We start from the raw sequence: 72,089 nt of genomic DNA, 5'->3' as shown, positions 1-72,089 counted from the left end.
TTTGAAAATAGCTGCATTGTTTTTCTGATTATTTGAAAGTTCATATGATTTTTATGATATTAACGTTGAAGTTGAATTCATAAAATAGAGATTTAATTGGATTTTGTCTGTCCAACGAAAACAATATTTTTTTAATCATTTATTTGCAGAAATATCAGAGTCTATGTACATTGTACACATCGTGCGTTGTAAATTCTATAAAAATGCTGTGAAAACAAGACATATCTATTCAATTTTCATCTTTTAAGACAAGAATTGAGGAAAGGATCTGTGTATTGCCTTTTTTCTTTTTCCAAACTTCACCCAAGTTGTTATTGAAATTTTAATAGAAAAGAATTATAATTCAAAACAAGTTATTTTTACTCTTCCAACAGAATTCAAATTTTACAGAGAAAAGGGTGAAAATAACCCCAAAAAAATCAAATTCTTACAGCGATGTTTTTGGCGAAAACAAAACATAAAATTGTGATATAAGTATTAGAAATCATATTTGTAATGTTTATATTCAAATCTAGATTTCACGGTTAAAAGTAACGAAATATATTACAACTTAGTTGAAATTTCAAAACAACAAAAAGATCGATCACTACAGTGGGAAAATAACATGCGGGTTAAAAAAAACTTCTATTGTGCAGCTAAGTGCCAAACTGAGTCTGTTTTATTGAAGAAATGTATTTTGAAAATAGAATAAAAACAATAAATGACTAATTCATATTTTAAAAAAAAACAACACTTACCTCGCCGCATATAAAAGCTAACAAATTTAAACAGGATGTAATTGAAAGTGATACATTTTTGCGTTATATTTTATAGGGAGATTTTAGTTGTTGTTGTTTATTTCTTTTAATCTACGACTCGTAATTACCAATATTAGATAATTGGTAATTTCGAATCGTAGATTCAAAGTTCAATTTATAAAGTAAGAAAACAAAATTTAGTAAGAGGAAAAATCCATAGAAATAGATCACCTTATTTTTACAATCATTAGATTTGAACTCATATCAAAAGAATTATTCAAAAATACCAGTGATTCTTATTGTCATGGTTTCCACATCAAGGAGAAAACAAACCCCATATTTTTCCTGATCTAATTAGATGTTTGTCTAAGATATAAAGAAATACCGGGGTAAGCGGTCAGTCTCATGCCATTTGCTGTAGTCATAATTGACCAGTATCAGCAGATCGCTGCCAAAGGCCATCTTCTCTCAGAAAAATGACATCAAAAACCCTATCAAGTTTAGCCTGGTTTTGTTCGTTATGGCATAAGCAGTTAATCATGGGTTGAAGTGATTTTTGGACAAAGGCCTTCTAACGTGTGTGACGGCCGTCTAGAGGGGGTCGCCGGAGATCGGGGTAATCTGAGAACTGACCACCTAAACAGCGTCCGAACGGCGGTGTAACGATATTACGAAATACTTTTTCCGAAGTTACAACGGAACACCAGTGGGCGTTATACAAATAACATAGATTTAAAAAAAATATTTAATTCTAAGTCTAAACAAAACAAACAAAAAATGATATATAGTGATATAACAATAAGGAGGTGAGAAAGTTGTCTGGTGAAATTTAATCATCACCATTTCCAAACTATGTCTAACAAATTCATTTTTCTCCATCACAATAGTGATCATGAATTTATTAATCAATTACTTCAGGTATATATATATATATATATATATATATATATATATATATATATATATATATAGGTACAAAAAATAAAAAAAATAAAATAAAAAACGTGATTATATGAATGAATATATATACATGTATATATACATGTATATATCAACAATAACCGTTGAACATGTAGCACCGTTTCAATTGCTCTCATTTACTCATACAAACTGATGGAAGTCGTGGAATTATCAGGAAAACTCTTATCGAGTACATTCGCTTATCTTACTTATCATAAATATTTGTTACCGAATTTTCAGATACGGCTGTAAATTTCATTAGGAACTTAGAGTTTTAAAAGGTACTCATTCTATCAACTGCAAATTATAAACAATTTCAATTAATGCGTTTATTTTTAATTTAATCTAAATGCATACAAGTACTATAATAAGAAAATGACAACAAAATTCTAATCTTACGAATTTTACTTTCTCCGGGTCTCCTGTAAACGCTCATAAATTACCACTTGTAAGAGGTCAAACACAAAATATTGTTTACGCGTTTTGTTAAGCTTTCTATTGAATATTTGGCTCCGCCTACTTCTGCATATCGGGTTGTGACGAATGCTTGTCATACATATTCATCAGTGATTATGAAAAGACAACTCTAGACTATCTGAGAGATTATATATTGATAGCTTGCTTTTTTATTAGCAAGGATTCCATGAGGGGGGAAGAATGTTTTATTTTTCTAATAAAATAGAATCAGTAAAGATTTGGCTCGGAGATTAATGATATTTGAGCAAAAAGTTCATGACAATGTTTACAATATAATAAGGAAAAGATTGATACAAACAAATGATATATATATGAAATATACGTTTGATATCTACACTGATGCACTGTTTTTATCAGATAATGATAGTGAAATGCAAACCAGTGTCTCCAATCGAACCTATCAATCATTTATGTGTGAAAACTGTAATTTAATTGTTTCTCGTTCAATCATCTCGTGTTTTGTGCCCATATCGATGGCAACATCTCCATATCAATACGTCTTTTTAAGCTTATGATTTGGAAATTCTCTCTCTCTCTCTCTCTCTCTCTCTCTCTCTCTCTCTCTCATTCATGGTACTGATTCCATTTTATCATACACGAAATGAAATACATACCAATCTAAGTACAATTGTATTGTTTATCATAGAAAACATTCATGTTCTCAGTTCATTAACGACCTGATATAATAACCTGAAATACGTCAAAATTAGCACACGTCATATATTTAAGTTCCAAAAAATTCTTACCTGCAATTATTGTTGACAATAGTTGAAAGGTTTGTTTTTTAATATAAGACATTAAGAAAGAGGATTTTAGAACTTTTAGCCATTAATATTATACTAATTCATAATTGGCGAATAGTTTAACATTAGTAACAAAACCAATAAACATGCAAATCTAAACAAAAAAGTTGGAAATCAAATCTTCTTTAGATTTCCATATCCAGATTACTTTATATATATAGATGAATGTTTCAGCATCCCAGGAGTCTGATGTAAGCTCTATCTGATAAGCAACATTATTATAAGTCTTCTTATGCTAACTAGTCGACATAATGCAGTGATCAATCTCATAAATCTATGAAGAATACACAATTCAGAGTAGTGCAAACACGGACCCCTGGACATACTAGAGGTGGGATCAGACAAACACGGACCCCTGGACACACTAAAGTGGGACAAGACGGTGGGGAAGAGGAAAAAGATCTCCTGTTGACCGATTACACCCGCCGTAAGCTCTCTCTATATATTTCAGTGCCTTATTTAGTTCAATGGGGCTCATCTTCTTCCTAACTGGTCCGGTGCAAATACTATGTTGGTACATCTGATCATACAGGTATTCAGAGCCGTTTAGTGTTCTTGAGTGTGCTTCTAGCCAAGGATAGGGTTATCCAGTGTACACCGATCAATCAGTACCCACTTAAACATTCAGAAAGAGACAAGAAAGTGACTTTTTGTATATTTGTTTATTTTTCCGCTCGAGAAGTGTTATAAAATCCGGGTCTGATCACGGCGAAGATAGAAACATTCCGGTTTCTAATTCTCTTGCTGTCTGTCAAACACACAGGTGTGGAGAGTTGGTTCCACTTCGTTGGTCAAATGTAGATGATAACTCTCTAGCTCCCAAAACACCTCAACCGGAGAAAACTGAAATAAAAACCGGGCCAAATATATCGCATCTCAAGATAATAGTTGATTTATGAATATTTTTTTGTTAAAATTTGTCCTTTGTAACGCGAAGTTCTCTCTTGCGAGTCTGAATTAACATACCGGCTGTCCTGATCAAAAAACCCGTGAATTTTAATGAAAAGATAGCTGACTGCAAAAATTTATATCATATTTATGAATAAATCTTCTTTAATATAACTGACTGCTGTCCAGGTTCATAAATTTGAAATGGAGAGGCCTATTCATCATTTGATCACATAACCAAATCATAAATTATACACCAATTTGATACTGACATATGAGAGAGAGAGAAAGAGAGAGAGAGAATCAAAATTTAAAAACTGCAAAGAACTCATACATAAACCAGTGGCCTTTACAGCTTTCACCATGTTGTTTTATTTACGTTTACTGAACGGTACTGTGTGAATTACGGACACTTAGAGGAAGAGCATTGATCCCCAGAAAATGAATGTAAAGTTGTTATAATTACGCGTTGTTGTGAACAGGTAATAGTGCACACCTTTTAACATTTGAGAAACACACTGAAGTCATAAAAATCCTAAATAAAAGCAACAGTCTTACCCTATCATGTTGCAGCCATCAAGCGCTTCATCCGAATTAACAGCATAAGAGGTGTGAAGTCAGTGAGATTTTGCGCCATAATTCACCATTAGGGTTGTCTTTCTAGCGATTTGTGATTATTTGGACATAAAAGCTGTCGTGTATAGTTTTTTATCTTGATGAAAAGGCAATAAAATTGTTTATATTACCCTCATAACCATACATCTTTGTCTCTTAGTTTGCTTTCGTTCAGGCAGAATTTATGGCACAGTAGTGTCGCTTAACGATTGGTGGAGAATAAAACAATTATTATTTTACTTATCTCGCCTAATTGATTCGATGCTACTGTCATTAAAATTTCATAGTTTTATCATAGAAACAGCGAACATTTATGACTACACGAGAAGAACATTTATGGCTCATAAAAATACCAGCTTTGCCCTGGGTTACATGCGACAGTTAGCTGTTTGATGAAGAACGATAACAGACAATGGGGTCGTATGCAGCTGCAGTGATTTACCTGGGAAATTTGTGCATATTACAGCATGTGAATCGCGTCTATCGGAGAGAACACCGGGCCCAGCAAGGACAACTTTGTTCTGATTGTACACTCTTTCTTCCACTAGCAGGCGGATGACGATATTATCCTGGTTAAATGTTGAAGTTTCACATCGATTTCCATACAGCATAACAACAATAAAGATTTTATGGATTGTGATGATACAATTATCAACCATGTATCTTAGATATTATTTTGTCTTGGAATTGGATTTGTTTGATCCACTGGTCATTGTGTTACATACATACAAGCTCTTTCCTAACATCACCGGGCTCATCTCAGCTGGAGACTGACACTGGTGACAAAAGGACACGATTACCTAAAACGTCCTACCAGACGTTAGCTGTCAGCATCTTGGATCTAAATGGATAGTTCTTTTTTCATGCAGGTTATTTTCTGACAGTTCTGCCTCTATGTTGTACATCTGGTAATAGCATTACCGTTTCAAGTATTTGAAACAAATTGAGTGTGAAAAAGAGATCTTTCAAATTCTTTTTCAACGGAGTGCCATTACTCAGTGGCGATTGTGCGTCGTCGGATGCTACTGATATCAGCTACGAAAGCTTTCATGTAGCGTGCTTTTTATTAGATTTTCTTACAAATGTAACATAATTGCATAATTATCGTGAAGGCTTAGAAATACCATATTGCAGACGATTGATTTTGCCTTCTAGAGCATGCACTCATCATTTGTTCGTTCGATCTAGGTGTCTGCTCTATGTAAATTAATTGCCTATCTCTGTCTTGCCGTCCACAACTACAATCTACGCCGGACGTTCGAATATTAAATTTTGAATGACTTGGCTCTGTTGATATAGAACTACTCATGATTTCAGACGAGTACAGAATAATAACAGGGGAAATATTCGGTAGAATGGCACATTTGTCAATATCAAACTGACCCCGCGAGTCCTGGGTACCATAAATCTACAATAATGTTTGATTAATACAACCGTTGAATTAGAACCTTAATTTGATATGCAAAAGCAATTAGTAGCTGTAAATTAGGGGCGACCACTCGCTGATGTTGTTCCCTGGCCCGTGGAAGACGAGTGACCTAAGAAACGGAGTTAATATTCTTGGATTTCTTATCCTTGAAAACGGTCCGATAAGCGACGTCATATTTCCCCAATACCCTCTGTATCTCCTTTATCTCTCTGGGTAATGCTTAAGATACCAGACAACCCAAAATGTTGAAGGAAGTAGTTATCAGAAGGAGTCCTTGAAGTCCATACACAAAACATCGAAAATGTGGACAAATCCCCCAACGCATAATGACTACCTCTTAATAATGAAAATGAAAAATTTAAATAGTATGAACCGTTTGGCACCAATTATCTGTCATCCATGGTTCTTTTGTACCACTAGTCGTAAATAAAGGTATAGCTGTAGATAAACATGGATGTATTAAAATGTTCATATTACAAGATTAAGTAAAATAATATTACTAGCCAGAACATCTTTTGTACAACAAAGTGGGAAAAGGCTGGTTCCTAGCCTCGTCACTGTGTACACTGAAACGCCATTAATGCTCAGTCACGCCTGAATGATGAAAGGAGAATGACGTCACATGAATTTCACAAATTGTGACAAATGATCCTAAGAACGCGAAGCTTGACATCCTCAATAGTTTAGAATATCAGCTAATGAGTTGTATCATTTGCTGAAAATGTTTTTCAGTCGATGCTGATAAAAGCAATGATTCAATGCACAAAATTGATGATTGCATAAAACAAGCAACTGCAAAAAATGTCTTATGTAAATTTCTGTTATTTTCAAATGGGCTACTTTTTAATCAAATCAAAACAACAAAATGTAAGTCTATACATAATAACGAATTCCCTCTATTGTCTATCATTATATGTCAAATTAAGGAATAAAAGTAATGTATTCCAGCTGTTCCATTTATTTCATATCAGTAATCGAATACCAGAAATAAATTGACAAAAATGTGGCTTTTCATATGCTACTGACGTGTTTGGAATCGCGTACTGATGTTGACCATAAAAGAAAATATTTGAATTTTTTTAGTGGCACTTATAAATAGGTTAATGATCAATCGTTTTTCATAGGAATTAATGATTCAAAACACATGTCTCCCATGCAGTATAAACTTCCTATCGATGCATTACCTCTGGCAAAACTATGTTATTTCCATTACAATAGCATAAATACGAGTTCGCAAAGCAAAACTATTTACAAATGGTAACGGTGTAGTTCGTTGTGGAAGTCATTTTCCTGACTTCTGTACTTCAAAGACCGTTCTCTTCGTATAGTCTAAACAAACCTTTGTTCTTGATTCGTTCCCTTATTAGTCTTGTAAACAAGGTGTATTCCATTATTGGTCCCTTAAATAAGCTTTGGTCGATGATTTGTTCCCCTATACTTTTACTGGGTACCGTAAACTAGTTAGTTCTTGATTTTTAAAAAAAACTTTTTAGTACCGTAAGAGAGCTTTGGTTCTTGGCTTGTTCCCTTATTTGTACTATGGTTTTTGGTTTGTCTTTTGTTTGTCTGGGTTTTTGTTTACGTCCCTTTAAGAATTTTTGATCATGTTGAAACGTCCCCAGCTGTTGTAGCTACAGATCTGTAGCTGTTTTGGAAAAAATAGAACAGAACAGAGGGCTTCAGATACATGCCTCATAAACACCTGTGATTTACAGCGCAGAGAAATTTGTGCATGTTTGAGGCCTTATATTACTGTATATTTGGATTGCCGTCTTAAACATTGAATACAAATATTTCTTAACATTATTTTACCATTGTAAATGTGTCTAAACATTTATTAAAGCTTCATGCAAACAGAAAACTCAAAGGAAATGCTTTTTGTTGTCGTACATGTAACCTTCTTAGTCAATTCGAACCCCAGTTAATTTCCATACTCAGACTCCTTTGAAACAATAATGACAATGTGAACTGATATACCCAGATCAGTCAAAATATTTTTCATAAATAGGTTTGAATACAGAACTAAATACACATCCCACTCTGTTTTTCCACTTCGCAATTGAAACGGAGGGTTTGGGACCAGGCTAGGTTTTCAAACATACCAGGTTTACTAGAGCTTATTTTACGTCTTGCGGAATTATAGAATTTCATTTTACAATAATTATTCGTTAATGTCAAAACATTGCAGCTCTGTTTCCATGTAAATTATAACATAAAACATGTTAAGGTGTAAAAATTTGTCATTTATTTAAAATGACGAAAAATGTGAGTCCTTAAGTATTGGCTTGCTGACATACCCGCACTTTGACTGGAAGTGCAAAATATTAAAGTATTATGCAATAGCGCTCTCCCAGCCACAATATTGTTACAAAAAAAGAATGCGATAAAATTCAATATGAATCTTTACTGGAAACAAAAGTGGTGCATAAAAAAGACAAACAAGAAAAATGGACATAAATAAAAACGTTGTTATTTAAAAAATGTGGTGGATGGAGTGGAGGTGGGGGTTACTTTTTCGTTAGAAACTTTTCCGTGCCAGCACTTCGAATAAACAAAGGATATGGTGCCCTCCGCGGAAATCTGATTGGCTGAAACAATATACATAGGAACTTTGGTTAATAAAAGAAGGCACCGGATAAAAACGGCGAAAAGATAAACCGGGTAATAAAAATGAAAAAAGGAGGGGGCCTTGTTTACCCTGAGTTATACAAAGAATCTTGGTATAAACACCAAATATTTGAATTTGGTATGAAATTCAATGCGAAGTTCAACTACAACATCAGCATACAAGCGGTAATAGGCAATTTTAATATGAATTGTTTTACTAAAAATAAACCTTGTTTTATGTTAAAACAGTGCTATTAATCCAAGGCAACCTTGCAGCTCTGATTGTTTTCATGTAAGCCATGACAGAAAACATGTTTAAAAGGTGTAAAAGCTTGTCATTTATTTAAAATGACGAAAAACACAAATGCGATAATACGATAAAATATACTATGAATAATTACTGGAAACAAAAGAGGTGCTTTAAAAAAAGGTCAGTGTTTATGAGGAATGAAGACCGAGTCCATACCTCGTATCGGGTATTATAAATAGATACATTAATCTACGGGATTCGATTTGACTGGCTACCAAACATACCTATACGTCAACAAAATCATTTGAAGGTGAGCTTTCAGTTTGTATGGGGGCTTTAATGAATGTTTGAAGGTATGTTTGAACACAAGTTTAGTGGTAAAATATGACAGAATTTTTTTTATATCAAACGTTTGAGACGGCGATGCAAGAATATAGTGATATAAGGTGTCAACCTTGCGCAGATTTTTCTGCACCGTAATCTTAGGTTTTTAAAAGGGAGGGATCTGTAGCTCTCTGATCCCGATATTTTTCCAAAGAGCTACAGATCTGTAGCTGCAGCTGTAGTTGAAGGATCACAAATTTAAATTTACAGTGTATACGTAGCTCTCGGGACTGTAGCAGTGAAGATTCTTTAACGTGCAAACTCCTGTCATGACACGGGATCTCCATTGTTAAGGTCATTTCTTGGTTTGCTTATTTGTTGATCCTCTAAACAAGATATGGATTTTGGTTTGTTTACTTATTTCTATCTCGTTCTTCTTATGAATAAAGCATTAAATAATTTGTTCCCATTATGACCCATCAAAGAAACGTTAATTCTTACTTAGTTTTTATTATTGATCCAATAAAATAAATAAGCCTTGGCTTTTGCCTATTTTATTATTGACCGTATTAAAGAGTTTCGGGTCTTTCTTTATTGCCTTATTGATCTCGTAAACAATATTTGGTTCATAGCTTCTTCTCTTATTGGTCCTATAATCTAGACTTGTTTCTTGCTATGTTTCTTCATTGGTCCTATAAACAAGATTGAGTTTTCGCTTTGTTTCCTTATTGGTCGTATGAAGAAGTTTTGGTTGTTTCTATGTTCCATCCTTAGGCATATAACAAGATATAGTTCTTGTTTAGTTCTCTTATTGGTCTCAAAAACAAACTTTGTTCTTGTTTTTTTTATTTGTCACATGAGCAAGCTTTGGTTCCTGCAATGTTCCATTGTTTCCGTAAATAAGCTACTGTACAAGGAATTCAGAATTACCTGTTATCTAAAGGGGACGAAAAGCAAAAATAATAATAATAAAGAAACGCTCGTAAATTTCGGCAGTCCTTTTCCAATTTTATATAGCGTTCCTGCAAACACAATATGGTGTGATTTTCGAAGTTGTCGTAAGCTGAAATGGATATGTAAAACAAACTTTTACGTTTTAGTATTAAATACCATTGTTAAATATTAGAATTTTACTCGTATAATTGCTTGCATTATCATCTAATAATTTTAAGCGAATAATGCCTCCGAGTGGACTTCTTTTTGGCGTTGTGTATTCTATTTTCGATGCAAAAGTACATCCTGTTCCAGAATATCAAGAGTTTCTACTTTACACAGAGTGATGGACAAATGACTGAATTCGGTTATGTGGAATTCAATTTTATTATGCTTTCATACTGATCATATATTTTGAAGATTACTTATTTTTATCTTATTGATAACGTTAACATTACATATTGTTTCAATATTATGTGGACATTCCTTCACTTTTGAAATTCTCCTTGGTTCTATTGACAGAGAATTTTTAAGTATCAACATGAAAAGGCGTATTTTGTAATGTTTTCTATCATGAGATTTCGTTTCATGTCAGCCACATGACGTCGTGGAATCCAAGGAATATTATTTTTAGCTTTCTACTTAGTATATACTCTTAATATTCTGTATATAGTTATTGGAGTTGCATTTCTAGAGTAATATCAGGATTCTAAAGGCCACATGAATGATAATTGACTTAACTCCCCCTACGTAATAATGTATTGTTTGAATGCATTTGCAAATTGTATAAAATGTAATTTCCTATGTAAGAATGTAGGAGCATTTTTATCGGGTACACTGAGTGTAAAAACAAGTGAAGTCATTTGCGATTCATTGTTATCCACGCGTTGGTTAACTTAATGACACTTCCGGACACACGCTACTTAACAAAGATTTCAATTAATGTTTTGGTATATTAGGAAGTGAAGATAACGAACAGTGATCAATTTCATAAATCTTATAAAGAATACAAAATCAATTGAGAGTATACAACTAACACCTGCTGAAAGTTTGGTTGCAAACATTATGAAAACTTTTTTTCAAACACACATCTTTTACGATAATCAAAATCAGGCATTTTACAAAAAAGATATTAAAACTTTACTTTTATCTCTTATAATTTACACCACATTCATTTTTTTAATCCAAAAATAAATATTTGGGGTAATAATTATTCGTTTGATACAGATGCATAAGACTATTTAGTCATAATTGAATATTTATTCAAACTTTTTGTCCATTTACAAATAATGAGGACTGTGTTTTCCTTTGTGAAAGCTTTGATGTACATGTACACACTGAACTCCAAAGTGGGGATCACATGATCTGTCGTTCAAAATTTATATACGTACATATATTAGAAATGCACAGCTTTTTAGAATATACATATAGTTGTAAGAAATAAAATATGCATTTAATACATATTTTTTTTCTTACAACTATATATACATGTATATTCTGAAACGCTGTGTAAATCTTACACACACACACACACACACACACACACACACACACACACACATATATATATATATATATATATATATATATATATATATATATATATATATATATATATATATATTGATAACCTTGAATTGTACTGTTTGTGTAGAATCTACCAATATTTTGACGTAGAGGATACAAGAAGATACAAGTAAAATTGGGTAATATACAATTTACTTTCGAAGCAAAAATTATACGCAATTGCAGAATGAATAAAGAATTCGTCAATATATATTCTATAGCGAATACACCGTAGGTCAAATCATATTTGTATGTATATCTGGCCCCAACTTTGCAGATTCATCTATATGTCGTGTGTACAATAACTTTAAAGAATCTTTGTGTTTGAATTTTATGTAAACAATTTATTGCAGAATTCAGAAAAAAATATTTATATTATATTTTCACTACAAATTGTTGTCTCGAAACTGGAATTGCGGGATGACATGTTATTCCATTTTGCGAAAGAATTTGAACACTGTTTAAAAGAGCACAAATTGCAGACTAATTTCATTTTAATTCTAGGCTATAAGGATTGAAATGATACATCTCCACTTGGTATTGTCAAATTATAATGAAATTTTGTGAAATAAAATTCAGGTGTGAAACATTTCAGAAACATTGAATGTATTTCCTCCGCAGTGTTTATGAATAAGCTTGTCCTCTACCATGTATATCCTCAACTCATACTCTTCATGATATACATTTCTTCTTATTTCATCCTCCTTTTTGAAGGTCTCATACGAATGACTCTGTTTTGCACTTGTCAAATAACGAGACTCTATTGACTTTTCATCTAATGTTACATTTATAGTTTGAGATAATAAGTTGATACACATGTACGTGTAGTTACAATCCATTTCACGAAGTATATTCCCTGTGATGTGACGATATATATTCCATGTGACGATTTTTCTGCGACATTATACTGTTATTGACTTGAGATGAGGTTACTGTGGACAAGGCCGTAGTCAACCAATACCTGACCAGGTCTGCATAGTCATGGGTGGACCAAATCAGAAGTCAATAACTGCTTTATAAAATGATCAGGAATTTTACAAGTTTTTCACTGTGCTTTTATTCCTTAATGATAGAAAACGTGCATTATAAGACGTGATAATTCAACAACCAAAATATAGAAATTGTAACAGCAATACAATGCATTCTCAGTTTTAACATTGAAGTTCATAGTGTTTTAAGTTTTTAACCATAATTAGTAATGTTTGGTAAAACCATTAACGGCATTGAATTTGACTTACTGACACAAGCTTTAAAATATGCAATTTGATTGGTCGATAAAAATAACAGCAAATATATGGTTGGAAGGAAAATCTCAACAGTTAATATTGAGGCTAACTCACTCTGATGTACACATCAGAAAAGATCGTCTGGACCAATTGCAATCAGAGAGCATCAAAATTTCTGATCATTCAATAAAACGACATATATACATGGTGGCGTGACGACATGTTTTTTTCTTATGATGTGACAAAATGTATTCCTATGTATATGTATATTCCCTGTCACGTGAATATGTATTATTATTCCCTGTTACGTGAATATGTACAATTATTCCACTTAACGTGACGGTGTATATTATTCCCTGCACAGACGTGACTATGTGATCCTGTGAATTGAAGATGCATCTTCTCTGTGACCAATCGTAACTACTCAGCTATTTCCGTAACCGCAAATAAACCTCGTCTGTAGATCGACACCATCAGAGTCTGTTGCTATGTGTACCAAACTTCCACCAGAGTTCGTTTGCTCACAAATTCGTAGGTGACGTAATGAGGCCTCGACGGGGAGTTTGCTATGTGTACATAAATGTTACTATGACGTCACAAACATACGTTACGATTTGAAACACGAGCGTTGCGGCTAAAACAAATGCACCTTTACCATACATAGCTAAGATATTCTACCACTATCAATTTCTATTAAACAGTTGTATATTCATGTATTAGAGTGAATAAGACTTTAATGATACCCAAACTAAATCTGTTGTAAAAATTATTCTTTGAAATAACACATCATACAGGGATTCGGTTCTATAGCCCTTTAACCATATCCACATACCCGCATCCGGCGAATAAATACATCCATTCGATGCAGTCTTTGCGCTCGATCCAAATCCGAGTCTTCTTTCCGGTTAAGGAAAAGGATGGGAGTGAACCGTGCTCCGTGACGTGTATAGTCCTAGTGACGTGAAGTTGTATATTCCATGTGACGTGAAGATGAATATTGTTTGTAACGCAATGATATATATTTTCGGTGATGATATAATACAACTCCAGAGAAGTGACATTTACCGAGCCCAATGGCGGAGGTGAGTATCACTTCCATGGGGTTGATAAAGCGATGTGTCAACTGATATCAGAAGTCAACATCTGTTTTGTTGAATCCCTCCAATTAAATTTTCTGTTTTGTATTGAGTGAAGTTGGAATGCCATTTTTACAGTGATACGTCCTGGACAACACGTCACAATGAACAACATGATATAAAAGATGTTACAATAGCAAACAGATTAATAGAACGACTTCAAAATGGCCGCTGTAAAATGGCTGAAATATTGCCAAAACGGAGTAAAACCGTAATCAATCAAATCCAATCAAAATGATAAAATTATATTTTTATATTAGGCTAGACGTTAACGGCGATGATTTAGTAGACGTGATGAATTCTATTTACCATTCAGAAAAGAATTTTTTCTATCATTTGATAACAATATATTTCGCCTTTGATGTCACCTTATACAGTGTATATATTTCATGTCAATGTCCTTTCACTGATGCCAAGTCAACTTTACTACCCTCCGAAAAAGAAACTGAAACACATTTATTCAAGAAATAAATTTCACATTTTTTTAAAATACATGATGGTATGAACTGAGACGCTTTGCGCCGGTATACTTTTCATGAAGCGCGTCGCAGTGAATGACCTCATGTATTTTTATAGCGAAATGTATGTTTTATATTTACATTCTACTTTCATTTCTGTCGGAATTCCCAACCGATGAAATAAATGTATTGTATTATCAATATTCATACGCGCATTGTGCACAACTGCGACATATTCATGGAGAAATAGCTACCATTACAATTTGTATAAATATCAAAGGCAAAAACACCGGAAGTGTAAATATTCAAATATGCATGCATTTGATTGAGGTTCATTATTTCTTCGCTCTCTGTATATTTGGTATTATCCTCACCAATGACCTTGTGGTGATATACTCATGACGAACATTAGCTTTCGAAGTGCACACATCGAGAATAGAAGTGACTACATACTAGAAATATGCAAACAACTCTGACGAAATACTTGTTATTGGAACATACCGGTGTTAAAAAATGTCGAATCAAAGGGCAAATAAACTAGTGTTTTACAAATTAATTTATATGTTTATATTTTAGAAAGAAATACATGGTTGAACGTAAATATCTGTTAACATAACACATTGATAAATGGGCGATAGTAATTATCTCATTAGTGTTTCTAGCAATAAAGCTTAAGAGTTCTTTCCTTCATAATCTATAAAAGTAAAGGCATTCCTCAAGAACCCCTGATGGGTACCAAGGTTAATAACCAGCGGGTTAAATGTCAGGGATAAGATCTCTAAAGCAGTCACATATACATGACGTCACTTAATTGCCATCCCTTCTGTACTAACAGAGTACTTTTAACAATATTGTAGAACGTGACGTTTCTGTGACCCAATTCCTTTGTTGCTTTTTTTTCTAACATGACGTCACCATGACCTAAATAGTAAGATGTTAATGTAAACCGTCCAAAAATTCTTACTTCAGAATTCTTTTTTTGACTCTAATCAAATTCCTATTCAATCATTGACGCTAAACGTAATATTTTAAGGATGTATTTGTAAGAGATTAAAATACAACCTACTGTGAATTGATTCGTTCGCAGCATGGGGATCCCTAGAATTTCTGAAACGTAGATCTGGTAAAGTAGTTGTGGAAATCAAAATCACAACAACTTATCACTCATACCTGAACATCATTATTGAAAAATAAAGCTTGCATTAATTCTCGCTGTGTTGCCTATATATACGTAAATTAATAAATGGGTGTATAGATTTATTAAATGAAGACTTCGTTATGATATCGCTTTGCATTATTAATCGGTGTTAAAATTCCCAAATCAATTTCCTACATATCATGTATTAATTAAGTAGGTATTCGACTATCAACTAATTGTTTACAAAATCAACTTAAACTTCTCGTTAGTTTACAACATTAAATTGATTAATTTGACATCTGTGAAATCATGAAAATTTGTAATGTTGAAAAATTATACAACCTGTTAGTACATACAATCTCTTTTCGAAACTGTTTTAATATGATCCTACTGGTGTTTGATTTCAGGAAAGTTACTTTTTAAAAGTCCTTCGTACAATTTAGCAGCAATGGCATACATTTGTATAACAATGATATGATTTTTATCTATCAATTAATTAGTAAAAGAAACAAATTGATTCAAGTATCTCGGAACATTTTTTTATTGTACCTCAGAAACTTACATGTCAAATAAAATGTGGTTGTTATAACGTGTATAGCGTATCAATTATTGGGCATACATTGAAATACATTTGATAAATATGCTAAAAAATGTAATATTTCTCAATTAAATTTACATCTAGCAATTGTAAACACAATTAAACTCAAACCATCTCTTTGAAATTAAAGAGTATCAAATATAGCGTACTTTTTATCTCTTACAAAGAGTATTCCTTAAATCTATTTCATATCTAATTTGAGTGTTTTAATATATAAAATGCTGAAACATACATCGGTAAGGCATATAGCAAGTTAACAACCAATGCGATACTAGAATCTACCTTCAATACATATAAAATAAATATCTATATAGTCTTATATTGATAGTATCAAATCCAACACATAATTCCCTTTTCTTAAACAAATTTATTTATTGTTTTGTTTTTTTCCCCGTTGAGCACTATATAATGTTGTTGCTGTTAATAAATTCAGATTGAAAAAAAAAAATGAAAATAGGAAATGTCTTTATATTTTGTAAACAGTTATGATTTGAGTACACCAGTAATTTGTATTTGCATGGTGAAATAAAAATACATGATGAGTATAACATTTTCATTAGTTTCATGCAAAGTTGTAGATTAATTAGAAGTATTCCATTGCTACCATGGTGTAATTGAATTGTTACAGAATTTCTTTTAGGCTGCCGACAGTAGGTTCCATAGTAACAAATATGGCAACCATTCACCTGGAATCGGATATTTTCAATATCCAGAATTCATGACATTCTCTCTAAACTTTTGTTATCAATTTCTGTTATAAGCTTTATTTGCATGTTTAATTTGATTTTTGGATTATGTAAAATACGGTACGAAAATTCAATTAATTAAAAAATTTCTTTCTGCGTGAAAGTAAATTAATTTCCCTTGAATTTTTGTATTTGTTTTAAAAGAATTTACAGTATAATTTTATTTGATATGAAGATGCGATGGACATCGGACGCTGAATGTTGGATTTTTGTTTTAGAACTGTAATGGTTTATTCCTCTTTTTCAGAAAAAAGAGATAATAAAACCCAAACAAACAAATAATATTCTAAATCATGTAAGCACCACATAGGATCGTCTGTGTAGTACAATGTACCATACAGTACTGAGAAAAAATTTGAATCACAACTGAAATTTTATAAACGATAGTTTATATTTAGTGATTGAATTCAAAACAACAAAGTTTGCAAGGCGACACTCGGGGGTAACTTAATTCGTGAAAATGTATTTATTAAAACGTTTATTGAATGAACCATAAACGATCTTTCTGAAATTAAAAGACAGAGAGCTGAAAAAAAAACATGAAGCTCATACTTTTGTGACAGTGTATTCACTTATGTAATGTTGTATAAGAGCACTGTGTAACAATGAAATAAAATTAGCTCAGCTTAATTCAAGTTACCTTGATCTATTAAATCAAATATATATCTAGCCATGTAAGAATCTTTCCGGTGAATCAAGATGTCCGATGGCGAGACTACCCTCGCCATGTTGTCCCTAACAATGCACCGCACGACGTCGGTCTCGTACAAACCGTTTTTATATAATTTTTCAGACTTTAATTACATATCTCTCTCTCTCTCTCTCTGAACAGAACAAGTCATTCCCCTACACCACCGGGGTAATCAGACGGAGGGGGCTAGGACAGTCCACTCGGGCAGAGATCAAACAACCAAAGGCTGATGTTGAACAGGATCTTGTGGAGGATTTCAAATTGATTAGAGAACAATAACACGCCTGTGACTGGGCGTCAGATGTTAGGTATTGAAGTTGCCGGTTCTAGAATTAAAAACATTTTAATCAAAGTGTGACATTAAAATCAGGAATGTAAAATAAAAAATCTAGAGAAAAAAGTAATTTAAAATTTATGTTTAAAAAGAAAGTGATAAAAAAATACAATGATTTCGCTAAATAGTAAACGATTTACATTTTGAAGCACAGAGAATAATTTGTTATACCATGATAAAAATTATGATTATATTCTATCCTATACGTACTTACTTTTATCCACTTGTACATAATACAGACGATAAAATTGAAAGCATCGACAGAAATAGCTGTATCTGCGCTTAGAAGATAAGAGGATTAACGTTGCAACCAAAGTACATTCATGGAAACCTACACACATGTGGTATTGTGCAGTCGAGTTGTAACCATCAATGGATTTTGCATGAAAAAAAAGCAATGAATTTTTATAAAATTATCCACAACATGCCAAAATTGAATTTCAGTATAATGGAGACATTTTGATAAATAGCTGCTTTGTCATTAATCATAGTCTTTAATTAGGAAGATCCGGAGAAAGGTGGATTAGATACCGAGCCCGAAGTTATTACAGGCCGCGGGAAAACTTGCCGTTATCTCACACACTTATCGTGTTTTTTGGCAAAATTAAGTGATCGGGGAAAAAAATAACAAAGATAAATGAAGTATCAATATTGGACGAGGTCAATCACAGGTCCAGGTGTGAACTGTGGAAGTCCAGCGGCTATTACAACACCTTCCAAATTCTACAAGCGTTCAAAACAACCTGGTTAAGAAAATATTAAGCTTTCGTTTTGGGGTGATTATGTCTTCATATTGATATAATTATTATCGTTGACATTTTGCTCTGTTTAGTCGTTATTGAGAGTGAACTGTTTTATCAACAAGACAGAAATTGATCGCACAATATAAGCACACAATTTTCTTAGCGTTTTAAGCTAACAGTGTATGAACTCGCATAACAAAAGTCATTAATATATATATATATATATATATATATATATATATATATATATATATATATATATATTCAAAAAAGAGACATATATATATATATATATATATATATATATATATATATATATATATATATTGAGAACACGCCTAGTTATTTCTATCCTATATGACGCGTTGGCTGGTTAGCCAACATCCGTTACACGAATGCTATACTAACTTTAAATATACATGTAGATTTTTAAGCATTAATTTCAAATGCTTTTCACACGTAGATTAAAGTGTGGGATAAAGCGAGAAGGGGAAACTGGAGAAAACATCAGACGCAATTATTAAATTAAACATAGCTGCAACCTACTTTCTCTGTGATTTTTTCTATCACCCAATTATAAAACACAGACATTCGATAGCATATAAGCGGTGCAAAGCTTCAGCGAAGGAAAATCAATACTCTACAGCCACCATCCATTGGTCCTCAATAAAGAAAATACGTCTCTGGAGAGAGTGTGGAACAATTCATGAACTTCCATCGCTATTGGGAGTTGTCTGTTTCAATTACGGAGTGGATAAGGAAAAAACTGACAATACGTCAAACGGAAAACGAAATCACAGGGTTCCGCAGCGACCCGCGTTACTTAAATTGTTTCTATGTGAGATTTGTCAATAAAAAGATACAAGATATATTTTCATGTTAGCAGTGTCTACTTTTATTTCACTCTGCAGAACGACATCTGAAGCTCTTTAAAATAATAACCTTCGTTGTTGTTGTTGTTGTACTTAGAATTCTGGTAAAAGCCGACTGTATGCAAGTTACACAGAAATGCATATATTGCGAATTTTCTACGTTTATAAATCATAGGTTTGCAAAATCACTGGACAGTGCAAATAGCCATTTTTCACTCACTAGTTGGCTGAACATGGCTGTTAGAATGCCCTAATGATCTTTGCTGTCAAAATTGGAATTTATGTTCTCGGTTATAGAGCGGTTGTCCACCCTAAGAATCGTATAGTTTCGTCGCGTGGCGCACGACAGCATTGACAAATTAGCATATTAATAACACGACCTGTAGTTTTATTAATTTATAGCTACACAACTTTACTAGATGCTTGCTAGAAAACATGGTTATACTACTAGTAAGAATCCAGAAGAGTGCCGCACGTATATAAAGTCAACAACATAGATTAATTAGGTAATGTTAATTTTTGCGTAATACACGGCGGAATATCGCTGTTTCGTACATCGTAAATGAATGTGTTTAGAAGACTATAACTGTTCATGAATAATACTTAGTGTCTAGTATCAGCTTTGGAGAATAGGACTGTCTCCGTTTTAATGTTCTACCATGTACTGGAAAATGTACATATCTAAGAAAAAACTCGAAGCGTTTGTTTGGTTACAAGGCAAGTCGTATGACATACGTATAGGACTCACGCTGTAGACGTCGAGAGAATACATGTACCGTACTGAAATAGACAACAGCAAGGAAGGGCGCTAACAGACATCGTCTTGGATGTTTTCAACAATAATTCCGACAATTATGGAGACTCGGTCTTAAACATCCTCACTGTAAAACATACAGTCTGTTCTGTATATTTCTGAAGATATTTACATATACACTGAACGAGATACTGCAATGCTATGTAATTCAAATATCGGAAATACTTCTAGAATCCTTTTGTATTGCTAATAGAAATGTCTTGTACACGTTTATGCAAAATATCAACGGTATTTTGTTCAATTAAATGTGATGTTCTTAGAGGACATTGAACAATAACTAATGCTTAATCTTGTTAAAGGACGCATGTTGCAACAGAGAATAACAGTATATGGCAAATACAGTGCGGGTTCTAAAAAATAATGCCTCCATCGGTAACACACATACAATCAGCTGAGGCGTTCAAGAATGAAACTTAATGAATATATATAATATTCATGAAAATAGAATTTTACAGAACAAATGATGTCAAAAGACTCACAAAAAGTTTCTATGACATGATTATGTACTTACTTCTAAGATCTGTAATGTATTTGGACAGAGGAGGAATCGATAGCAGCACTTTGTTGTTATTTAATAGAGATGAAATAAGTTATGCTGTGATATGAACGTTTGCAAGCTGTCGTGAACATGTACTGTATATGCAGATTGTTGTAAATTTCATTGCTTGCACACCATTGTCTGCAAGAACATTGTATATAATCTGATTTTGAATACGGATTACTCCTTTTACTTGGTCAAGATATAGGGCTCACGGCGGGTATGGTTGGTCAGCAAGGGATGCTTATTCCTCCTAAGCAACTGATCCCACCTCTGGTATGTCCAGTTTGTGTTTGCCCTTCTCTTAATTTTGTATCCGGATTTATGAGATTGATCAATGTTCGTTATTCTTCACTATATATATATATATATATATATATATTATATATATATATATATATATATATATATATATAATATATATATATATATAGTTTCACAAATTATTGTATCTTAACATTACATTGTTCTGTTAGAATTGATTGTTAACTTCAGTATTGGTTTTTATGCTTGGATTATTTCTGATGTAGATGTTGTGATCAGAAGGTGGCAAAGCGTTACGTGTTGTCTGCAAGAGGCGAGGAAACCCTGATCCCCTAAACCTTGTTTTCGAGTTGTAGACTTGTGAAACTAGTATTACACCGGGACAGCATGGCCGCCGACCAAAGGGAACCTGTCTAGCTCTGACTTTGATCTTCGTGTGTTAACTTGTTCACACGTAAATTTACATGCTACGCAATCAGAAAAATAAACAAGAAAGTGGAGCCTCTTCATCCTAGCCCCAGGCTCCCGTCATGCATTGGTCAGTCTACAAGAGGTGACGTGCATATGTCAAAATATCCCCCTGTGTCACTGATAGTAAGAATGGGATATTCTATCATTGCAGCTACATCTATCGTCAGAATCAGAAAAAATGAACCTCAATAAAACTGTCTTCAATCCGGATATGTTTGCTTTTACATGTATTTGTTTAATTCTAGTTGATACTACAGTGAACAGGTTTTCTGTACTGTATTTATTACTATCTTACATTTCTTAACACACTTTTCTGTGTATTTACTTATAATCTGAATAACGTTTCGTCGGCGGCCAATGTTTCTGAACATGAATATGCTGTTGGGGTAAAGTAATACTTAAAATTTGCTGTTGATACTTGCAATGCATCTCAAAGAAAGACTGATGTCACGTGTTGCAGTGTTATGAAAATGGCCGACTTTACGAAACTTAATTAAACACATGCTTGGAAGTTTTTATTTAAATGCAATAAATACAGGTTTGCAACAAATTCGGGAATGCTACTGATAATTAATAATAACAATAATCAAGGTATACAGGAGCCCATAAAATGTACAAACGCGGAAGACGTATCACTTCTGTCCAACGCATCTCTGGAAGTAATTAAAATTACTTGATTTACTGCGCTCGATGAAAGAAGCAACATGAATAAATTATCAGTTCCATTGAAGAATTCTGATGTGCGTTCGGGTGCTTGGAAAATACGAAAACAAATTTGTGCTGCTTCTCCCAAACCTTCAAAGAAACAGTTGGACAAATGTTCTCTGCAAAAATCTTTACAAATATGAAATTCTTGTACAGAGATGGCCTTCAGTGATATATGAGTGCGCCGTCTGACGAACAGATTTAAAGGGTTTTTGAACAAGATGAATTTCTTAGCGTTATTTAGACAAAGTTCAGAAAGATCAATTATATGTTGGTTCCTTTTCCAAGTTCTGTACGAAAATTTTAAATGCTGCAAAACCTGTTGGTACTTGTATGTAAGCACCTTGAGTTTGAAAGACTGAAATTAACACAAACTGCATTTGTTCTTACTTAGTTCCGGTCGTGTACAATCTCCAAAACTAAACATAGTTCATGTTTTGCTTCTATGAAAATTAAAACCAAAACGAGATTGAGATGTTTTGAATTGTTCTCCTGCCAGATTTCATTTTGTTAAAAAAAACAACAACTGACGATTTAATTCAAGATGAACGATTGATGAGCAATATGTATAAGTAATTCGTGAAATGAGAACTGTAAATAAGTTAAAAATAAACTAGGATAACGATTCACTTCGCTTTCTTACTTCCACCAGAAAGTCGTCACTTATAGGTCATTCGTTAATGAAAAAATCATAAAAATTATCTGTATTGAAGGTTGAGTTTTTGAAAATAGTTTTATTAAATTGTGTCAATAAATTATGTTTAATTCTTGTTTTTAATCAGTGAAATTTTCCTTGAGATGAAGTTCAAACGTATAAATAATAAAAATAATGTCAGAATTACTCTAAATGTTACAGAGACGCTCGAAAGAATGTTTTATAGTCATCGTTCTTACAGCATTCTGAAGAAAAAGATACACTGTCACACGGTGTGTATGAAATATGTGTTTTACATTCATAACTGGTTTATATTACTGCAGATCCACACCGTTGACGGGTCAGAATATGTTTGATAAAGGTAGGAATTTGTATCTTTTAGCGTTACATTCTATATTTACTTTACAACGATCCTGTGTCCATTTGATTACAATAATTTTACTTAATCGGCGTTAGATACCTTGCTACATGATATATTTCCGACAAAAAAAAAAGAGACTATTTTTGCAACTGTCGTGAACTGAAATTAACCTCCGACGTTTCATTTTCTCTGTGTATCGTATTCTATAATTATTTTTTAGGCTTTTGCATTCGAATGTTACTCTGGTTCAGAAATTCTATGTATGGGTATACAGATCGCGTTGCTAGCTCAAACGCTGTATGCTTACTGGGTATAAATCATATATATTTATCATTATTATTATTTGAATGCAGGAGTTGTATGTACAATGTGTATTCATTTTCTTTTTAGAATGTATAATTTTAAGTGTTATTCCGGGATATGAATAAATAAACATTGATCACTTTGTAATGCTTTTTCATCAATCAAAATTTGGAGTATCAATATGTATTGTTTTATTGTTATTGGTTTAATTACTGTACTGAAAGTGCCCATAGCAATGGATCCATGATGTAAATGCATCTCCCCCCCCCCTTTTTTTAAATCTCAAATAAATACAACTTTAATTATTTTACTGCTGTTCACTTGACTTTTCACATTTATATCTTGCATTTCAATTTTTTAGAAGATAGCGTTTTGAAAATTATCTATTTATTGTGCATTCCATTTTTGCGTGTTATAATTATATGCAATTCGAAACAAAATACGTACTATATATTGCGAGAATATCGTTTTAGTTAATATCATGTTAATACGAATCTTCACTGCAATTACAAAGCACGTGACTTTGGTTCATCCCGTTGTCGTAATGTCCGAAGAGACCATAAATTCTATTTACAGTTAAAACATAAAAATCAAACACCATGTTCCTCATTATTATCCCAGATTAAGTACGCATATCATTTAATTACTCGCCCATTGAAGGGTAATAAAAATGTAGTGTGTATTGAGATATTCCGAGGAGGGTTAAGGGTCTATAAATCTGTAGTAATGAGCCCCGAATATCACACTTTACGGCGTGTATATTATGCATGACTGGTAGGAGTGTAAATAGACACAAAGTTAGAACAGGTTTATTGCACACTGCAGTCAAAACAAACCATAAAAAGCTGAACAGCCAGGGCAATGTTACATGTAGCAACACACGCGGGTCGTGAGCAGCAATCTGACTTTGAAATTTAATTAAGGATAATTTTTTTCCTTCGAAAATCAACAAGGGTATTTATCCACAAAACAGTTACAATAACCGTATTTCTTTTTCACTATTTGTCGCCCAGAAGCGGGAAAAACAAGATTGATGACAAATCTTAGGAAAACAAACAAGAAAATCTTCAGCTAAATTTCAATTACAGAATGTAAACGTTTGATCATTCAACAGATAAATGTCCAATTTTCTCTGAGTTTTGAAGAATTATCCGGTCAGTGTGACTTTTCGGTAGACAACAAACGCCGTGTGGTTTACAAAGAAACGTCTTGGGGAGATACGGACTCCGATAATAGGTAAATGATAGGCTTATATTGTCCGGCTTGTTTGAGTAGCTTCAGGTTCGCACCTATGGTGTAAAAAGTGTGCTCTACACAGATTTTTGAAACGTGGAAGAAAAATAAATTTAGATAAATAAAATATTGATAAAATAATAATATTCATAAGAAATAAAAACAAATTATGATTTCATACCCGAACATGTTTGCAATGTTGGTCGATTTTTTTTAAAAAGGGAAAGAAAAATGCATTATCAGCAACTTATTTATTATTTTAACATGGCGATGTTTGGGGAGACAATAATATTTTTATCAGCCATTTATTTAACGTTAGACAATTAGAACGATTGATTTCTTCAATTTTCTATATAAGTTACGTTACACTTCACTGAAGATCAATGTAGCGTAAATATACAAGGCCTGCCCACCGGCATCAAGGCATTGATATAAAACTGGTAAACTTGATTAACACTTCATATAAACATATACCAACACACTGCTTACCGGAAAAACGAATAGTCTCCCATTACGGAAAAAATCATCAAAATTGTTATTCATAATTTAGGAACATTTAAATCATCGAGTGAAATTTAAAAACTTTCAGTGAAACTTAACACAGGTGAGAAATTGTTCCGATGAATATTGTGATCACGTGACTCTTATCTTTTTTCTGATTGGGCGCGAGATTCCATCATATGCGTTTTCTTCACACGAGAGATCGTTTTAGCATACAGTGGGGGTGGCTTCAGAAACATTATATGACCGAGGTTAGGTCTTAATGTTCCGAATACAAATCAAACAGGACTAGATAAAGCGGTCATTTATGAGTGATAGTATGAGTTCGTACTATAGCAGTATCATGCCCGCTCATATGCCCGGGTCAGGGGGTCCTAGTCCCACGGAGGTGTACTACCCCCGGGCTGAAAAACACCTAGAAGGAGGAGGATTTCACTCCACTCCACATAATATGTGTTTTGACAACAGTGACAATTCGTATGGAATGTCAGGATATCCATGTTATCCCATGTATGACAGATTAGACTCTCATGGACCGAACCAGCCGATGAACCTTGTGTCCAAACAACCCGGCTTCTGTGCAGGAAGCAATGGTTCTCTTTATCAGTCTTACCAAAATTCACAGAACTTTAATCATGGACAATCGTACTCAGACGATAGATCAAATTGTGTAAAAAATGAGGACTCTTGTGTGCCTACTCCTCCCCCTACCTACTCTGTTCACGAACAGCCCCATCACCCCACGGTCTCCCAAATGCACGGGTCAGACCTGAGCCATCTAGCCACAAATCCCGCAGCCAGAATGAATGGACTCTCGCCTGCACCCAATATGCAAGTTTTTCCATGGATGGGTTCCACAATTAATGGAGGTAGGTGTTTGCTTTTTGATCTCTAGATTCTTTTCCCACTTCTTTTCACGTTGCCAGTGTCAGTGTGTGTGATAGATATTTTATGTCACATGTAAAGAAGTGCTAGGCGAGTAAACATTAAATCAATTTTAATGTCGGTTTTAATGGCAAGCTGCTCCTCGGCGCAGCGGAGTCCGAACAAAATGGCTTTCCTGCGAAATACGGATGGCGCTGCGATGCCGTGTTAAACGCATCAACGAATTCAAATTCGTTCAACAATTTTACGACTTTGATTTATATTTCCCCCTTTAGATCTTTTTTGATGCTCTCATTCCAAATGTATATATTCTGTGTAAATATTTTAAACATGGAGGAAACAACTGGTAGGTTTTTGTATTCTTCCTGAATAAATTTCTATAGCGTTGCGTGGGATTATTATTCAACGAATATTTTTCAAATTTTTCATTTTAGAATATAACTAGGTAGCATTCATTCATGCAAGGGTGACTGTGGTATGAAAACTGTCCATATTATATCTTTGATGCAATATAAACGTCCACCAGGTAATAAATTCATCAGTATTAGTCCAACTGGTCACTCTGTCGTTTGTACACACATAAGCAACATATATAGGTGACGATTTTTAATGGCGAAATGTGGTCGAATATCCGGCCGTCACAGGACTTTCGCGGTCGTTTCCTCGTAGCCTTTCCCTTTTAAAAAGAAACATTTCTTTCGTAGCCATGTATCTAAAAATTTTCCTGACAACACACTCGTTTACAACATATAGAAGGAAAAAGGAAAGGAAAAACACAATATTCTAAATTAAAAATAAACACAAAGACTAGAAATTGTCATGGAATATACATTTGTAAATTATTCTTGACATTTTATCTAATTATTATGATATTAAACAATTTATTTAAGGAATGAAAGCGACTTTTCCTCATTTTATTCAACACAAAGTAAATTGAGACAGTTTACACATTATATACCGCGAAGAACCCTAGCAAATCCTTCCTACTGAAGTCAACATACAACTAAAGAAAACTAGAAAATGTTGAAAATATTTTCAATTCATGTTCACGTTCATTTATTTCTCTCAAAACATATATCATATTACATGAGGTACACACTCATATATAAATCAAACATAAGATAAAAAAGGAAAATCATATGCATGCAAGTACATTTCTTTTTAAATCATGTCATTTAAAATAATCATTTATTATTCATCGGTTTTATTTTGACTTTTCCACTTTGTTAATGTTGTTCTAAATAAGTTCAAAAATCAAACGTGAATGATAAGACATGACCCGAAAATTTATTAAGTCTAACGGAAATTATATAAAGAAAATAACATTGTATCTTGCGATATGTACTTTTTGAGTAAAAATATTTATACCTGTATTTTCTTCATAGTTTTATAGGTGTTTACCAACTGTATTTCAATACAATGCTTCAGGTATTTGACGACTACTTTAAATGTTACAAAGCTACTCTCTCCTATTATATAACTGTCCCTCACCCCTTCCTTTAAATTCTATAATGATACATATGTGTTGGTTAGTCACTGGGGGATTATTACGTAAATCTTTAACCTTAATAAATGTAAAATACAATGGTCTTGAAATATTATGCTGCACAAAAACAAAGATTAGACTTTAGCGGTGAAATAAAATACAATCCTAAAAGTATGTTAAAAAATATGCTGTTTATGATTTCAAGATGATGTTTATGTCCTTGCGGCAGACAAAATCTACTAAAATCTTCCTCTGTGAATGCGCCATTTACCCATGACAATATGTGTATTTATAGGCCATAAAATTATTACTGGATTAGTGATGCATTTTACTGCTTATGACAGAACGTTTGAAACACAAAGCCTGACTGTAATGTGATAGCCTTATTTATTTATTATTATTTTAAAATTTAGTTTTACAACATCCGTTCACAAATCCCTTCTATGAAGAAAATATATCTCCGTATCGTGTGCTTTATGCAAATTAATTCTCGCAAATAAAATATGAACTTGGCATATTCATAATTCTACTGAAACAATATTAATAAATGCATTTCATTTATATCATTCAGAGGTCTCTTATTTATAAAATCAATTGAGAATTGCTAAAGATCCGAATGCTTCATAACTATAAACATAAAAAAGTGAAATCTAAATGTAAACAATGAAAAGATCAAATACAAATTTACACACAATTTATATTCGTATAATATTTCTTTATTTTGATGGTACCCGAGGATGAACCCTAATTATTTGCTACTTAGAACTGTCAAAAGGTAGTGAATTTTAGTGATGAATGAGCGGAATCATTTGATGGAAGTTTATCAAAAATACGTATGGCGTATCTTGTTGATTTAGTCCCCTCCTCTGAATAATCTGAGCTGCTTTTATGCCTGTCTTCTTCATAAAAAAGAATACGGATCACCGTCTTCGGTTTCCATTTTATCTTGAAATGTCATCACCCATGTTCGTAGAATTGTTCCCGAGCTTATTTCTAAAGGAAAATAAAAGAGAAAAAGACGATCTCCTTACACCTGTAGTTAATAACACCTAGAAATTCACACCTTTCTTTCAACATATGGCCGCTGGTAAAACGACTATGATATTTGAAAAGATAGACACTACATTTATGGAATATTTTTGTCAGTCTATCTGCCGAAAGTGATGGATGTCCTACAAACTGGCGTACTTATAATTCAAGGACAACAGCCCAAATAAAACTGCTAAATAATCACGGTAACCAAAACTGAAAAACGGAGGGGGGAAATAAAACAAAAATATTAAAATAACTCTTTTTACACAATAAATTGCAGACATATTTAATTAGCTGTCTGCGTGTTTACTCTGCATGAAATAGAAGACATACATTAAATCACACAAAAATCATGCTCATAAATTGATAACAAAAGCTAAAAACTTTGAACAAGTATGCCGTCAGCAAAGCGAGGAGTGTAGTTACTCTTGGAACACATGAGCATCCAGGCATATTACACATGCAACAACATGTACAGGCGCACTTTCTAATAAGTTATAGGACTTGCTTGCAGATTTATATATGTCATGATGTTTGTGTCGTCATGGAATTAATTAGAAAAAGCAAAACATTTCGCTTTCTTAATATTTAAAATGGTACAGTTGGCAGGTCATTTAATGGGTTTTTTTTTTTATCCTCTTACGAAGGAAATTATAAAATCTTATGATTGTTACTCCATATAAAGTGATGCACAATTTTTCCTTAAAGGATTGTATGGGAACTTTGTGTTTCATACTAAAGTGAATCATATCAAAACGATATTTTCCCCAGTCTCAACATACACTAAAGTACAGTGTGTAAAGTTATAAATATCGCTTTTGTTGAAGCAAGGAGATAAAAAAAAAAACCAGCTGTTTTTTAAAAGGGGTAAAAACGTGAAACTTTGTATATTCTGATGAAGAGCTTCATCGAGAACTCAGTATTCAGCTTCCTCTCGGTTTGATAGTGAATCCTATGAAGGCCGAGCCCGAAGATCAAAAGCTACACAAAAAGAAAGCTTTCTTGTAACATCATTTCAACTGAAATCAAAGTGTTTAATGCACATAAAAATAACACGATAATAGCTAAATGTAATATCATATTACACTAAGTTGCTACTTCTCCACAGAGGATCATAAACAATTCAAAAAATCTTATGTGGAAATATTTATTAGATTTCGCGCCAGGATACAGATTTGAGCAGAACATAGAGGGATATCGAGTGTCTGAGAGGTACACATGATACCAATTAGCTGAAACACATTATCCCTCAGTTGCCGTGTTTTTTAGTCTGAGCACTTCTCTTTTTTTCTCTGAGAATCTGTCGACAGAGCTACAAGCTTAAACGGTTCTCGGGGTCCTCTGAATACCAACGATAGTGGGAGAAAAGGGGGGCGATATGGAAAGTAATTAGACTAATTACTGATGCTGAATGCTCTGGTTACTTCACAGAAAAAAACACTTCAATTGTTCCTCATACATCTCAGACTTCAAACACCGGCTTCATACAAAGTAACTATGGCAAGTTTAAAAATATTCCATTATGACAATTTTCATTTTTATCTTTTTACTCAATAAATAACGTAACACAACAACCCCTTCTACAACCATCATATACATGTGCATGAAATGCACATTTGCTGCATTGGATAATTTTAAAAGACAATATCTGATATGAAAGAGTACGTCTTGTATACAGACAGTAGATATTTTGGGGAAGTTTTGAATGTTTAATTGTTGTTGTTTGTGGTTGCTTTTGGTAGTTTGGATTTTTTTTTTTTTCATTTTATTTTGTTTTGTTTACAGTAGCGAAATTTGTCGCAAACTATTTTATTGATTTCCTGTAGGTTCAATGGAGTATGAATCAAAAGGAAATAGAATGCATGCCTCCGTGTATACTGATATTATATCTCACGTATGCTGTCTACAAATATTATGTGTAAGTCATACAGAGAATATTTTGCAAGGAAAACGCGTATTTTTTTCTTCTTCATTTTTTGGCGCACACTGCATTCTCCGTTGGGTTTCCTGGTGAGCGATATGAATTTTTCGTTTAATCTTTGAATGTTAAATAAGGACTACATTACCTAGCCAACACAGCCGATCACTATCAGGATCGCAGTAAACTGTTTACATGAAATCAATCTGTTATTGAAAAAGATATATTCAGTACAAAAGATTGAGCACTTTTCCTCCGTATAGTATAACTACAAATGCACCTTCAGATCAAGTTGCTGTTTTACCAAGTGTAAAAGCCATTACTGAGCGTTGAGCACATAATCATTATAATAGCGAATACAATTTGACATTAATGTGATTTTTTTATACGATGTTTTTTACACTGAGTAAAGAATTCTCCGTTAATAATAATGTATCTATAATTACATTAGTAACACAATCTATTTAAAACGATACGCTAACACACTGACATGTGACGTAAAGAATTGCCCGGATGGTAATGTCCAGTCTTACATAGCATGCCATGCTGGTTTTAATCTGTCAGAAAATCTAAACAAAGATATCAAAGACAACAAACAAAAGTTGAATGAAAAGTGAAAAATCTTAATGTCCATTAAGGCCGAAAAGCAAGCGATAGCCGTAGGTGATGCCGGCATTTGGCGATTTCGTGGTGTACATTTCACAATGACCAGGGCCATGTAAACAATTGATTTATGGTGACATTATACAAAACATACCCATTTATTATTATGCTGTTTGTTTATCAAAGAAACATGTGTAACTTTGGGCAACATGTTAATTAATTTTGGCTAATTAAAGGACACCAGTCTCGAGTATGGGTGTACAATGACTGGGATATGTCAAGCCATCTAATAATTATTAGATTTCAATCAAATGTTCTCGAATTTCATTATCTTTGCCATCATTTGAGTAAAAAAAAAATCATCGTAAAAAAAAACCTTGCAATAATATGCATCGATATTTTTTGCATCAATCTTTAATTGGTTCGGTAACGCCGCATCGCACAATTGATTTCTATCTAGTTCCCGTATGAGAGCAGCAACGGCTTGATTTTTCAGTATCAAAATAGGAAAAGATTCTGTCTTCCAGGGATAATTTGCTGAATCATTGCCCTGCCATGTGACGTACATTCTACCGGAAATAAAAACTGGTCATGTTGCGAAGTCTCTGGGTTCCAAGTCAACTCGGTGTTTGCATGTTTTATCTTTGTACCCGGTCGCGAGGTCTCAGTTTTTGCGAGCAATTGCAATGTACGCAAATTTATTGTGTGAAATCGATCATGTGCAACCAACATGACCAAATACCACAACCAGAAATATCTTAATAATTCATATTTACATTAGTCTAGCTCCATTTCATGAAATTCATACAAATGCACACGGAACATTGGACGGTTATAATTCTAAAAACTTTACGAGTAAATCTAATTCAGTATATTTGGATTTCTTTTTTTTTTTTTGCTTTCATTTATTCATAAATCCGACAACTAGGTCTAACAAAGCTAATATTACAAATGTTAAGGGTAAGATGCTAAAGTTAGTCCTTGTACAATCATTAGTTACAGTTTCATGTTTTCAATACTCAAAAGGCCTTTGTTTACAGTTACTATTCATGTAATTCAATGCAGAAGTCCTGCACGCAAATAGAATTGTAAATCAGACACGAGTGAAACTTTTTATAAAGCATATGGTCTTTGATCAGAAAACAATCACTAAAGATAACATTGATTCAATACATTGCGCAACTAGAAACTGACAAAACCCATATGGTCGCTGCATTCAGGATTCATTACATTTCATTAAAATAATCAATACAGTATGATTTAAACTTAAAGGATAAATATATTACTGACTAATAAACATCGGGTATAACACATCTGTATGTATAATTATCGAACATAATACATTTGTCTCCAATCTTGTAAGCCGTATCTGTGAATTTGTGAAGCTTGTTTACAGCATATCGGTGTACAAATACTTATAAACACGTTTGTGTATCAATAAACCTTGCATATAACACGTGTGTGTATCTATAAACCTTGCATATAACACGTGTGTGTATCTATAAACCTTGCATATAACACGTGTGTATCTATAAACCTTGCATGTAACACGTGTGTGTATATCTATAAACCTTGCGTATGACACGTATGTATATCTATAAACCTTGCGTATGACACGTGTGTATCTATAAACCTTGCATATAACACATGTATGTATATCTATAAACCTTGCTTGTAACACGTGTGTGTATCTATAAACCTTGCTTATAACACGTGTGTGTATCTATAAACCTTGCGTATAACACGTGTGTGTATCTATGAACCTTGCGTATGACACGTGTGTATCTATAAACCTTGCATGTAACACGTGTGTGTATATCTATAAACCTTGCGTATGACACGTGTGTATCTATAAACCTTGCATGTAACACGTGTGTGTATATCTATAAACCTTGCGTATGACACGTGTGTATCTATAAACCTTGCATATAACACATGTGTGTATATCTATAAACCTTGCATATAACACGTGTGTGTATCTATAGAGCTTGTGTATAACACGTGTGTGTATGTATAAACCTTGCATATAACACGTGTGTGTATCTATAGAGCTTGTGTATAATACATCTGTATATGTATAAACCTTGCGTATAACACATGTGTGTATCTATAGAGTTTGTGTATAATACATCTGTATATCTATAAACCTTGCGTATAACACATGTGTGTATCTTGTGTGTATCTATAGAGCTTGTGTATAATACCTCTGTATATGTATAAACCCTGCGTATAACACATGTGTGTATCTATAGAGCTTGTGTATAATACATCTGTGTATGTATAAACGTCGCATATAATACGTCTGTGTATCTGTAAACATTGTTCACAATATATTTTTGTACAAGTGTGTATAAACCTGTATGCGTATTTATAAACCTTGAGTATAAGACATCTGTGCATCTATAAAACGTGTGTATAACAAGGACCCAGTTACACGAAGGTTAGTTAACTTTAACTGACAGTTAACTTGCTATGAACTTGAACATTTATATCGTCTTAACTTGAAGTTAAATGTCAGTTAAACTTAACTAACTTTTTTGCAACTGGACCCTGGTCTATATATCGATAAACTTTGCATCTAATATTACATATGCGTATCTATAAACCTGCACATAACATATTTATCTATAAATCTTGCGTATGTTGACTGCTATGTATAAACCTTGCGTATAACACGTATATTTATCTATACACCTTGTGTAAAACGCATCTATGTATCTAAAAACCATGCATATAACACGTATATGTATCTATAAACATTGTGTGCTACACATGTGTATTTATAAACCTGCATATAACATATCTTTATCTATAAACTTTGAGTATAGCATGTCTATGTATCTATAAATCTTGTGTATAACCGTCTGTTTATGTATAAACCTTGCGTATACACGTCTGTATATGTATATAACTTGCGTATAGATGTCTGTATATATATATATGCATAAACCTTGCGGATGTACACGTCTGTACATGTATATGTATAAACCTTGTGTATACACGTCTGTACATGTATATGTATAAACCTTGTGTATACACGTCTGTATATGTATATGTATAAACTTTGCGTATACATGTCGGTGTATCTATAAACCTTGGGTATACACGTCTGTATATGTATATGTATAAACTTTGCGTATACATGTCGGTGTATCTATAAACCTTGAGTATACACGTCTGTACATGTATATGTATAAACCTTGTGTATACATGTCGGTGTATCTATAAACATTGCGTATACACGTCTGTATATGTATATGTATAAACCTTGCGTATACATGTCGGTGTATCTATAAACCTTGTGTATACACGTCTGTATATGTATATGTATAAACTTTGCGTATACATGTCGGTGTATCTATAAACCTTGAGTATACACGTCTGTACATGTATATGTATAAACCTTGTGTATACATGTCGGTGTATCTATAAACATTGCGTATACACGTCTGTATATGTATATGTATAAACCTTGCGTATACATGTCGGTGTATCTATAAACCTTGCGTATACATGTCGGTGTATCTATAAACTTTTCGTATACAAGTCGGTGTATTTATAAGCCTGTGTATAACACGTCTGTGTATCTATTAGTATCAAAAATAAAATCTTGGTACTCTAGGTTTTAAGAATACATTATTAAAATTTTCTTTTCCGAATGAAGCACAAAGGCTGTTTTAAGGGTTATAAGGGGCCTACAATGTGTGTTACTTCCCTGTAACACGTGTCAGCGGGGACGGTTACCGGGGACTATCGCGGATACACGCCCGTCGTCTAGACTCCGGCTCTGTAGATACCAACTCGGAAAATGTTTTTTGCTCGATAGATTCCTCTTCAGATCAGTAAAAATGTCGTTAAAATCTAAGGACGCGGGGAGGGCTTGCTTGATCAAAGGGAACAAGCGTTAACATGCCCGCCCGAGACATGCGAAGTTGTATGATGTAACGAACGTTTTGTTTTGACAGACAACACATGTAGCAATTGATCGGTCAAGAAAAAATAAAGTACATTAAAAATAACTTCACAAAGACAACACCGAATCCCACTAAATGAAATGACATTCTATCAATGAAAAATATTGTTAAGCTTAATTTCTTCTAAACCTGTATTTTGAAAGAGAAATGATATAACTATTAACATGACCTTGGAGTAATGTTAGAATTTGTATGGGCAGTTTTGTGTTAAATGTGAATTCAATTGCGTAATGAGATTTGACCTTCCGTAGCCATGACACTCCGGGGAAACACAATTTCATCAAGTAATGCCATGTTGACAAAATCTAGATTGCTATCTGTGAGCAGGGACTGGGTGAGTTTTCATTATTGTATATTGACTACTTCCCATCTTCTTTTCAGCTGAGGTCACATACGAACAGAAAAGGACGAGGCAAACCTACACACGTTACCAAACACTGGAGCTAGAAAAGGAATTTCATTTTAACCGCTACCTAACGAGGAGGCGACGGATTGAAATTGCTCACCTACTAGGACTTACAGAACGTCAAATTAAAATCTGGTTCCAAAACAGGCGGATGAAGTGGAAAAAGGACAATAATATACCCAAATTGACAGGTCCGGATAGATCAAAGCCAGAGAATGATACGGATCGAGGGATGACGTCATTAGCCAGTCCCGGATCAGATGACAATTTTTCTAGTTGAGAAAGTACATTTTGCGAACTCTTTGTGTCTCAGGGTAAAATCGATTGGCAAAAATTGCTGGCAGACGTGTCCCAGTTTTTGAAGTACTTATGAAAGCGCTCGGGTTCGTTATCCGGACCCGCTGAGATCCTCCAGCATGAAGTTTGGGCTCGGGGAACGACTGTGGTTTATGTGTCATAAACTTGGATGTAAGGACTGTTCAAAGTACACAAGCTGTGAATAGGAAAAATTACAGACCATGAAAAAATTACTCGAAATCAATCTGAATTCCATTTTTCCTGCATAATTTTCGGAAAATAACCGGTGAAACCCCGAAGTGACAGTGACACGAAAGCTGCGAAAGACTTTACATCCAAAGAACTTTCTGATTAGTTGTACTTAGATTACGTAAAGTATTCCATGACATCAGTCCCAAATCTTGTGACCAATCTCGATGAATGCGAGATGTATTGGTTACATTTATACAAATGTTGAATGATAGTGTTAGTTGTCTGAAATATTAAAGATATCTATAACATTTACTTTTTCTTTGTCGTCATGGATCAAGAAGAACATTTGCATCCGACTGGAAAAATAAAATATTACCTTTTCACGTTTTATTACTAGTATATGAGAAATGGAATATACTCCAAGGATTGCATAAATTGAAATCAGAATAAAATCTAATGAACGCATTTTCATCGAAAGTTCAAGATGTCTTGTTATGCCATTTTATAAAGTTTAAAGATTCAGAAAAAATAAATTAAGTATAACAATTTAATTGTAACATAATTTGTCTTAAATGTCCTGAATTTTAAAACTTAAATGCAACACTAAATTTCATCTTCAATAAAAAGATCGGAAATTAGCAAATGACAGTCCTCAAAATTAGTATGTTTACTAAATACATGTATATAAATTGTAAGAAAAATACCTATTCCATAGCTGACTTCATATTGGAATTCTACAAAAATAAAAATCAAATTAGTTATGGTCAATAGCATATGGACTTATTTGACTTGGAACAATCAAGTATTTTTCATAAGCTAAAAATATATATTGTGCATAATATGTTTCAAATAACTTTCTAACAAATTATTAAAGCTGTATAGCATTGAAATAAGTAAATTTTCTGAGTATATCATTATTCCAGATTTCAGTAATTAGGAAATGAAATCAAAGTCTGGTCGACGACTGTTCCGATACGACGGTATGGTGAAAAAACAAGTGAAGAATTTATGTTGATGAAAAATATCTATGTCACATTATAAACTGTTCATACGCCAAGTTCTCGGAAACAGCAACAGACCCGCGCTATCGAGTTTTGTTGCTTTATTAATAGTTTCATAATGATGCTATCTAATGCATGGATATTCCGAAATTATACCACCCGAACGTCCCGAGAATAAATTTCTTTTCAGATTTAATATTTGTGTAATTAAAATAGAAACTAATTTCATTAAAATAGAAATGTTCATCCATATTCATACAGTGTCGGACTAAATAAATTGACTCATTCTGCTATTAAAAATGCATCATGATTATTTGAAACCCGGACTATCAACCTTTTGTTACGTTGTAGTAAATTATTAATTTATTGGGTAGCAGTGGATATAAAATTTACAACTTATTTACAAAAAAAGTTTTACTGCCATTCGTGACATTAAAATTTACAAAATGCAATCTTATAATACCGTTTTATATTGCAAAAATTATATAAACTGTATTCAATATATTATGAATCGCGGTGCAATTATAATTCCAAATAAGAATAAAATTTCGTTCAATTATTATCTCATAACTCTCTATTAAATGTTATAAAAGTAAAATTCTGGAACTCATAAAATATTTTACCATTAAACAGTACTTGAATTGTAAACTGTGGTTAAAAACAAATTGCATTCATAAGTTAGCAAAGGATAGCGCAGCGTTTCCTTCCCATCGTATTGCAGGACATGGTCATAGCAACTGACATGCACAGAAAGGGTTAAGTTTCATATATGTGCAACTCCTACCGTCAGATGTGGACATTTATATCAACCAAATCGGTTTCCACAATTTGCAACTGGATTCAAACACACAAACTAAACACTACCTTACTCAAATCTGTAGAGCTATTCTAACACTGTGCCACAAAGGGGCCATGACAAAAACGTAACCAGGGCATGCATGAATTTGATATCTAACTTGTAAGTGACAAATTAAATTTGGACAGATGCATTACATCCCAAACTCAATTGAATTTGGACATTTAACATGAACATGTGACTCAAAGTCAATAAAACATAGACCCATATTTTATTTTTTATTCTTTCCGGAACATCAAAGAAAAAATAATATGGCAACATACGTTTCCTACACAGATGGCACAAACATATTAAAACATTCACCTTCCTTCAAAAAGAACAAACTGGACAAAAAAATTCCGTTGCATCTTGATCAGGAATGCTCGTATTCATTATTTCAATATAAAACTGAGACAGCATTTTATACTGAGATTTTTGTAACTGTGAAAAATTACCAGAATATATTTTGGAGGGAATCTACAAAATTATGAATATGTTTTAAAATATCAAATGCTCTGATTTTAAGCTTAAATGTAAAAATCAAGGTTTATGTCTAAATAAATGTTTTATAATAAATCTCATTTTAAAAAAGGCTACATGTTTTCAACATGTTTTAGAATATGTGCTATTGTCCACCGTTCTGAACTCTTTCTTCTGTTTTTATTCCAGTGAAGATATTTTACTAAATTTTAATTAAGAATAAGAAACATATCAGTTTTTATTTTACGTATCCCATGAAACAAAACTCATCTAAATCTCGCCAATTTATCTATGACGCACTGACATCTCCTCCCAAACCCAACATCTTGTAGGTCATCACTCCTCGCAGGGATACAACAGTTACCCCACCTGTCTTCCGCAGCTTCTGACATTCACTTATTTATGGGAAATGTAATCATCGAGTGATAAAACAATGTCCCAGTGACCTCAAATGCTCGGTACCTGTGCGTGAAAATCTCCGCACGTCTTCTTGACACATAACATGTTAAAACATTTAACAACTCCTTGATTAACCTCTGTGTTGTTATTCCGAAAACAGGGTTGTCTTTCCTTTGTCGTATAGGTACTAGTTATCTTCCCTTGTTCAGAGAGTGTCGAGTTTATGAATAACAGAGTTGTCCCTCTTCTTGCAAAAATCTATACACTTGATCACAAGTAATCAATAAAAATGAAATGATCATATATATATATATATATATATATATATATATATATATATATATATATATATATGAAGAGACATTATTTGTCGAAATGCGCATCTGGTGCATCAAAATTGGTACCGTATACGTTTTACAATATAACTGCACCCAATTTTAGCAATTTTTCTAACTGTCATATTGACGTTGGGAATTTTAGTTGTAAAATTGTGATTTACTAATTCATTGACAGAAAAAATATGGTTTATGATAATATTTGCATTAGAAAACCTTTCAGAGGTTCTGAAGGAAGCAAACGTACATTATTTTCTTCCCGTACAAAAAATAACTTCCATATAATGCTATACATGTATATTCAAAAGAACCCAAGTCTTTATTTTAATAAAATCTTAATCTTATTAATGATTATGGCTAAAGTTACGCACAAAACTATCATAATAGCACAATTTTACAACAAAACAATCTTTAGAATGAGAGCTAGCATTGCTTTAAATTCAAAATATCTATTAAATTCCTTCCTGTTGACCGATTCTTTTTAAATTGCAAACATTCGATCAAAAATTAAAAAAAAGGGGGTATGCAAGAAAGAAAGGTTTCTTGAGTGTGTTTAATTAAACCTGAAACACAATGTGATATATTTCTCTTACATGGAGTCGGTGGTAATTTGGGACATACTTGTGCTTCACCTGAAGAAACATTTTACACTGTTCAGGCATGGTCTACAGTATTAGGCAAATGCAAAATAAACAGATGTCTCACAAGGTGGAGGTTACATGTACCGCACAGATACACGACTGATACTGAAAACTAAACTTCAAAAGCTGGTCGAACAAACTGGTTAGAATTTAAAGCATTCAATGTATAACGAAAGGATAATGAACACTTTTGACGGATTCAAATCAACATAAATGTCTATGGTTAAATAATGATGAAAGTGATGTAGATGAACTATACATGACTCGTAAAACCTTTTGCACTTGAGACTTTTTTGAAGAGTTGTATGCCCTTTGTAAAAATAAGAAAAACAATTTTCTTAAAATGTGTGTGGTAAATGATTAATTTTCCCCCTATATTTTCATAAAGAGAAAGTGTATATAACTTTCTACCAAGAAATTTGTAAGAAAATATAATTTCTTTCAAAAATATTTTAATAAAACATACTCTTCCCATAGACTTCAATGTTAAATTCTAGGTGAAATAAATCAAACATTAAACAGAATTTTGAAAATTCCTAAGATGGATTATTTTAATTTAATGAACCCTTCAAAATGATACTATGATTACAAAATTCCCATCATCCATTTACTAGATATGAAATATGTTCGTTATACATTGAATAATTTTCATAAGCAGAGAAAGTTGGTACATTGTACCATATGGAAGATTATAATTATAGCAAGGAGAATTCATTGAACAGCAAACGTATTTTACACAGCATATAATAAACTTTTAAGGAAGTTATACTAATTATTAGTAACAGGTGTCCTATCAAATTTACTGGATAATCAAGTGATCTATCTTGGGCATATTGAAACTTCCCCATGCGAGGAAGCAAATATCGATATTGGCAATACTATTATCGTCACCGTCTTTGCATTTTCGCCCTAACGCGTACATAAGAATACCACAAGGTAGAACCTAAATTGTACACATACTAAAGTTTTTATTATACTATACTTTTTATTATACGCCGTCATAATGTTATGGCGCTGTCCATGCGTCTGTCTGTCAGTTCGGGGTCATGTTTTCCGGACTTTTTTCACAGATGCATTTTTCGTTAGAGATACTGCCCTGAAATTTACACATAAGCTTCCTCTCAGAGGAACACAAGTTCAATTTGCATTTCATCTGGATTGGCCCGTCCGTCCGTGACCTACATTAGGACTAAAAATAGGTCAAACAATTTTCCTGGCTTTCTTTCATGATGGGTACAGATTTTGCTCTGAAATTTAGTCACAAATTTCCTCTTGGAGGAATACAAGTTAAGTTTGGATTTCAGCTGGATTGGTCCATCCTTGACATACTTTTGGGCTAAAAATAGACAGTTTTTCGGGCTTTTTTCCATTACGGATACAGATATTGCCCTGATATTTAGCCAGAGGCTTCCCCTTGGAGGAATACAGGTATTGCTCTGAAATTTAGTCACAACCTCCCACTCAGAGAAATACATATTCAGTTCACATTTCAACTTAATTGGTGCACCATGACCTACTTTAGGGCTAAAAGGAGATCAAATGGTTTCCTGAACTTTTTATCATTATGGATAGATATTGCACCGACATTTTGTCACAACCTCACTCTCAGAGAAATACATAATCAGTTCGCATGTCAGGTGGATTGGTGCACCATGACCCACTTTAAGGCTTTTCTATTCAGAATGTGTGTGGTATCAATTCAGAGTGTACAATATGCTTTCAGGTTGAATCTCACTCTCCGACGGGCGTATATTGAACCGTTTGCGGTACTCTTGTTGTGTATAAATTAATGAGTTTAGGACGTAACTTTTAATAAATATGGTGGGATTTAACATAATTATATACATGTACATTTCTCATTGAATATGTATCAAGAAAATGGTTGGATCTAACTTGCACAAGTGTCACATGTTTAAGCATTTGACCGTGTACATGTGCAGTATCATGCAATGAGTATTCGTACAAATTGGCGGCGTGTTTACATTCACACTTCCAACCAATGGATTAAGAGATAAATAAAGCGGTCTATGAACAGCGTCAGTATTTCAATAGTTATTGATTAAAAAAAATTAACCATGTGACATTTCATGAGTCACATGATTTTATTGTCGTCTGCATTGTAAACAGAAACAAGATGGGGCGCAAAGGGAAAGTGTTAAGTAACGACGTAAAAGATATTGCATGGAAGTTAATACAAGAAGGTAAACCCATCAGTTATGTGTCAGAAACCTTCGGTGTGTCCCGGTCAACAATAGGATGTTTTAAGAAGCGTGTAGAACGTCGGGGTTCTAAAGAAAATATTCCAAGACAAGACAGGAAACCTACTGTGACAGCCCGAGATTATCGGAAGCTGGAACGGCTTGTAAAGACCCACAGAAGAGAGAGAGAGAGAGAGAGAGAGAGAGAGAGAGAGAGAGAGAGAGAGAGAGAGAGAGAGAGAGAGAGTTTACGGGAGTTAACGGATAGATTTAATAAAAATAGAGAACAACCGATATCCAAAAGAACTGTGTAATTACATCTACGCAGAAATGGATTCGTGAGACGAGTTGCCAAGAAAAAGCTGATGGTTAGAGAGGTGAACAGGAAAAAGCGGTTATCTTGGTGTCGGCAAAAAAAGGAAACTAAAAGTTGACAAATGCTGGAGAAAAGTGATATTTTCAGACGAGTCTAAAATAGTTGTGGGACAAAATGGTCGCATTTACATTTGGTGAAAACGGGGCGAAGGTTGGAGACCAGACTTTCTGGAGGTACGTCGAACGAAGCCATGCTACGAGATTATGATTTGGGGTTGTATTACATGGCATGGGGTCGGTACTATTTCAGCAGTTGAAGGCAATATTAATGCAGAGAAATACCAGGAAATTCTTGATGACAATTTATGGCCGGTCAGAGTCTGACCTTTTCCAAATAACCAGTACATTTTTCAAGATGACAATGCGCAATTTCACCGTGCACGTTCAACCCAAAGTTTTGACAGGTATGCTGTCAAAGGGCCCGTGTTTGCCCAACTACCTATTTTGTATGGTCGAGGCCTCTGCTGGTGGACTGTTAGTCCCCGAGGGTCTCTACAGCCCAGTAGCTAAGTACTTCGTTACTAGCTTGAAAATACGGATGTATATTTAATTGCTGTTATAAAATTTAGAAATTCATTTCAAAATTAAGGATTATCTCCCTCATGCATAGCTCTTATCCTTGGACGAATTTGGCTCCACTTATTTGGCACGCTGTTTTTGGCTATATTTATCTCTAAAACTTCATAGTTATTCCGGATTTCAAACATTTCGGTTGAGCATCACTGAAGAGACATTATTTGTCGAAATGCGCATCTGGTGCATCAAAATTGGTACCGTATAAGTTTTACATTATAGGAGTTATGAGATTGGTCATTTGCTCGTTATCTTCACCTTTCATTCATAGAAATGGCATAACAACGATGAGCTGGTCAGCACAAAGTCCTAACATCAACATCATTGAAAATATATGGCTACACATAAAAAGAAAGCTACAGGGACGTATTGGTAGGATCGAGAACAAATAGGATCTGTTCCGCGAAAGTAGAGTATCTGGACGGCCAGCACACCTCAGTATGTCCAGAGTTTATACCGGTCGATTCCGAGGAGGTTACAAAGTGTGATTCGACTGAAAGGTCATCTTACGAAGTATTAAGTAAGTTTTTATTACTTTAAGTACAACGAAATATCTTAGTTTGAAGTCTGACCTAATTCCGTCGCGAATGTAATCACGCCGCCATTTTGCACGAATGCTTATTGCATCATACTGTACGTGTGACTAGATGCAATCCCTTAGTTTTCTGCGTATTACGTCATTAGTTTCGCATAACACGTAACTCTACAGTGCAGAGTTGGAAGTACACGGAGGTAAGAACTTGTGCATGTAGCTTTTTAAATATAGATATTAAGTGCATTAAATGATGTTTTGTATTATCTACAGGATTCAGAACCTCTACATGAAAATAGAGAACAACCGATATCCAAAAGAACTGTGCAATTACATCTACGCAAAAATGGATTCGTCAGACGAGTTGCCAAGAAAAAGCTGGTGGTTAGAGAGGTGACTACATGAGGAGCCCCACAATGTTATTGTACAGAACAGTGTACACAAAGTTACTACTAGGGCAAACAAAAAGTCAAACAAAGATCCTGGTTCCTCAGAAACAATTGACCCTACTGTACCAATTCCAAATGAAAAGTTAACAGAATCACAAAGTAATGATCCGAATATGAGTATTATAACGTAATGGAAAAAGAATTCCTAAAAACCAGAATGGCAGGATGTGTCCCCGTACAATAAAATTAATTGTTAAATATTATTGGCAAAGATGGGGATCTCTTATTATTCAAAATGAAATCCTTTATTATAAATGGGAATCAGACAGTGGAGAAGATGTTATTCTGAAATTATTTATTCCCTAAGAATTAAAGGCCCTAGTGCTGAAACATTTACATAATAATGTCATAGGCGGACACTTGGGAATAAAGAAAACCTTGTCTAAAGTTCAGACCAGATATTTCTGGTACCATTTGAGAAGTGATGTTAAAAATTGGTGTTCTAAATGTAATATGCTTGTTAACACTTTTTGTAACTTAAGTTGTAACCCCCCAGGTTTAAGGTAAGGGGTAAGGTTAGGAATTTTTTTTGCAGATTTAGGCAGGTCTGGGTCAGATCTCCCCAGATATGGTCAACAAAGTTTGAAATTCCATCAATTGACCTTAACCCCAGGGGGTCAAAAAATTGTAACTTAGGTCATTTGGTCTTCTAGGTTTATGGCTACAGAGGGTTGACCCCAGGGTTAGGGCCTTAGTTTGACCCCTAAACATATTATTTCTAACCCACACCTAACCCCCAACTCCCAAAATGTAGTAGAATTTTCGTACAAATATTGCGCTCTAGTTGGGTACATTATTCTCCACACAAATCTCACTAAGGCTCAATTTCTGATGGTCTACTACCTAGAAATGCTTAATAATTGGGGGATTTTTTTTTTATAATTTTTGGATATGTGTTGTATTTGATGCCTAGTAACATGTTAGCAACGGAAAAAAATATTAAAAGTGATTTTAATAACTTTTAGGCCCAAAACACCTATACTTGGGCTTGTTAGTAGTCCAGGCCACTTAAGTTACAATTTACACTTTTGAAACCCTTGTTGTTCCCTTATTCCTTGGGATATTTTGGAATGCTTGGTGGCCCTGAACTAGGTTTTTTAAGGGCTCTTTAGCGCACACCAGATTTTCTAACCCGTGCCCGTTTTGGGGAGAAAAGACCATTTTCAATAGTGTAAATTGTAACTTAACGTTTAACATGGGATATATAGTAATGGTCTACCCCCTGGGGTTAGCATTTAAAGTTGAGATACTTAGATACTTTTCATACTGGAGATAGTTTGGACAATGTCCATCACTTTAGTCATAATTAATTAATTCTAATTGCCCTGGGGTTAGGATTTCCTGGGGGTCCAAAAAGTGTAAATTGTAACTTAAGTGTTCAAAAATGGTGGTTAGGGCATAAATCATAAAAGGAATGGGGATTGAATGGAAATTGGGCTGGGGATTAGGGTTTATCAAGGTTTCCAATAGTTTGGCACAGTTAGTTGTTCAAAAAATTAATTTGTTAAGTAATTCATTGCGATTTTATGGACTTAGGCGATTTCAGTGAAATCGCCTGTTACAAGAGCGCACTGCTTAAATATAGATAGATAACGGAACTTTTTCTTTAAATATGAGGTACTTGCATTAAATAAACATTAATTTTCTACACAAACAAAAATTCAACTCTGTTCGTAAAGATATGACAGCAGTTTGGTCTAGCGAAAAAGGCGATGTTTGCTTTTTGGAGTTTACGAATATTTATTATTATTATTTCTTGGAATTTCAATCGAAAACCATTAAGTATTCATTATACCTACTGTTCGGAACCTTAGTTTGTCGAAAAAATAATTCGCGACTACAGAAATGCAGATTTTCGACAAAATACTTTGGACTTTGCCATTTTCAGCCCTAAAAAGCTTGTTACAAGAGAGCACAGCTTAAATACAGATAGATATTGGGACTTCTTCTTTAAATATGAAATGATTGCATTAAAGAAACATAAATTCTGCAAATTTTTTTTAAAGACTCTGTTAGTATAAATATGTCAGCCAAAAAGGGAGTGCGAAACAGTACGGCATCTGTTACGAGTACTTTCTTTTATTTTTTCAAGGAACTTTGACCGAAAACCATTAAGTATTCATTATACCTACTGTTCGAAAGCCATAGTTTGTCGAAAAAATAATTCGCGACTACAGAAATTGAGATTTTGGAATTCCACTTTGGACTTTGCCATTTTCAGCCAAAAGTGCCTGTTACAAGAGAGCACAGCTTAAATACAGATAGATAGTGGGAGTTCTTCTTTAAATATGAGATGATTGCATTAAATAAACATAAATTCTGCAGCAAAAATTAATACGACTCTGTTAGTATAAACATGGCAGCCAAAAAGGCAATGCGAAACAGGACGACCTCTCGTTTTTGGATGTTACGAGTACTTTCTTTTATTTTTTCAAAGAACTTTGACCGAAAACCATTAAGTACTCGTTATACCTACTGTTCACAACCCATAGTTTGTCGAAAAAATAAATCGCGACTACAGAAATGGAGATTTTACAATTCCACTTTTGACTTAGCCATTTTCAGTCGTAAGTGCTTGTTACAAGAGAGCACAGCTTAAATACAGATAGATATTGGGACTTCTTCTTTAAATATGAGATGATTGTATTAAATAAACATAAATCCTGCAACAAATTTTTTTAAGGAATTTAGACCGAAAACCATTCAGTATTCATTAGACGTATTGTTCGCACCCAATATTTTGTCGAAAAAATAAATCGCATCTGTGATAATGTCACTCGACTAATTTCGACATGTCTCAAATAGCTTCCTTTAATTTCTGTTGAAAGAGTATTTTATTTTTCTAAGGAATTTAGACCGAAAACTATTACTTTTTCTTTATTCGTAACCCCTTCTTTGTCGAAAAAATAAATCGCATCTGCGATAATGTCATTCGACTAGTTTCGACAAAAATTTAGACCAGAAACTGTTATTTATTCTTTGTTCGCATTTTTCACAACCCATAGTCTGTCGAAAAAATAAATCGCACCTGCGAAAATGTCCGAAAACTATTACTTATTCATTGCATTGCTCGTGACCCCCTCTTTGTCAAAAAATAAATCGCCCCTGCGATAATGTCACTCGACTAATTTCGACATGTCTTTCATAGAAACTTTCTTTAATTTCTGTCGAAAAAATCAAAAAAAAATTATTTTTCCTAATTTATGCTATTTCAATCATTATTAGTCTTATTTACCCCGAAAAAGTCGAAATTAACCAAGAAATCAGAAAAAAGTTCTAACCCCAGGGTTAGGAAGTGTAAATTGTAACTTGAGTGTCAAGCGCATATAGATCGTACCCTTTCGTAAAAATTCTGCGTGCCACCCCCCGAGATGGTTAGTTCTGACGTCAATCTTGACCCCGAAACGAAAAAAAAATCGTAATCCTGGCGATTTCGTTATAGTAGATGTTTTCGTTAAAAGTGTTAATTGTAACCTAAGTCGAGAAATTAACTCGAAAAGCACTTGTTCGAAAATTCTCAAACTTGGTCAGAAATGTTCCTTGGGACATACCATAAACTATTATACATGTGGTCACTCATTCTAAAATATCGAGTTTTTGACCTCAGGTTACATTTTACACTTTGAGGTTACAATTTACACTTTGCTAAGTTACAATTTACACTTTTTTGCATTTGGTCTTCTCTAAGTTACAAAAAGTGTTAATATAGGTTACAATTTACACAAAGACTATAACCCTAAGAAATACAAGGCCCCATTAAAGACTTATAATGCTGGCGCTCCATTTTAGAGAATTGCCATTGATATTCTGGGACCTTTACCCCGTACGAAACAAGGAAATAAATATTTACTTGTTGTTGAGAGATTATTTTTCAAAGTGGTTGGAAGCCATACCACTAAGAAACCAGGAAGCTACAATTGTAGCACATAAACTAGTTGAGAGAATAATCTCAGTATTTGGTGTACCCCTTTCCATGCATTCAGATCAAGGTTCAAACTTTGAATCTGAAGTCTTCCAAGAACATTGCAAATTACTGGGAATTACCAAGACCCACATGACTCCATTACGGCCCCAATCTGATGGCATGGTTGAGAGAGCTAATAGAACCATTGAAAACATGTTGACCGCGTTTGTCTCTGAAAACCAGAACGACTGGAATGAGTATATATATTTGCTCATGTTGGCCTATCGTTCGTCAGAACACGAGTCAACAGGTTTTTCTCCTTACCAAATGCTGTTTGCCAACCAACCAACCTTGACAATAGACATTATATTAGGAAAACCTGAAACTCATGACAACCAAGTCTTTCACACGGACTACGTAGAACTACTTAGAGAAAAGTTAGACAAAATACAAGACAGGGCAAGACAAAATCTTAACCTTTCCTCCAAGAATATGAAACGGAGATATGATTATCAAAGTAATGTCCAAGTTTACAAAATAATGTGTGGTTATATAACCCAACTAGAACCAAAGGAAGGTGTCCAAAACTCCAGAAACCCTGGGTTGGTCCTTACACCATTATTCACAAAATAAATGACATTCTTTTCAGGATCCAAAGGTCCCCACATTCTAAACCTAAAGTGGTACACCACGACCTTGGAGAAAATGTCTCTACTTGGTTTAAATGTTGAATTACCTGATTTCCACTGCTCTTCCCATCATCCATTCTGTTCCATGACCATTGTACATGTTCCTATAAGATAGAAGTGATATTTACTCAGTCACGTATACTATTTAGAATATATTCATTTATAGATGAACATATAAATTAATCAATGCAAGGTGAAGATAACGAACAGTGATCAATCTCATAACTCCTACAAGCAATACAAAATAGATAGTTGGGCAAACACGGACCCCTGAACACACCAGAGGTGGGATCAGGTGCCTAGGAGGAGTAAGCATCCCCTGTTGACCGGTCACACCCAATGACATTTTTTATTTACCTTCCAGAATATTTGCCTCTATCAATGTGGAATCTGTACGGATTTCGAATTTGAGAAGAGATTTCAATGTGAAAGGCACATGATTGAGTAACACAGCGGCTATGGACATAAGTGTGGCATTTGTAAACAAGTCTTTAATCGTCCAGGCAATCATAAATCAAAATGTCCTGGAGCCACTTTCTCTACGATTAATCGCAAAACAGGACAATTCACTTCCACTGATGAACAAGACTTTGCCCTCTTCAAGAAAAATCTGTCATCTTTGATCAACAGTTTCCCGCATCATCACAGTCACTCCTGAAGCAAAGAACAAACGCTCAGAGGAAAAACGTGTTAAATCTCATCTAAAACACAAGCCAGTCAGCACTTCAAACAATCCTCTCCAAGAAAAAACATCAATGCTCAAGCAGCTTACAGACCAATCACAGAGCCTATCTCTCCAGAGCCCTTTTCATCACCTGCTAAATTCCAGAAATTATCTGCCAAACCATCTGCACCATTCAATCATCTGTTCCATCCATAACCAATGCAGCAAAATTACAGCCTCTCACAGTAACAGCCACTTCCAAGTCTGTGCCAGCTAATCCTACTTCCACGTCTGTGCCAGCTACTTCTACTTCAAAGTCTGTGCCATCCATTTCCACTACACATATTCCCAAAACAGTCAAGAAGCCAGTGTACCATCCAACACCCATAGGAGCATCGTCACCATCATCATCATCCTCCAGTTCATCCAGCTCGGCCCATTCCACTTCCAATTAACCGGTTTTATCCATATATGCAGCCACCTCACTTTGAATCTGATCCTCCAAAAGAGAATCTGTCAGAACAAGCCACCTACAATGTTGAAACTCCCAACGGCCCAGACTACAACCCTACACCTATACAACAAATCCGATTAAAAGGTCTAGCCCTTGCCCAGAAGCAAATAATCTATCTCAACGTTGGAGGCACATAATTTGAAACTAGTGTACCTACTCATCAATCACCTGGGCAAGTTCATTGCTCGCCCATATGGTTATGCCATCTTCATCCATGAAGCCATACTCCCTCATACTTTATCGACAGGGATCCAAAACTCTTTCATTATATTCTTAGCTGTTTGAGGAATGGTGCAGAGTTATCATTGAATGTCCTGCCTAAAGACCTCATCCTCATACTCCAGAAAGAAGCAGAATTCTTCAACCTTCAACACTTAGAGGTCCTCCTGAAGAGAAAGGCATACGAGATTTTTGGAAATTCTGTAATTTTTTCCTTTTATAAACTTTATGTGCCTGTGATATTATTCTGATTGTGATATTCATCGGTGATATGTATCAGGTGATATATCATAATTATGGTGATGTGATATCTTTTCCGTTTTTCCTTATTGCGGGATCCTATATTGTGATGTGATACCTAATCTCAGTTCCATATTTATTGGTGGATCCTAAATTATTTTACCAAGATCCTCTATTTATTGTTATTGTTGAAGTTATACTTGTTGGATACTGGATTAGCCATGTTCTGTATCACTGATTTTCCAGTATGACTGGACGACTATGGAAATGACATAATATTGCCATACCTTCCATTGTGCTTGATGAATTGCCATGCCCTAACCTGTAATTGTTGATGTATTCCAGAATCAAATTTGTTACTTAGTAAAATATAAAGTGCATTTCATCTTGTTGATGTCTTTTTCTTTTTTCATTTGAGGACAAATGTTCTGAAAGAAGGGGGATAATGTTATGAAATATGTGTTGGCCTGTACCTGATATCGGAGGAAATTCAGATTAAACTAAACCCAGTTCCATTCTACCATGTTACCATTAAATGATCGTTACGACATGTAAAACTGTCATGATATAGGGTCCGAAAGTCTCGTTTACTTTCACTTTCGATTTACTACTTCTGGGCAGCAGTCGAAAAATGCCGCTTTGTTTTCCTTCGGTTATGCTCAGATCACAGGGTTAAAATAAACCCACAGCCTGTATAGATTCCCTACTGATGAAAAAAGAGGAAGAATTGGATTTACATGTATAGACGCAGGTAAACAAATCATGATACTTACATTTTAAGTGAAATTGCCGATTGAGAACTTAAATGCAGTGAGCTCTACCCATGACCAGATGATGGCATGTTTTACTGAATATTTCCGGTAATAAACAGATTTCAAGTAGAAGGGTTTAGTTTTCTATGAGTTAGAATTAACAATATATTAATTTACTCAATTATGCAGTATGTTATTTGGTAAAGGAGATAACCTGAATGCAAAAAAAAAAGGGGGGGGGTCGGGAGTAGAACAGTTATCTGGGCGAATAATATACATGTATCTATTTGTACCATTATTTGTCAATCTCCCTTATTAATTGTTGATCATATACACTAATATTTACACATTTTCATGAGATGCTGACAGCTAAAAAACCCAAAAAAGTCACACATTGACAAGGCAATGCAGTTTCTCACTTTCCTTATTTATATCTAATATCTATTAATGATATTGCTTATCTTTTTGTGACCCTCACAGAAAATGTTGCCGATTTGGAATAAAAAAAAAAGAGATCTGCATGTATAATAAGCAATATAATAAAAGACGTACACAAGGTTTTTAATACACATGTACTTTATTTCTGTATATGACAGATTTTTGAAAGCATGTGTTAATGTACTATGCCTCTGGTGGGAACAAAGAAATAATAAACATTCAGTCATACACCCTCATCTTAAATTGATTTCATTTAGATTGTGGTTTTTGAAAATGCAAATTTTGATATCAGATGTTTATCCACTGTGATGAAGTAGTAGCGGGACAAGAAAAGGGGGGGGGGGGGAGTGCCATCCCCCTCTTTGTTGATCAGTAACAAATATGGGGTTTTACAGACACGCATACTTTTTAGGGGAATAGTATTAATTACACTCCCCCACTCTCCTTATCAAATTTTCTTGATTCAGTCCTGTACTATTTTAATGATATTCGATTGATGTCTGTGCTTGTTACAGATGCTGCTATAAACATCATTTCCTTCAGAAGTATCAATGTGTTGGTGGCTGTTATGAAGGATGGGCGGTACTGGGGTTGATACCAGTGATCAATTTCTCATGACTTTTATGAAGTTGCACCTAAATCTCAGGGATCTACATATATGTAGATTTAACAGAAGGATCAATGCTGAATTTTCCTCTGAAAGAATCTCAATGGATACAAGGAACATAACACTGGTCACTGGATTTAACTAAACAAATGAATAACTAGTTGTTATCTGACAGCAACTACATTGTACAAAATCTGTCACACAGCAAAGGCCATCACTTGTGTAGCATAAAATGGTGCTCTGCCTCTGGGGTATTTTTCTGAATTCAATCCTGGATCAACCTTTGATGCCGACATTGTCGATTACTGAGGTTTAATGGAGATGTTGAAACCAGATGATGCACTATTTTGATATATACTTTAACCAGGATACCACATTTCCTTTTATCAAAATCTCATTTCAGTAAGGATGAATCACAAGATCAGGAGAAGTCAAATTCAGGTAGAGTGTGCAAATAAAAGAATGAAAAACATCCATATTCTAAATCATATACATTCACAATACAGACATGTATATCTGTCCCCTAAGATTTTTCAACCCTGTGTGGTGGTTATACATTTGCAAATCCTCTACTAAAGGAAATTGCTGATGTGAAATCCACAATTTTATAGATTTTACCTTCAGAGGACTTGGATACCCTAAATGTACAACTACTGACTCACATTATTCTGCATTGGCAAGTTGCATAAAATGCATTCAACTAAATGATATAACACATATTCATGTATGCTAGTGAAAGAAATTTTCACAAAGGTGATTAATGCACATCTTTACACTGTTCATCTGTAGCAAAAATAAAGATATGAATTATTATTTTCTTTGAAAACTTTATTATATCTTCGACCAGTTACTTATTGCATGGATTGGGGAAAAAAGAAAATGATAGAAGACATGTGAATTTTCACAAGTCTGTCTAGTTGGTCATTGAAGAGAGGACAAAAGATTGAATAATGTTTGCCAAGTGTGATTACCATAATTCATTTCAAAGGATGCGATTTACATCCATGTCCATTGGTGTTCACACTATGGAATCACAACAAGTGATGCCTGTGAGGTAAAGCTCGCGGAGAAATGTATGCCGATAATCATGACTCTCTTAAGTCTTTGAGCTGCAGCGTACCTTCCGAGTTGCACTCTGAAAATCAATTTCAGAAGAGAAAAATATATTTATAAAGACTGTATTCTTTCACTAAAATACCAACGCAAGATAATTCTTATTTGGGCATTCAACAATTTCTTATAGCATAATAAAAATGTATTTACTTACACCTCTACCTGAGAGAATATGTTAAGAAAAACTTTATAATGATGTCTGCATTTACCTTGAAAAAAAAATCCCTGTATGTTTGCACAGCCATCCTTTGTTGTTCCAGAGAAAGGACATTTTTAAAACTTCTATACTGTCTGGAGATGCATTCATTTTTCCTTGATAGTGGACTTTTATATGTCTGAGGTCACCTGAATTTACATGTATACAAGTATTAATTACAGAATGAATAATTTCAAATGAATATCAATTTAATATTGATAGTTTGACGAGCATATACTGTATAAAGAAATTTGGTGCGTTACCTATATTCTGATTGCCTGGGTGGATACATTTCTTTCATTGTTATAGTTTTACGAGGTGCAAACTTAGTATGCTTGATCCAGCTGTGTTGTTTGCCCTTTTATATCTGAAAGATTAACATTGTAGTCATTGTTACATAAAACATGTAGACTTAGATGCATAAAAATGCACACTAGCACTGTAAAATGAAAGTTGACTATCGGGACCAGTAATAATTAATATTTCATAATAGACATGTACCAGGTTTTATCAATAACTCAGCTGAAATGCAGATAAACCAAAATTCATAAGATATATATCTAGAATCCATAAAATATGCCAGTGGCGGAATTAAGGAGTGGGGGGATAGACCCCCACCTCATGATATTGTGCCCCCTCCCCCATTTGAATTCCTGGATCTATCATACTTGCACATGTATATATAGAATTGCACACTAAAGTGTATATTGACTCGATCTGGATTAGTGATAACTCAGCTGAAATTCAGATGAATCAAAATTCATAAGAAGTACTTTTAATCTTAAGGTGGATAGATCCTCATGTGATTTATCAATATTAATGGTTGACAGTGGAAAAACTGTATTAATTTCCACTCAATATAGTTTAATTTTATCAATTACCAAAGAAAATGTATATGTTGCCACCTTTTTAAAGATGTCAGACATACAAAAAGATAAGTATATACCAATATAAAAAAGCACACATTCTAGTTAAACAGAACAATGAAAGTTGATGAAAACTTGTTGAAATGACTAATTTTAAATGTCAACAGTTTAAGAAAACTGCTAATTCATAGATATATAAAATTCAATTGTGGATATTAGGGAAATCATTGTGTCATAGATATGCAGCAGAGGAAATTTCACCATAGGAGTTATTGCCCTTGACAATATTTTAAAAACTACAAATAATTGATTTTCTATGGAAAATAAAAACCTTTTCAGTATCAAAAGTTTACCAATTTTTTATTTTATTCACGCGGGTACGTTAAGGCAGGTTATGAAAATTTTTACTGGGATAAAATCCGCGAAACAATGTGACGTCATATTTGAAATAAGGATATAACTAAGTATATATTGAATTCCGATTTTATTTTTATTGAAGTTTTATTTATGCATAAAATAAACCATGTAGCTTCTAAGATCCAACGAAATTCGAAATGCTATACTGCTGTTGTGTAATTTCTGTCTGATCGATATGAAAGTAAACTGATGACGTCATGACTATACATCGAGTGACGTTAACACATGCAAGGAATTTGTTTATGTGTGCCATGCAAATATGGACACAATTTGGAGTATTTGAAATATATGGGATATATGGAATATACAGGGGATGCTTACTCCTCCTAGGCACCTGATCCCACCTCTGGTGTGTCCAGGGGTCCGTGTTTGCCCAACTATCTATTTTGTATTGCTTGTAGGAGTTATGAGATTGATCACTGTTCGTTATCTTCACCTTGCATGTGAAACGCTGAGAATTTATTGATATTAAGAAGTTTTGTTGATATCATTCATTGACAATTTTGTTTAACGGAGATAGCCCTAGTGATTTAAATATATTTTGGAACTGCATATTTTCCTGCTTTTTATTGAATTGTTTTGACTGTATGATATCAACTCTTTCTATTTGGGTTATATATATATATATATATATATATATATATATATATATATATATGAAAAAGAAATCAAAATGTTTTAGTTGTTTCAATGAGCATATCTGGGACCAGCATTTAATACCATATCAATGTTTAAATGCTAAACTTACCTGGGGACGAAAGTGTTAAAGTGAATGCATTATTTTGGATGAATGATTTTACTGTCTTCCCTCTTTCACCGACATTTCAAAATTCTTTATAAAACGTTTTGTTTGTTTATTGATGTTATCCGCCACACTCAACAATTTTTTCAGTTATCTGGTGGCGCCCAGTTTTTATTGGTGGAAGAGAGAACCCAGATACAATGTACCTGGGAAGAGACAACCGACCTTCTAAAAGTCCAAATTCCATCGTAGACACTACAAGGGAGCGTCTGGTGGATATTGAAGAGAAGTTAAAACTTATGAAGAAAAGAGTTGAAATAAAGAGAAAGAAACTAGTTATTAGAGGATTACATTGTATATCACTTGAAAGAAACAGCAAGTTACATGTACATCCCAATCTGGTGTGTGCAGGGGTTCGTGTCTGTCCAACTGTGTATTTTGTATTGCTTATGGGAGTTATGAGATTGATTACAGTTCATTACCTTTGCCTTCCATGCATTCTGAAATGAAACTTCATTATTTTTCTTATGTGTGAAAGGTGAAGATAAAACAAGAGGCCCATGGGCCACATCGCTCACCTGAGTCACCTTGGCCCATATCTGAAGACTTTCCATATATATTTGCATGTAAAACCTTGGTCCCTATTATGGCCCAAACTACCCTTTGCAAACTTGAATCTACACTATGTCAGAAAGCTTTCATGTAAATGTCAACTTCTTTGGCCCAATGGTTCTTTTAAAGCTTTTTTCTATATTTGTATGTAAAACTTTGACCCCCCCCCCCCACTTGTGGCCCCATCCTACCCCCCAGGGACCATGATTTGAACAAACTTGAATCTGCACTATCTCAGAAAGTTTTCTTGTAAATATCAGCTTTTCTGACTCAGTGGTTATTGAGAAAAAGATTTTAACTATATATTTGTATGTAAAACTTTGATCCCCCTTGTGGCCCCATCCTACCCCCGGAGCCCATGATTTGAAGAAACTTGAATCTGCACTATGTCAGAAAGTTTTCATGTAAAAATCAGCTTTTCTGGCTCAGTGGTTCTTGAGAAGATTTTTCCTATATATTTGTATGTAAAACTTTGATCCCCTATTGTGGCCCCATCCAACCCCCGGAACCCATGATTTAAACAAACTTGAATCTGCATTATCTCAGGAAGCTTTCATGTAAATCTCAGCTTTTCTGGCTTAGTGGTTCTTGAGAAGAAGATTTTTTAAAGTTTTTCCCTATATATCTGTGTGTAAAACTTTGATCCACCCCTTGGGGCCCCATCTTATCTCCGGGGGCCATGATTTGAACAAACTTGAATCTGCACTATGTCAGAAAGTTTTCATGTAAAAATCAGCTTTTCTGGCTTAGTGGTTCTTGAGAAGAAGATTTTTAAAGATTTTTCCTATATATTTGTATGTAAAACTTTGATCCCCTATTGTGACCCCATCCAACCCCAGGGGCCCATGATTTGAACAAACTTGAATCTGTATTATGTCAGGAAGTTTTCATGTAAATCTCAGCTTTTCTGGCTTAGTGGTTCTTGAGAAGAAGATTTTTAAAGTTTTTCCCTATATATCTGTGTGTAAAACTTTGATCCACCCCTTGGGGCCCCATCTTATCTCCGGGGGCCATGATTTGAACAAACTTGAATCTGCACTATGTCAGAAAGTTTTCATGTAAAAATCAGCTTTTCTGGCTTAGTGGTTCTTGAGAAGAAGATTTTTAAAGATTTTTCCTATATATTTGTATGTAAAACTTTGATCCCCTATTGTGACCCCATCCAACCCCAGGGGCCCATGATTTGAACAAACTTGAATCTGTATTATGTCAGGAAGTTTTCATGTAAATCTCAGCTTTTCTGGCTTAGTGGTTCTTGAGAAGAAGATTTTTAAAGTTTTTCCCTATATATTTGTATGTAAAACTTTGATCCACCCTTGTGGCCCCATCCTACCACCGGGGGCCATGATTTGAACAAACTTGAATCTGCAATATGTCAGGAAGCTTTCAGGTAAATTTCAGCTCTTCTGGCCCAGTGGTTCTTGAGAAGATTTTTAAATGACCCCACCCTATTTTTGCATTTTTGTGATTATCTCCCCTTTGAAAGGGACACGGCCCTTCATTTGAACAAACTTGAAAGCCCTTCACCCAAGGATGCTTTTGGCCAAGTTAGGTTGAAATTGGCCCAGTGGTTCTGGAGAAGAAGTCGAAAATGTGAAAAGTTTACGGACAGACGGACACACAGACAGACGGACAGAAAGACAGACGGACAGACAGACAGAGGGACGCCGGACAAAATGTGATCAGAATAGCTCACTTGAACCTTCGGTTCAGGTGAGCTAAAAAGTGATTAATCTCATAAGCAAAAAAAAAAAATAGATAGTTTGGAAAACACAGATCCCTGAATCATAGGTGGGATCAGGTGCCCAGGAGGAGAATGCATCCTCTGTCAAATGAATTACGATTTACATCATATGATTTTTTGCTGATGCAAGGTGATTTTTGTGTATTTATGAAATGCAATATGATTATTATGATGTGTGTATGCTTTTCTGATGCATTATAAAATGAAACTTGTATGAAATGAATTACGGTGTATGTATGCATTCACCCAAGTTCACTATTGAGCAGCATTTGCCTTATAGAGATAGCGAAAAAAAATAATTGCCTTTAAGTTCATTCTGTTGACTTTCTTGTAAGCCCAACGATATATGGAATCGTGATGTAGATTTTCTTGTACAAGAAATCAAGGGTTCAAAAGATATTCCATCGAATATATGCAGTGCTGAACAACTTAAAATTAGCTTAGAAATGTAAGTTACATTCGACCAGCCTATTTTGCAAAGGCACATCTGTATAAAATCACTAGCAATAGAAAGTCCTTTGTCTGCAAAACAGTTCATAAAACCCTAGATATAGCTTCTAAAAGACTTATTTCAAGACATCCAGATAATGTTCATTGATTGATTGTATATTGTTTAATAACGCCCCACTACTGAAACACATACTGAGTATGTGAACATTTTAACAAACACATTTATAACCAAAGTTTTGGAGACGCATTCTTTTGAAATTTCTGAAGAGAAACGCACTAAATACCCGATAGACTTAAAATCTCAAATACCTTAAAACTGATCAAAACATTATTCTTGTGATATTGCACTTAGAGAAGGAAATTGAACATTATTTCTTGGCTTTCTTAATTTTTTGTTTTTGTTTATTCTATTTCATTTAGATTATTATTACCCATTTTCCCCTTCTTTAAAGTTTTAGACATTTCGGGTATTTAGTGTATTCATTAAAATGGCAGATCTTGTCAACAGTTGATGCTGCTGAGGAAAAATAAGTCGTGTAACGTCTACACGAAGAACATTATTAAAATATGAGGAAGTAAGTAGCGTATAATTGATGTGAAATTTTAATTGACAGGTCCGAAATCTTCCATACTAGTCTGAATTTCGCTGCTGTCATAGGCGAGAAACGACTCCGTGACCTGGACCGGTAAATATAAACAAGTGAAATCGAGAGAACGATGACATAATATCTTTGTTATGTTAAGAACCAGTGACTTGAAATTTGGCATGCAAGTAGTTAAAACATTAATCTATGCAAGGAAAACGACAAATTACGCATAGGTTACCTAGTTTAAGATTTTTTAGGCATTTGAAGCGAGTGTTTTTTGTTTTTTTATCTGTGTCAGAGTTAGACCCCTTTCTATATTTATGGTATCACAGAGTTCGGGCCCAAAACGGGCTTAGCCCCTGTTGGGGCATCCATTTCCTCATTGAAATTGTTCTCCTTTATAACTGTTAGTGTTAATGCTTCAGTCCATCAACTGCGATACTACCGCGGTGGCCTAGAGGTTAGAGCGTTCGCCCCGCGGAAGGCCGGGGTTCGAATCCCGGCCGCGACAGACCTAAGTCGTTAAAATAGGTAGTGACAGTTCCATCGCCAAGTGCTCTGCATCAGATGTGAATGTCACGGGTCCTCGGAGATGACCTTGAAAACGGATATTCCGTGTCACAGTAGGTGTGACACGCTAAAGAACCCTCATTACCCAATGGCCATAAGCGCCGAGCAAAGGCCTAAATTTGAAGTCCTTCACCGGTCTTGGTGACGTGTGACATCTTCCAGAGAAAAGTGCGCACTGGTCTGTCAATTTTCCCACACAAATTTGAAGCGTAATAAAAAGATTAAAAATTTTTGGGGTGTGCTTTTTATTTCAAAAAGGGTTTGAATTAACAAAAAAATCACTTTTTACTATTTGTTGCTTTTTTTAAAGAGTTATTTTGTAAAATAAAAAATAAAAAAAAAAAATAAAAAATCAAGTGCTATTGTCATATTGACGGACAATTGACTGCGTATATAGTAGCACTGTTGATATTTGCCTTATTGTTTACAAATAATTGCATGTTTTCCAAGCTTGTACTTCTGATGAAATAGTTATTTGAAATAAAATTAACAATTTCTGAAATTCAAAGTCTGCAAGTGTTGTGAATTAGCACAGAAAACATTAATTAAAAAAAATTTCTGGGAAGCGACATCCGTCTGTCAAATAGACTGACGATTGCACTGCATGAAAAAAAAAATGTGAGAGTAAGCTAATTCTGCAAAGTGTTGAATAGAATAACATTAATAAATAGCATTTAATGAGATAAAATATTTATCTGTTCACTATACTTCTTAAATGTCCGGCAGTTTTTTATAAAGTTGTGCGATCGTCAATTCTGTCAAAAACTCGAACCATGTCACGCAACGATCGCACTGAGAAGATTGTTGTTTTTGTTCGTGTTTCTTACGACATTTCGATGTTGGCCATTAGGAGCGCTGCGGTAGCGACAATAAACAATATGGCTTCCATCGAAGAAGGAGGTAAGCATTTCGTGAGATTGAAACAAACCTTTAAATTTTTGTCTGTCAAAAGAGCTGACATTCGTAACTGTTGACGAAAGGACCAGCGACTCTTAAACATCTATTTAAACTACATTTTTATTCTGGAAATAATAAATGATACAAAAATACGTCACCAGTGTTTAATATGCGAGGTCTTTGCCGCCGCGTTCGTCGGATTTATCAAAAGTATGTTGCGAGTGTCATAATTTGACGGAAAGATTGTTGCGATTGTTATATGATTGACAGATTTTATGTTGCTATTGTTATATCATTGACGGAAATGTTAAATTACTGACAGAAATTATGTTACGATAGTCAGTATTTGACAGAACTTAATTTTCTACCGTCATTGAGAACAACAATGATTAAGAAAGCTTAAAATGCTGAGGGAATAAAAAAAAAATTTAAAGTGAAATTTTGACAAAAATTCTTATTTTTAACACTGTGAGGCTGATTACGTTATGAAATATACAGCATATATCTTTCATTTTGATTTATCTTCAGACTTCTTGATTTATCAAAATAATTTCAAATTGCTAGTTTTTAATGTAAATTCAGAGAGAAAAATCTTAAAGACTCAGGCTCATATTTTATTTCAAATTTATGATATGGACAACGATATTATGTATGTGTGTATCAAAATTATCCTTTGTAAGGGTCAGGGTGTTGTGTGTGAGCAGGTACCCAGCAATTTCTCGAACCCTACATTGAGTAAATCCATGCTTACTTTCTGAAGTTCAGATAAAAAAAAATGAACACTTGCATGCATGTAATCACAACACTATCTAACAAGAGGAGAGTAAGAACTTGTTACACACGTAGGATAAGCTGCTTCTTCTCGGTCGCGGTGGCTCAGTGGTAGAGCTCTCGCCTTGGGATCGGGAGGTCGTGAGTTCGAGCCCTGCTTGGAGTGGCCACCTCAAACCTAAGACGTTAAAATAGGTAGTGATTGCTCCTTCGCCAAGAACTTGGCATTTGAAGTGAGAATCACAGGTCTTTCGGATATGACCTTAAAAACGGAGGTCCCGTGTCGCAGCAGGTGTGGCACGTAAAAGAACCCTCACTGCTAAAGCCGTAAGTGCTAAGCATAGGTCTAAATTTGAAGCCCTTCACCGGCAATGGTGACGTCCCAATGTGAGTGAAAGATTCTCAATGGGACGAAAAACAAACAAATAAGGCCAAAAAAATATATATGTGTTTACTGTCACTCACTAAAAAAAAATTGGGTCGGTAGGTCGGAATTTCTTTTGATTTTTTTTTTATATTGACAGCTTTAACAACCTGTAACTGCTAAAGATAGTGTATCTAACTGACAAAAGCTGAGTAATAGTGTTTGGCTCTGGAAGGAGACAAAACTTCCAGAAAAATTATAAATTTTCCCATAAAAAAAATTAGGGTTGGGGTGAAAAAATAGGGTCGGTCGGATGACAGTAAACACATATTTTTTTGGCCGTATCAATCAATCAATCAGTCAATCTTTTACTGTTCATGGGGCCATCATTAAAAATATTTTTGTTTGATGCCCCCCCCCCCCCGCCCCCCTCTAAATCCAACACTGATTTCTCCTCCTATATTTGTGTGTTATATCATTTTCTAAATATTTTGCGGTGTTCATGATAAATTGTTGTCTCAAATTGTTGTATGATAATTCATTTTTACTCGCTCCTGAACATATCACCTGTTGTCTGTCAGTCAATCGGTCTGTAAATTTGTTCTCCAGAACCAAGAGAACTGGGTTTTTCAATAAACCTTGACACAGATTATCCAAGGTTGAGTGGGATTCTTAGTGAGTTTGTTTATATGTGTCACCTCAATAGAAGAGAAAATAATGAAGTCATCTAGTTTAATTTACGTAAAATAAGCTGTCAGATATACAGTTGATACAAGAGTTGCAAAATTTAGGTCTATGCTTGGCGTTCAGGGCCTTTGAGCAGGGATGGATCTTTATCGTGCCACACCTGCTGTGACATGGGGCCTCAGTTTTTCTGATCTCATCCGAAGGACCGCCTCATTTAGACTAGTTGCCTCGTACGACATGCAAAGGGGATGTGACGACCTATTCAAACCAGATCCTCACGGGTTGAATACTCATGATTGAATAAAAAACTCTACAACTTGCATGATAACAATCATATGCTCACTTTGGGTGAGTAAGCAGCCCCTGTCGATCACTGACGCCAGCAGTGAACCCTATATCTTTATTGGATATGTAGAGTAATCCAGTGTAAATGTCAATATTTAAACACCTTCGTCTCACTAGATCTGCATTGATAAAGAATACACAGATGAGTTGTGAGGGTAGGGTGAACATGGTCCACATGAAGCTCTTGAGGTTGCATGAATTCTGTTTCATGGAATATGTATGTGATTATGATTTACTTTTAAACAGTATTAAGTTTCATTCAACAAGTTTCCTGTATTCACAGGTAAAACCAAAAAGGTACGCAGAGTTACCGAATATAGAAGGAGGCTTGAATTGGAACAACCAGAAAAATATCTGGAATACCTAAAAAAAAAAAAAAAAACAACCAGAAAGTGCAATGTAAGAAGTCAAGAGACAATTTAAAAACACAACTTTCAAAGAAAAAGCCTTCCAAGGAAGCGATTGCAAAAAAGAACACCAGCTTGCACAACAGCGAAAACGTCAGGCGAAGTACATGAAGAACAGAGCGATCCAGGAAACCACTGCATCTTCGTCACCTAGAAGATCCCTCAAAGTTAGCACCAGAAACAGCATTCAATCAAAAAGAATATAACAAGGAAAAGCAAAGAATATGTAGAGCCAAAATGACATCCCCCCAAAACAAAACTGGGTGGAAAAAAAAACAGAGAGAGAAAACGTGCAAAGCGACAGGAGAAAGTTGCAAACAAAAGGATGGAATCAAGACAATCACCAAATCTAAGCCAAACACAGTTAGTTGAAGAGTTAAGGAAAACTCCCATCGGAAAATCAGCCATAATTAGCGCTGCAAGAAGCTTGACCAAGAAAGGGTTTACTAAAAAGTTCCTAGCAGATAGACTTAAGCTAAATAGGAGAACCTTAGCAGCCACATCAAAACTGAACAGAAAAACACGCATCAACGTAAAGAAGATCCGGGAATTATATTCACGATCTGATGCCTCACGGATAGTGCCACAAAGGCGATTCGCAACAAAAGATGGACCAGGCTATTTACTTTTAACATCAGTCAAAGAAGCATACAGCAAGTATAAAGAGGAAAACACACAAGAAACCATAGGTTTTAGTACATTTGCAGCTCTGCGTCCAAGGAATGTCCGTTTGCTAACTAACTCTCATAGAAAGTATTGCATGTGTGGCTACTGCATGAATGTTCGTAATAAGTTACTTACCTTGGAACATGCAAAAAACAGGAGTGGTCCAAAAGCTGTAAATGAGACCAAGCTACTTGATATAATTTTGTGTCCCAAACCTTCTAGCCATAGGTTCTTTGAAGTAGATTGCATTGAGGGAACATGCGAGAAGTGCAAAAACTACCTGGAAACATTATAAGAAAGTTACAAAGAAATACCCCAGGAAAAACAGTTAACATGGAACAGATGGGAGAGAGATAAAGGGAAAATAGGATTAGTAGTGAAAACTGGCAAGAAGATAGATTTGTTGAGAGAATTGGTGGATAAAGACATCCTCAATCCAGCCCAGGGGACCACATTTTTAAAACATTTACACAAAATGTAGCTTTATATTTGTGAAGTCAGATGAAGTTCCGAGAGATCGACCAGAGATTGACGCTCAACAAATTAAAGAGACAAGGAAACTGCATTGTGTTGAAAACACTAAGGAACCATACCTGATCAAATTTCGGAAGTTATCTTGCTATTGTGCGCAATGTTTGCAAGGATTTTCAGAGGACTGCCTAAAGTCTGTCTATGTACCACCCTACCAAGAGAAAAAAATTACTCTAGTGAAGTCAAAAGCAGATACTGGTAACAGTGCAGAAAAAGAAAACAGAGAAGCAAGGAAAAAGCCCACAGAGGAGACAAAGAAGAGCACAGAGGGGGCAAAAAGGAACACAGAGGGGGCAAAGAAGAACACAGAGGGGGCAAAAAGGAACACAGAGGGGGCAAAGAAGAACACAGAGGGGGCAAAAGGGAACACCGAGGAGACAAAAAAGAGCAAGGCGGTGAAGAAAAGGGAGCCATTAATTAGTACTGAGAATGAAAGGAACAGAGATAGACCGCTGGTTTTCACCAGTCTTTACGGAGAGGAAGAAAACCAAATACAGAAACAGATTAGCGGAGAGGAGGTATACTCATCAGTTATCGCTTGCAAAAGCTACAAAGATCTGGAAATGTTTGCAGGGCAAGTACAGCTTTCTCCTATATCAGAAAATCCACCTGAAGTTACATTACTAACACACAAGAGAACTGTGGATAAAGCTTCACTATCTATTTTACCAAATGATGACGATCTAACCAACCTCTTTCCATGTTTGATATACGGGGATGACAAGTCTTCCCAGGTGTGGAAGCCTCTTCGCATTTGGAACGGAAGATAAACATCTCGAAATCCGCGCACGAATTGTGCATCACACCTCTGATGTGTCCAGGGGTCCGTGTTTGCCCAACTATCTATTTTGTATTGCTTGTAGGAGTTATGAGATTGATCACTGTTCGTTATCTTCACCTTGCATGGTGAAATATAAAGAGTTATATATTGATGCTAACCATTTCAAAGATGATTCCTACAGAACCAACAATGAAGCGTTAACATTTGCAATGTTTTCGGAATTCTTCAATGATGAGATATTGACTTTACTAGCAGTTCAAAGGATCTTTGAAAAGGAGGCCTTCGCAGTCAAAAAGTCCGGATCATTTATGGGAGCATGGCAAATAGCTGCCCTTGCCAATGTTTTGGGTCGGCCAATTCGCTCAATATATCCTTTATATGGTGGGCAGACGGTGAGAAAATATCTGAATAGAACGTTTTTGCCTTTTGATGGTGAGGCAAAACGTAAACCAGCTGCTTGTGTTATGTGGACAAATATGCAAGGAAATGCCACCCCAGAGACACAATGGAGGCCAAACCATTTTGTTGCAGTGCTACCTCTTGAGCCTCAGAGGCACAATGTCCTGTCTGTGGTAGATCCACTGCATGATATACATGTCGATCTTATGGGTTTGGAAAACAACATGGTAAGAACACTTTCTCTATATACATGCATACAAACCTGTTTGTAGTGTGTCTCAGTCATACAATTGACTTGAAAATGTCACTCAAAAATACCAATTATGTAATCTCTACTTCTTTTGGTGTTGCATAATAGTTTTTTGAAAGCACTTTGAAAGTGAATACAATATATGTATAGAAATTTGATGCAATTTTTAAAAATCATTTTCATGAAATTCTTCAAGCAAAATAAAATAGGAAATAAAATGCTTGATGTAATAGAGCGATGTATTCTTTATATTCAAATATTTTTTAATTTCTAAAAATAGAAATTGCATGAACAGTACTTTTGGTAGATGTATCTAAACATCATTAAAAATATTATATTCTTGCAGCCACACTCCGAGGTCGCGTTTGAAGAATACCCCTCTACAGAGAGTCTTGATATATCAGCTATAATATCAAACTTGGTAAGGAAGTATAATTTCATCATATTTAACATAACTATACATGTATAACCTTTAATGTGCCTAGAAACCAATTTGGGGTTTTGCATAAAAAGATTCATGCTTTTATTGCCAACGTTTAAGTTTAGTTAAAGTTTATAACCATGCTCGTGTAGATGGATTACCGGGGTAGTAGGCTTCGGTAGTATGCTCAGTATGATATTTTATTGTTGTACGTGTACATGTATGTAAGTTATCACATTTGTGCACACATATTTCATTTCATTCAGGATGAAGATTTATCAGACATGTCTCCAACATACCCCCTAATTTTAGACACAGACAACAGTCAGCAACCTGAGCGAAGGTGAAACTCATCATCATTTATTTGTAACTTTTAATATTGATTGTACAGAAGCAACTGAAGTTTGTAGGGATTTTATTTTTGAAAGATAAAAGAACTTTGTTAGAATACATTCTTTCTAAACATTTCAATTCAATAGTTATCCAGATGGCACATACGTTAAAGTGAAACATGGGCTAGATATATATCCAGCTGTAGTATGTAATTTCAAATCAACTGTTGTGTGTTTATGTTATAATTTTACTTTAGTATTCTGTTGAATTTTTTTTTTTACCTTACCTTCGTTGGTTGCTTTACTGAACACTTTGTATTACTATTTATATAAGGCCAAAAAAAAAGTCATGTTTCCTGTATCCAAGCAAAAAAAAAAAAAAAAAAAATAAATAAATAAAAAAATAGGGTAGGTAGGTTGGAAAAACATTTTATTTGTTTTTTCTATTTAAATTCAAACACAAAGTAAACTGCAAACACTTATATATTAGGCTAATATACAAAGCTGCTTTGCTTTCTTATCAGAAACTAAAACTGTTTCACATATACATTTGTCCATATTTTAAAGTCTAGAAAAAAATTTGGTATGTAACTTTATTTTTAAAAAAGTCTAATTTTTTCCACAGTGATATAACTGAAACACTGCTAAACCGGCATAAAACCCCAATCAATCTAATCAAAACACATGTTGAAAGACGTTTTTTTTTTCCTCTCCCTATCCTAAGGCCATAAAAAGTTTCGGTTGGGGGTGGGTAAAATTTTGGGTAGGTAGGGAACAGGAAACAGGACTTTATTATTATTTTTTTTTTTTTGCTTAAATGTATGCAAATTACATATGCAGTACATATGGAAATTGAATTTCAACCAAAAAATCACGACATGCAAACATTTTTGTTTTAAATCATATGCAATACATATATATTCAGCACTGCTATCAATTAATCCTTTTATAGCTCTAAAACTTCATTGTTTCGGATTTGAAACATTTCGGTTGAGCATCATTGAAGAGACATTATTTGTCGAAATGCGCATCTGGTGCATCAAAATTGGTACCGTATAAGTTTTAATTTATGACCCCTGGGTCGAGGCCTCTGCTGGTGGACTGTTAGTCCCCGAGGGTCTCTACAGCCCAGTAGCCAAGTATTTCGTTACTAGCTTGAAAATACGGATGTATATTTAATTGCTGTTATAAAATTTAGAAATTCATTTCAAAACTAAGGATTTTCTCCCTCACGAATAGCTCTTATCCTTAAACGAATTTGACTCCACTTTTTTGGCACACTGTTTTCCCCCTTTTATAGCTCTAAAACTTCATAGTTATTTCGGATTTCAAACATTTCGGTTGAGCATCACTGAAGAGACATTATTTGTCGAAATGCGCATCTGGTGCATCAAAATTGGTATCGTATAAGTTTTAAAATATAAAGCCAAACTAATTGGTCCACGTATGTATGAAATGTAATCAACTATTTTTATTCGAATTATCCTTCCATGTATTCTTTTGAATTAGGTTGATGGTTGGCCATGGGTAAAATATTTCAATAGAATCAGACCTGGACAGTGGACAATGCATGAAACTTCCTACACCATACTACATGAAGATGTATGCGGTGTCTTAGAACCACCAGAAATGGCAACAACTGGTCGTCGTTTTTATTATGTTTTTCCAAGTAAGTTCATATATATTAGGGCATGATAATTATATATATGTGTGTGTATGTGTGCTTTCAAATCACATTTAACTATATATAACACTTGAGATACTACTTCTGTTTCTCATTTTTTTTAAAATTAAATTTCAGATTTTGACCAGTGAAGACACCAGTCAGCGTTCATTCTTCAAACAGGCAAATGGGATTTACGAAATTTGACTTGAAAAAACTTTTTTATCAGTGACAATTTATTCAATCCAGTTACTATTCATTAATTAGTTTATTATCGTGCTATATTCAGTATGAGCACAAGTGATTTCTTCTCTAGATGATGGAAACATTATCGAAGAAAGAATTTGAAGAATTGCAACACTATCACATCTCATGATTCTGATATTTAGATTAGTGCGATATAAGAAGGATTTCTCATGTTTTAATATTACATGATATGGATATTTACAATATTCCAATAAAATTGTATGAATTAATAAATTAATGTGACAATACAGAACTTTGTCATATGTAGTCTGTCATCTAATAACAATAGCAATATAATTGTCTGTCATCTGATGACAATAGCAATATAATAGTCTGTCTGACATCTGATGACATTAGCAACATATCTGTCTGTCAGTTACTGATGATAGTAACAATGTGTTCCGTCAAATATTTGACAATAGCAACTTGTATATAATCAAATATTACAAAATCTGAGACTTTTTACACACTGAATTCACAGTATATAAGGAAAACTAATTAATTTGTCATATTTTGTGAACTACAATATATTATTTGAGCTTAATCAATTTAAAATTTGCAATTTACCATGTTGCTATTGTCATAAAATTTCCGTCAAAATTCTGTCAATTTTTTACAATAGCAACAATAATTATTTAAATGGTAATTAGAAATAAAATAAAGTGGCCAGTGTTTTTATTTTTTTTATTTTGTGACATTTCAGGTCATTATATGCAGCATGAATCCAAAAATTTGTCACAAAATAAGTATAAAAAGTTCATCTTAAAAATTTGTCCAGTGTGCACTTTTCTCTGGAAGATGTCTCCATGAGTGAAAAATTCTTGAGTGAGACGGTAAACAAGATGCAATCAATCAATCCTTAGATCTACGTTGAGATTGGACGATAGTCAGTCAAAACAATATTACCAAGTATCGTGCGGATGACGTTGAATCGAAACTTCACGGTATTTCACAAATGAATAGTATATCGTCCTAGCCTTCTCTCTTCTTTACATCAACTCCCTTCATGTCACTAAGCAAAGCTTCTCTCTCAACGACACACTGTATTTGTGTGGTCTCATCGCAAGTCACAATCGTTCAATTTTCTCTTCTTTCCGTTTATCCATATATTATAATTTAGCAAAGAAACAACGTTGTTTCAAATTACACCTTATGCTGTAATATGGCATAGGCCTAATTATTGCGTGTTTATCAGCTAGTTTGCGGTCCTGATTGTATACATTTTTTTTAATCTGCAAAAGCTGAAGAATTCCACTGCGAGTAATTGAGTTCATACTCCAAATGCATCGAGTTTGACTCAGTAGAGTACGTACTCAAACTTTTATAACCTCGAATTGAGTACGGTATTTGGTCGAGTACCTACTCGGAATTTGAGGAGTTTTATAACCTTGGAGCCTCACACTATATGACGTCACAAAAAGAACGTCATGACGTATAGGGCTGTTGTTGTTTCGCAAGGAAAATACCATATTTCGTCGTTATTTACTACCGCTATCAAGTGTTCAACCTGTGTATGTGTAAATATGCTTCAGCCTGTCAAATGAAATCATAACTTTTTATTTTGTTTAATGCCCAAGTCTCCCATTTTAATTTTAGTACGGCATATAGTATACGCGAGGGCAATTTTGACATCATGTTGAGATCTTGAAATCGCCCCTAATATTGTTCCTGTTGTTAGTAGACATCTATATAGCTGGAATACAACGTACCAACTCTTCGCCACAAGGCAGGAAAACCGGTTGTCAACCGGTGAAAAACCCAAGTTTTCCTTCTATAATCGACTGTGAATTATTCCAATGCAATTCAATTCTTTATTGGCACTAAAGCACATGCAAGTGCTGTTAGCCATGTAGTTAAATATATAGTGTTACAGGGGAAGCTTACTCCTCTTAGGCACCTAATCCCACCTCTGGTGTGTCCAGGGGTCCGTGTTTGCCCAACTATCTATTTTGTATTGCTTGTAGGAGTTATAAGATTGATCACAGTTCGTTATCTTCACATTTCATGGTATTATAATTGTAATAACAGTTTCTAAGGTATAAAGAATCTCTGATATATAAAAAAAAATTGGTTTGTAGATGCAATATTTGAGGACTCGGTAAACAAGATACATGATTATCATATGATATTTTTGAATACTTTTATCTGACAATGTCATGTTTGTATAAAGGACAATCAAGTAAAAAATATTTTTCATCTTTGACACTGGTCTTACAATGGTAACAAAATCTGTTTTCTCTGGGAATGACAGGATTACAATATATACCTTTTTCTATATATAACCGATGCGCACTTATTCTTAGTGTTGTAAGAAAAGAGCGCGGGTTTTTGTGGATTGGAAAACAAATATGTCTAGTTTTTAGTCCCCATAGTTAAATAATGTACTATAAAATGAGAGTTTTCCACATTGAGTGTTATTGATATCTTCTAATTCTTCAAAAGTTTTATTTACAAAGAAATCTTGAAGCTGAGAACCGAGAAGTTTATTTGTTGTATCCCAATTAGTATTCAACTTTCTTTGTAATTGCTTTACTTTCGGGAGGTCGGTGGTCTCTTCCCAGGTACATTGTATCTGGGTTCTCTCTTCCACCAATAAAAACTGGGCGCCACCATATAACTGAAAAATTGTTGAGTGTGGCGGAAAACATCAATCAATCCATTCTGAACAATATTTTGAAAGAGTGTCTATACAATATTGGAGACCTTCAGCTGATTCTGATAATAAAAACAAGATCATCAGCAAAAAATAGCTGATTAAAAGTTATATCGCCTAAAGATACAGGATTGGTAGTTAATTTATCAAAATAAGTTTCAAAGTCATCAACAAAAATGTTAAATAAAGAGGCACTTAAATCGTCTCCTTGTTTAACTCCTACAAATGTATTAAGAAAATCACTACATACAATACCTTGTTTTACAACACATTTTATTATAGAATACATGTTTTATGATATTGAAAAAATGCCACCAATTCCTTTTTTTAAAATCTTAAATAAAAGTCATGTATATTAAATAAACTTCTCTACAAAAGTATCTAGAACCAGTTCTGAGGGAGAATAATCGGTTGAAATCTGAAATTAATGATCTGAAAGATGTCACTAAAAATGAAATCAAACCGTTATGGGATGAGATATCGTCACTAAAATCTCAAATTACAATCCGGTGTCACCGCTAATGCCACTGTACATAAAACTTGGCCACAGATCCAAACGAATGAGAAGTCATTGAGTCAACCGAAGAAAAGTGTCTAACAAATTTAAGTCAACACTTCAGCCATTCCTACCATACAAACTAACAAAAAATCAACCCAAAAGAAACTGTAATGAATGTCAATAAAAATCAGAATCAAGCTAAGAAGGTGAAGAGAAAATCCATTCCTGACGTACAAGCGAGTGCAAAAACTGCGTCGCTCCATGCAAAACCTTGTCACAATACGTTCAATCTTGATTGTTGGGGTTCGGAATAATGACCTTGCCACGAAAACGAGTGATTGTATAGTCAATCAGATGGAAGCTCTAGCTGCATGTGTAGACAAGAAAAAATGCATTGTGCATGTATTATCTCTATTTATCAAGATTGATTGATGGTTGTTTTCCGCCACACTCAACAATTTTTCAGTTATATGGTGGCGCCCAGTTTTTGTTGGTGGAAGAGAGAACCCAGATACAACGTACCTGGGATACAATGTACCTGGAAAGAGACCACCGACCTTCCGAAAGTAAACTGGGAAACTTCCTCCCTTACTGGCGCGAGCGGGATTCGAACCCGCGCCGACAGAGGTGAGAGGCCGTATGATGTTGAACGCGATCCTCTAACCACTCGGCCACGGAGGCCCCTAACACATCAAGAGGATTATAATGAAAGTGTTAGGATTACTATATATTACCAGTAATATACTAATTCCTACGGAATTATAGATGATTAGTATGTGTGGGTTGTCCCATCTTCGCTAGTCAAGGATTTACGATCCACTCCGCCTCTTGCAGAGAAGCGGAGTGGATTGAAAACCCTTGGCTAG

At 34.4% G+C, this 72,089-nt stretch overlaps 2 protein-coding genes across 2 annotated transcripts; both read left to right on the top strand.

The window, feature by feature from the left end:
* The first annotated feature begins 23,946 nt into the window (after positions 1-23,946).
* LOC125683311 (homeobox protein Hox-B7-like) lies at positions 23,947-36,481 on the top strand. Its single transcript, XM_048924344.2, has 2 exons — positions 23,947-26,245; positions 35,656-36,481. The coding sequence occupies exons 1-2, from the start codon at positions 25,684-25,686 to the stop codon at positions 35,958-35,960; spliced, it is 867 nt and encodes a 288-aa protein (XP_048780301.1). The 5' UTR covers positions 23,947-25,683; the 3' UTR covers positions 35,961-36,481.
* A 23,712-nt stretch (positions 36,482-60,193) lies between these two features.
* Positions 60,194-68,529, top strand: LOC125683312 (uncharacterized). Its single transcript, XM_048924345.2, has 6 exons — positions 60,194-60,211; positions 62,659-65,386; positions 65,756-65,830; positions 66,097-66,173; positions 67,672-67,831; positions 67,964-68,529. The coding sequence occupies exons 2-5, from the start codon at positions 64,697-64,699 to the stop codon at positions 67,691-67,693; spliced, it is 864 nt and encodes a 287-aa protein (XP_048780302.2). The 5' UTR covers positions 60,194-60,211; positions 62,659-64,696; the 3' UTR covers positions 67,694-67,831; positions 67,964-68,529.
* Positions 68,530-72,089: the final 3,560 nt, after the last annotated feature.

Source organism: Ostrea edulis, chromosome 6 (genome assembly GCF_947568905.1).
Source record: "Ostrea edulis chromosome 6, xbOstEdul1.1, whole genome shotgun sequence".
NCBI lineage: Eukaryota > Metazoa > Mollusca > Bivalvia > Ostreida > Ostreidae > Ostrea > Ostrea edulis.
The sequence above is the reverse complement of the archived record's forward strand: the minus strand, read 5'-3'. Positions and strand labels throughout refer to the sequence as shown.

Bases quoted from the DNA above. Each gene is read 5' to 3' on its own strand.
- LOC125683311 (XM_048924344.2), top strand. From the start codon at position 25,684: ATGAGTGATAGTATGAGTTCGTACTATAGCAGTATCATGCCCGCTCAT. The intron at 26,246-35,655 runs GTAGGTGTTTGC...TCTTCTTTTCAG, and splicing joins GGGTTCCACAATTAATGGAG to CTGAGGTCACATACGAACAG.
- LOC125683312 (XM_048924345.2), top strand. From the start codon at position 64,697: ATGACAAGTCTTCCCAGGTGTGGAAGCCTCTTCGCATTTGGAACGGAA. The intron at 65,387-65,755 runs GTAAGAACACTT...ATATTCTTGCAG, and splicing joins TGGGTTTGGAAAACAACATG to CCACACTCCGAGGTCGCGTT. The intron at 65,831-66,096 runs GTAAGGAAGTAT...CATTTCATTCAG, and splicing joins CAGCTATAATATCAAACTTG to GATGAAGATTTATCAGACAT.